The sequence below is a fragment of the Humulus lupulus genome, chromosome X (assembly GCF_963169125.1).
Source record: "Humulus lupulus chromosome X, drHumLupu1.1, whole genome shotgun sequence".
In the NCBI taxonomy this organism is placed as follows: Eukaryota; Viridiplantae; Streptophyta; class Magnoliopsida; order Rosales; family Cannabaceae; genus Humulus; species Humulus lupulus.
Genome location: NC_084802.1, coordinates 139912461 through 139984549, shown reverse-complemented (window position 1 = coordinate 139984549; position 72089 = coordinate 139912461). Strand labels below are relative to the sequence as shown.

The 72089-nt window shown below is 38.6% G+C and overlaps 2 protein-coding genes, 1 long non-coding RNA gene and 1 pseudogene across 3 annotated transcripts; all 4 read right to left on the bottom strand.

Moving 5' to 3' along the window:
- Positions 1 to 23567: 23567 nt before the first annotated feature.
- Positions 23568 to 24135, bottom strand: LOC133806319 (uncharacterized). The gene is made up of 2 exons (XM_062244436.1): positions 24088 to 24135; positions 23568 to 23939 (listed from the first exon to the last, which is right to left on the bottom strand). The coding sequence occupies exons 1-2, from the start codon at positions 24133 to 24135 to the stop codon at positions 23568 to 23570; spliced, it is 420 nt and encodes a 139-aa protein (XP_062100420.1).
- A 2519-nt stretch (positions 24136 to 26654) lies between these two features.
- On the bottom strand, positions 26655 to 30138 carry LOC133805094 (uncharacterized). Its single transcript, XR_009878831.1, has 3 exons — positions 30096 to 30138; positions 27226 to 27328; positions 26655 to 26885 (listed from the first exon to the last, which is right to left on the bottom strand). It is a non-coding gene; the product is annotated as an uncharacterized LOC133805094 (long non-coding RNA).
- On the bottom strand, positions 27693 to 29509 carry LOC133804344 (uncharacterized). The gene is made up of 6 exons (XM_062242510.1): positions 29395 to 29509; positions 29018 to 29167; positions 28335 to 28538; positions 28106 to 28180; positions 27925 to 28014; positions 27693 to 27704 (listed from the first exon to the last, which is right to left on the bottom strand). The coding sequence occupies exons 1-6, from the start codon at positions 29434 to 29436 to the stop codon at positions 27693 to 27695; spliced, it is 573 nt and encodes a 190-aa protein (XP_062098494.1). The 5' UTR covers positions 29437 to 29509.
- A 159-nt stretch (positions 30139 to 30297) lies between the features above and the next one.
- On the bottom strand, positions 30298 to 40600 carry LOC133806318 (myosin-6-like; annotated as a pseudogene).
- Positions 40601 to 72089: the final 31489 nt, after the last annotated feature.

Genomic DNA, 72089 nt, shown 5'->3' with positions numbered 1-72089 from the left:
GAAACTATGAGCAGAGTTGAGATGATCTATCAAGAGAGGTCGAGCTCTTGCCTTTGAGAGTGAGTGTTGTGAACACTCTCCGACCTATCTTCACGATGGCATGTCGTCCAATAACTATCTTCAGCAGAACTACAACTCATTGATGACGTGGATGAGTGTATTTGTTCACATGGAGTCGAATCCCGGTATTGTGTGATTGAGTGACATAACTGACTTCTTTGTGAATAGAATTCTTGGGCATTCCATCGAAGAGATGTATTTCCTCCAATTCGTGGGGGTGATGGATGACTTATTGGTGAGGCCACTTGTCGTCCATCTGGACGTACTACTTGAGGTCCCCATTATCTACCCCGATCACCCTTTCTAGTTGTGGTCCCTCTCCCTGACCCTGATTATTAGTAAGGACCTGAGCTGGTAGATTCGGGGAAAGCCATCTCTGTTTGTTTGTCTTGAATCGGTCCCAGCTCATCTAGGCCGATCAGACTGTTTCTTAGATACATGAGCTGCTTTCTCATTCCTAGGGACATATGCAGGTCGCTCATCTTGGGAGTGTGCGTAGATTGGTCATTTCGAGGAACTTGTTCCGAAGGCACAATGCTTGGAGTGGTAGTTCGAACTGAATGACTTACATTGGCACGACTAGCCTATGAAATTTGCTCCCTTCAGACCCACTTTCCCTCCTTCTGACATTCAGATATGTTGCTGGAGGCAGTATTTCGGACAGGATCCTTTCAATATGCCTGTTGGCTGAGTCTTGAGCTCGGCATTCTCGTACTCGATCAATCCTACATAATATGCAGAATGTGGATTTTCATGGTAGGGTCGTGATGATGAACTTCCCGTACCTTGATTGTTTCCAGTCTGAGCCTAGGGTTCTTATCTAGGACGCCCGGGCACTGAGGTGCTCTCTCCAGCAGGGTGGCAGCTAAAAAATCCCTCTGGTCTCCACGCCTTTCTGACTCATCTTCATGTGTTGACCTTCAGGTCACCACCATGGTTGCAGGAAAGTTTCATTATAAAATTTTGCAGGCCTAATTTGCCTCTTAATGAAAGCACCAATTGTCAGGGTTTATTGTAACACCCTAAACTCCAGGGACCGTTACGATGTGCCTTGTAAACAGTGCTAAACTCGCTAATCGAGTCATTTGGCCCAAATCGTGTAACTAAGTATGACTAGCGGTTTAGGGATTAAAATTTTTGGTTAAGATGTAACGTTTCATTAGAACGTTTATTGTTAAGCTCTCTTGATGTAATGAGGCTAGTAATTTTGTTTTTGGACATTCAATATCATGAATGTCTATGAACATAATTCTACAATAATGGAATCCATGCTTTCCTAACAGATCGAATATTGGTTCCCTTAAAGGTTAATTTTGGGACTGAATAGTTATTCTCTGGTGAATTAATGGTACTTAAGGAACAAGAGGTAATTATTTGTGTAAAACGGTAATTTTGACCAGCTCTAATTAGCGAACCAATAAATGGAGGACAAAACTACATTTATTGTTTACATCAATGGACTACAAAAGAAAACTCTGTAACTATAATTCTATAATTACTTAGAGTGCAATTCAATATTTATAATGGAGTAATAATGGAATTAATAAATAATATTTTTGAAGTAAGAGTTTAATTAATAATCATGTTTATTGGAGCCTCGTATTTTGAGTTATTTTGAGTTTTAAGTAATAAAGATAAGAGTGTCTTATAAGCTATTTGAAATTAAATTGACCGACCCTAAGTCAACACTTTAATTGACAAGTAGTTTTATTTTTGAATAGTAAATGCTAAGTTTATATGTTTTAATTGTTGCAATCATGAATCATGTTTATTTTCCAAATTTATTGATATTTATTTTCTTATGTAATTAATCTTGTACTTTGTTATCTATTCCCATATCAATCATTCTCTTAATATTTTTTAGTTTACTACAATGTCTCAAAACGATTGTAATGTTGTGATTGATCTTAATAATGAAAATATTGTATTTTAGAGACATGATGTTGAAATATTATTGCTGAGAGAAAATTTGATAGAACCTGTTAAAATACCACTCATGCAAGAACCATCATTAGAGGCTTTAGTGAATGATTAATTTGAGTATGGTAAATGGTTGAGTATAAACCACATGGCAAGGTATTATTTACTTCAAATAGTAAATAATGAAACCAGAAATACTCTTGAATGCCTTAAATTTGCATATGATATATGGAAGGCCATCCGTGCTCCTTATGGACACATCCATGAAATATCATTGAAATAATGAAGAATAAGAAAACTAATTGGAAAATGATTTTTCATCCTGGATTTTATATTCAAGGTCCACAAACAATGCATGTTCTTTTATGTAAATAGTTGAATCATATGATTCAAGGAAGGATGTTGATGACGTTCTTGAACACGGAGAGAGAAAGCGTTGGGGAAAATCCGTTTTGTTATAGCATTTATTTTATTTAAAGAAAACTTTATTTGGAAGAATTTTTTTTAGTTTGTTTCTTTTAGTATTTTTCATTTTTGCATGTAGTGACATTTAAATATTGTTTTTGAAATAATACGATTATTCTTAATTTTCTTTAAATAGACATGCAATTATAAACATTCGGACTGTAAACGCTTTTGCCTAATGAACGATCGCTAAATAACTATGAGATATTTATTGTAGCTAAAACAAAAGGTAACAAATGAGAAAAAGTTTCAAAAGAGGATGTCACATATCTATGGCATCTTAGACTAGGTCATATTAGTCTAGACAGAATAAACCAGTTAACAAAAGATTGACCATTGAGAGAACTAACTGTTGGAACTCTTCCGATTTGTGAATCTTATTTAGAAGGGAAAATGACCAAACAACCTTTCTCAGTGAAAGGCAATAGATCCATTAGAGTTTGTACACAGCGATGTCTGTAGTCCAATCAATGTAAAGGATAGAGGGAGTTATGAGTACTTCGTCACTTTTTGTAGTGTCCCAAATTACCTAATAAGGCTTGGGCCTTTATTAGGGGGCCAGGATGGAAAACTATGGAAATTTATGTGTTGATGTGATATATATGTGTATCTTATATAATATGTGAGTTATTTTATAATATTACTTAATATGAATGTTTAGGTGTATTAAATATGCATTTGGGCTTGTTTCATAATTTGTCCCGTAATTTGGCATATAAGTAATATATGTGTGGGACCACATTATTATGTGGATATATTTGGTTTACTCGGCATGAGGCGATCCTAGGGAGCAAGTTAGTGGGAAAGTCACAACGGGATCAATACTTGGCTCTGGGTGAATCAAGGGGTATTTTGGGTATTTATTACATTATCGGGATATTGGGTAACGGGAATGAATATTCGAGAACATAGTTGCAACTAGTGAGATTAGGAGGGAGTTTTGGGAATTTTGACCACTCTACCCTCGGGGACGCTTTAGGTACTCCAAGTCTTGGGATTTTCTTAAGGTTACTTAAGCTTTAAGTAACCTAACAAAAATCGAAATCATGTTCAAACACTCTCGTTCTCTCTCCCATTCTCTCACTTGACGCTCGTTAGACTTTTTGAAGGAAACTCGAGTTTTAGGGCCCGGATTCAAGCAAGGTTAGAGTCATAACGATTCTAAGGAAGTTCAGTAGCTTGATAGCTAGAGGATTTAGCTAGAAAACAACTTAATCATAGGTAATTTAAGCTTTGTATTTTTGAGTTTCTGTTTCCTTATGTTTCTAGAGTTTTGATTTGAATTTTATGGTTCAGTGAGTTTTTGATCCAATTTATAAGTGGGTTTTATTGCCTTGAACGTTCTAGGGTTGTCTTGGGATTAAATGGTGGGTTTCGTACAGATTTTGGGTGAGTCTTGAGAGGATTTGGATGTGAGAAACATGGGTTCACAGGATTGCGCCATGGCCCTGTTATTGGGGCGTCGCAGCCCTCATGAACCTAGCTGTCTGGGTGGTTTCGCTAAAGTAGGGTTGCGCCACTGTGCCTGCTGGGAACCGCCGCAGCCCCTATCCATGAAAAGGAAGAGCCTCTCTTATTTAGGGCGGGTCATGGCTCAAATGTTTGGGGTCGTGATGCCTAAGGGATTTTTGGACCTTGAGGAGGTTTTGAGTGCGGGAACTCAAACCTAAGGGCTCAGGATCGATTCTTCTACCCAATTTAGTAGAATTCATTGTCGTTTAGGTTGGCGGATTGTAACTTTTGAGTTGTAATTACCCTTTTGGAATTGTAAACAACTTTGTAAATGTTTATTATGGGATCCTATCTACAACTTAACGTTTGAACGAAATAACTATTCCTTTTCACCGAAATTTTAAACCCTAAACTGTTAATCATGTTTAGTTGCACGTTTATGGCCAAATGACTCGATTAACGAGCCCAGCACTATTTAAAATACACATTGTAATGGTGTTGGCCAACTAGGGCATTACAATTTTAATGACGATTACTCGAGATATGGTCATACTTACCTAATGCTTAGGAAGTCAGAACCTTTGGAGAGTTTAAAGACTCCAAAGTTGAGGTCGAGAAGTAGTTAGGTGAGACTCTTAATATAACGACCCAAAATTACTAATAAGGCTTAAGAGCCTTGATTAGTGTGCCGGGAGGGTATAATTGGAAGCTATGTGAATTATTGGTAAAAATGCATGATTATGTGATATGCATGATCCTATGATTAGATGGATATGTGGAATGCATGTTTATGAATATTGGGTAAGCATGCAGACCCTGTTTAGCTTGTAAGGGCATAATTGTAATTTTGGCCCATTAGGGCATAAATGTGATTATTTGTGATAAACTGTTGAGACCACATTATTATGTGGATAGATTTATATTTGCAGCATTCGGCACGTTGAGACTATAAGTAAGGTGATTGGACAGGGAAGGTTATAACTCAACTGAATGAGGTAATGTAATTTGGTTCATATGAACTAGTAATGGGGCATAGCATTGATAATGCTAAGTTGAGACCCTATAGTTCTCCAAGCTTTGGGAAGGAACTAAAGAATGAAGAGAATAGAGTGGGAACCTGGAGTTATTAGTTGATTGCAGATGGAATAGCAATCTGGGGACTTAACAATTATTTTAAGGGATTAAGCATTAAGTGTGCGAATATTTGAGATATTAAGGAAAGTATAATCCTTGAGGAAATAGTCACAGTGATGAATGCTGGGCTACAGCTAAGGTGACACAGTATAGGACAAGGTGAGATAAAAAACAACGGGTACTATTCTAAGCAAAGAAATGAAAGGTAGTGGATACTACGACTCAGTATTGGTTCGGGGGAAAACCAAAGAAGTTGTTGGAAATTCTTAAGGCATGAGTATCTGCCTATTTGAAAGGACATAAGAGCTTGCAAATTGTTAACTTTGGAATACGAAGTTCCAGGATGAGAGATTCGTATTTCTCCAAGTAGTGCAGACAAGGGAAAGTATGATATTATGGGAAATAAAGGGGAGTTCTGACTCCTGATTCGATAGGAATTCTGAGATTGTACCAAGGGTTAGGCTGGGGGCCTATAAGCTGATCTCACCCTGGCAGGGGTGATGACTCATAAGTATTTTTGGTATTGATGATAAGACAATAAATCGACCGTTGATGAAATAGCAGACCCTGGAGTTTTAGCAGTTTTGATGTGCAAGTGAAGGTTAACGAAAGAATAGTTATCAGACAAGATCCTATGGAACAAGATTGTTACTCTAGTAAGACTGTTATCGAAGAGTAAAAGTAAAGGTGTTGGACTTTGAGAATTATAGTCAGAGGTACAAGGTTTACTTTCCGATGTGTTCGAGTAAATTTCGAGGACGAAATTGTTATAAGGAGGGGATAGTTGTAACGACCCAAAATTACTAATAAGGCTTAAGGGCCTTGATTAGTGTGCCGGGAGGGCATAATTGGAAGTTATGTGAATTATTGGTAAAAATGCATGACTATGTGATATGCATGATCCTATGATTATATGGATATGTGGAATGCATGTTTATGAATATTGGGTGAGCATGCAGGCCCTGTTTAGCTTGTTAGGGCATAATTGTAATTTTGGCCCGTTAGGGCATGAATGTGATTATTTGTGATAAACTATTGAGACCACATTATTATGTGTATATATTTATATTTGCAGCATTCAGCACGAGGCAATCTTAGGGAGCAAGTGAGCGGGAAAGTCACAACATGACCCAATACCTGACTCGGGGTGAGTCAATGGGTATTTTGGGTAATAGATATTTATTTGGGTTATTGGGTTACGAAAATAAATAATTCGAAATATATTTGAGGTTAGGAAGCTTAGGAGGGAATACTGGGGAAATTTACCATTTTTCCCTCGGGGACGTTTTTGGTACCCCAAGCCTTGGGATTAACTTAAGAGGCTTAAGTTAGATAAGATAAAGGCAATACACATTTAGAAGTCTGCCTGGAACCAACTCTCTCTCTTTCCTCTCAAGGAGTCTCCCAAGCTAGCCATTGAACTAAGGGATTTTTGGGCTGAGTTCACAAGAATTGGAGCTCTAGAATTGGGGATTAGCTCAGTTATTGCTGGTGGATTCAATTAGAGTTTGAGGTAAGATTTGAATTAAGGTTTTAATGTTTAAGTTCTGCGTTTTAAGTGTTTCTGGATCTTTGATGTTGAGAGTTGAATTGAAGCTTTGGGTGAGGATTTGAGCTGAATTTTTGTTAGGTTTTATTGTTGGGAACTTGGGGATTATCTGTAATGCCCCAACTCCAGGGACCGTTACCGTGTGCCTTGTAAACAGTGCTAAACTCGATAATCGAGTCATTTGGCCAAAAACGTGTAACTAAGTATGATTAGCGGTTTAGGGATTAAAAACTTTGGATAAGATGTAACGTTTCATTAGAACGTTTAACATATATACTGGGATCCCAAAAGAATAATTTTAGAGTCAACTACAAGAAAATATTTACAGCAAGCCGTTCTATGCGGCAAAACAGGGTTTAACCCTAGTTCCACTGTAAACCTCCGCCGTGGCGGACGAGCAGCTGCATATGTACACGTCATCACCTAAGCTCTCCAACTCAAGGATGGTCCAGCTTTCTCTTGCCTTTACCTGCACCACAAAGCACCCGTGAGCTAAAGCCCAGCAAGAAAACACAATACAACATGATATAATATCAACAATAATTGTATTAATTGTTCAGGTCCAACAGTCCAAGCAAATAGGTGACTATCACAAAAGTCACAAATGTGGGGACAGCATCCTTTAGCCATGTGATGATAGGATCACTAGGGCTTAACTGATATCAAAAGTCATTAATATGGGAACAGCACCCTTTAGCCATGTGACGATAGGGTCACCAGGGCTTAACAAGTGAGTGAGCATCTCATTAGCTTCAACAGAATAGGTACATGGTGTTTGGTCACCAACATAACCTTCCTCCCGACTCTAGAGTCGTAACTATGGAACAGCGTTCCCTAGCCATGTGACAGACAGTCACCGGGGCCTTATGCCCTGGCTCTGAGTGCTAGTCTTAGACTAGCCAAGCGCTTATATGATCATCGACTTTAGGGTCGGTCTAGCATTAATGCCATGGAGCCATTCAATGCTGATATCGATTAGATCTAATCTTCATTCGGCCCTGCGTCCTCGACGCTTATGCCGTTTCTGACCCTCAGGTCAGTGAAACACAACTAGTGCTCAACCCGTTGTGAGCTTAACTAATAAGTCACAGCCTCACAGACGGATCCGACACCATTGCCGATTCTGACTAATAAGTCAGGGCCATACACAAGTAAGTCATGCCACCAAACACATATATCACATGTCCAATATCCATAAACAAGGTATCCAACATGCTTACTTAACAGGTACTAGTACAATTAGGACCATGCACAAACCCAGAGGCACAAGCTCTGAACAATATCATACTCAGTACTCAAAGCATGTCCTCATCACATGTTTCTTGTGCATCACATGCATTATATTTAACAATCCAACATGCACCAATAATAGACATGCATGTCACATTTAATAATCAACCAACATGCATCAATAATAGCCATGCATGTCACATTTACGCAGGGTGCAGTTTTCTTACCTCAGATTCGAGCTATAATCATTAAAAGAACGACCCTTGAGAACGATAAACTTTTAGTCCTTTAGTGGTCACCTAGTCATAACCAAATATAGGATATCATCAATAAAAATGATCAACATAGGTTCCCAAACCAAAATATAGCCTTCGGGACATTAATCCATACTTAACCGGGTAGTAGAATCAACCCTGTGGCCTATGGGTAGCATCCCCAGCTAAAAACACATTTCTGGCCAAAAATGCCCTGATGGGCCGCGGCTCACCCATCTGACAGGGCCATTTCCCTCACAAAAACAACCGTAGGCCGCGGCTCACCATAGCCATGCCGCGGCCCTTTACCAAAATCAGCAAGCACCAGCTTGCTTTCCCCTGCGTTTTCCCTCAGAAGCAAACCTTCAAACCAGTTCCAAACCTCTTCCAAACACTCAATCCAACCCCTAAACATCACCTATATCAAACCCTCATCAAAACCCAAGTTAAACATCAATTAAACTTCCATCAATTCAACTATCCATCAAGAGAGTTACAAACTAAAAACTCAAAGCTAAAACAGAGTAAAACCAGAAAACCAATGGTTAAAACTCACCTCAATCCGAGATTAAACCTCCTTCAATGGCTGAACCAAGTCTACAAACCCAACTCCTTAATTTCCTAGCTTAATTCCCCAATTCAAGCTCAAAAACCCCAAAGAGGAAATGGAAGAGAATGATGTACGGGAAGGAGAAGTAAAACTTTGTTTTTATTCTGTTTTTCTACAACCATCTAAAGGTCATATACATCCAAACCAAATGACCTAAATACCCCTAGGTCATTAAAAGTTTCTAAAGCCTTCCCTAGGGTAAAACCATCATTTCCCGCCTATCTCGTTAATTATAATTAACACCCTCAAATTCCCGCTATTCACAATATTCTCAAATGCCAATAAATCATATCCCATTACCCTTTAATTCCCGGTAATGTTCTAATCATCGAAATGACCCCGAGACTCACCCCGAGCCCCGAACTTAAGTCCGTTATGACTAGACCGAACACTTACATTTCATGAGCGTCTCATGCCGAATAGCTCGAACTAATCCACTTTATAATGTGGCTATATTAATTAAGCACAACCATGCACCCAAAATACACAATTACGCCCACAGCGGCCAAATTACCAAATTACCCTTATAATTATAAATACACCCATATGCATGCATTTACCATCATATAATAATATAATTCACATGAACATGCATATGATCATTAAATAGCATCATATTTCAATTATGGCCCTCCCGACCTCCTAACCAAGGTCCTAACCCTTATTAGGAAATTTGGGGCATTACATTATCTCTACAACTACTAGGTAGATTTTCTCTCCAGAAAAGGTAAGCTCTTAATTACGGTTAGCCCTTGAATTCTATGAATTGTTGGATGTTTTAGGAGGTTTATGAGCTTTTTAATTTCAAGGATTGAAGTGTGGTTTTGATGAGTCCTTAGGCTGGTTTTCCTATGGGCTTTGCTGGTGGAAGCATATTTGAACTGTTGTGATAATTAGAATATGTTATTGGGATGATTTTGGGTTAGTTTGGTTGAGATTTGGAGGATGAAAATGGAATTTTTCTGGGTTCGAAGGGGTCGGGCCGCGACTCAGTTCTTGGTGTGCCGCGACCCTCTAGAACAGAGGTGGGCCAGGAAGGAGGGCGGGCCGCAGCATGGGAAGCTTAGGGTCGTGGCCTGTGTGTGTTGTTTGGGGAGGTTAGGCCTCTGGCTGGGGTGGGCCACGGCATGGAGAACATTGGGCCGCGGCTCTTAAGGGCGTTTTGGCCTTAAGGAGGCTTCAGGTGCAGGGATTTGACCTAGGATGCTCGGGATCGATTCCACTACCGTGCTTGGTGGAATTTGATGTCCCGAAGGCTAGAACTTGGTCCAGAAACCCTTATTCATTGATGATTAATGGAATTCTTTATCATGGTTGTGACTAGGTGTATGCTAGGGCTCGGGGTAGGATCATGCTCGAAGGTCGTCTTTCTTAGTCAAAGCAATCGGAGTGAAAGGTAAGAAAACTACACCTGGTTGTGTAAATATGTTGGGACTAAGGGCTCCCTATACTTGTATGCATTATTGTATGATGGTATTACACCATGTGAACATGAAATAAACTGCCTAAGAGTGTCGGAATCAATATTGGCGCGCAGGGCGCGATTCGACCACTGGTAGCTGATGACAGCTTAATAATCACTGAGTTCGATTTAAGCGGAACGGGGTCAAGGGGTTGCACACTGGGCTTGGCCTAAGTGAGCCAAAGATAATGGATTAAACAGAGGGTGCGGCCTAAGGGCGTCAACCCTAGTTGTTGCTTGACATGTGTACTGTTGTTATTTTGATATATATGATATACTGAATATCTGGAAACTAGATCAATGGTTATTGACTGTTGTCCTTGATTAAGTGAATGCTATGGCTTGCTGAATAATTGATTAATGTCTTGTAAATCATTTGGTTATGCTCTATAAGCTATTTGGTTATCAATATTGATTGTGCTATGATGTTATAGTTTTCTTCCTGGGCCTCGGCTCACGGGTGCTACGTGGTGCAGGTAAAGGCAAGGGTAAGAAAAATTGACCATGGGTTGGAGAGTTCTGGGGGCGAGGTGTACATTGTCAGCTGCTTGGCCGCCACGGTCGACGGATTGTATAGGGACGGAAACCTAAAATGTGTATTTTTCCATTAGAGTCGCTTGATTATTTATAACATTTGGAAATTTTGTAATTATGTCATTTAAACCCTGATTTGGGATCCGTGTACCAAACATTAATTTTAATGAAAAAATTTCTTTTATAACCAAAATCTTTTAAACCTAACCTGTTTATGTCTTTAGATTCACATTTTTATTTAAATGACTTGATTAACAAGTCTTGCACTATTTCAAACATGCAGTGTAACGATCTTGGTTATCCAGGGCATTACACTTAAAACACTTCGACCAAATCGAGGTAGTGAATATTTGGATTTAGAATTGAAAGATTTCATGTTGGAGCATGGTATTTGTTGGGAATTGTTCCCTTAAAGCAATTGTAATTAACAATAGTAAAATTAAATAAATGAATGAATTGAATTATTTTATATATGTAGCTTATGTACTATATTTTTGTTAATAATAATATCAAAAAATTCCTAAGTGCATATATGTGATCTCAATCTCATATTGGTATGAGAGGATCGAGATTGAGATTATGCACTTAAATAGTTCGCAGTAAAATAAAGTTATGGAATCTTTAGATTAATTACTGCTAGTATGATCCACTAGTATTACGAATACATGTGACCTAGATCTTGGTTACCTTTGTAGTAGGATACTTTAGTGGAGGTACTTTGCATGCTGAGAGTATGTAGAACTCGACCATATGTGTTTTAATAATACTTATTTAAATACTGTTTCGTAGTATTATAAAACACATCAACTGATGATCATCTACAAATTGATCTTTATCTTGAAGTTACTATGAACACCTATATATGTCATTTGATCCTTTGATTCATACGTTACGGTTTGTCAGAATGATCAGGCTAAGAACTATTGTTTTGGGGACTCAATGATGTATATGGCTGGGGACAAAGCTTAATAGATATAGAATCTAAACCTTGTTATAGATTGAATGATGGTTCTCTATTGCGTTGGATTCTGGAAATGAAATGGATATTGACGTCACATTCATAATCAGATTATGAAATAACCTTTACTAGTAAAGTCAATGGTACACTAGGAATCAAGATATAATTAAAAGGGTAAAACAGTAATTTTATTCCCACTTAATTACGAATCATCAATAGAGGATTACTTTGTATGTAATGATTATATTAATGGACACTTTATTGTTACAATAAAGTACTAAGTAAATATTTGTCTGTAATTCTCAAGTTTGCAGTCTCATATTTATAGTGGGAGTAATTATGAGATTAATAAATATGATTATTAAATCAAAGAGTTTTGGTTAATGATCTTTTATTTATTGGAGCTTGGAATTATTGGTCTATAGGTCCCCGGGGTGGCTTTATCAACACTATTCAAGGTAAGACTTGATACAACGGTCAAACTGTGAATGGGTTATTTGAGAGAATATTTATTCTTCAGGATAAATGTGAAATTATGTGATAATTGAAGTTGCACAATTTATTATTGAATTTGTGCTATTTTTGAAATTGTGTAGAAATAAAACAAATTGATTTTAAACAATTATTTTATTTATGTGTGAATGGATAAATATGGATAGTCAAAATTAGTTTTGATTATTATATTTATTTATTTAATAATAAGATAATAATGGAAATTCAAATTTTGAATTTTGAAATTTAAGTTGTTATATTTTTCTTAAAAAGATGATTCCATATTTGAATTTCTAATTATTAATTAATTAAAATAAAAATATATGAAAAAATCAAATCCCATTTTTCAGGGAGAGTGTCACATGCATAGGGCTTCTTGTATACAATACTAACATTAACGAAATTTCCACTATGCACTAGGAATTGTTCCTAACAATTGGTACCAGAGCCATCTTTAATTTCTTCATATGTTAATTACTGTGTGGGTATCATATGTATTTTTATATTATGTGTAATATATGAATGGATCGATTTTATATATGAATCGTTTATGTGTTCTTAAGGGTTGGTTTTCATGGTGTTTTTGGGTTAGGAAAAATTCTTAAATTTTCTAGATACACAAAAATTGTATGTTATTTTGGGGCATAGGAGTTTTGTAATATATATATATATTTTTTAAATTCTTGATTAAATTTTGTAATGGCCCAAGCCCTGAGCACGAACCCCGAGGCTCACCCATTCACACCCTATGGCCCTGCGCCCCTTGTGGCCCTTCGCCAAGCGCACCTGCACTCTTCGTGGCCTCACACCAAGCGCGCCTGTGCACCCCGTGGCCCCTAGACGAGCGCGCCTGCGCTCTCCGTGGCCTCGCACCCCATGGCCCTGCGCCCCACGCCTTCACCACTGCGACCCAATGCTCCAACGCACCTGCACCCCGTACCCATGGCCTTTAGTCGCCGCCCACCATTGACACACCTATTAGGGTTTGTGTCATACAAACCCTAGTGGATGTAAAATTATCCATTTGGGCCATTTTAAGCCCAATATAATTAAAAGTATTTTAATTATAATTTTTAAGTTAATTGTGGTGAGTCCAAATTCCCAATTGGGCCTCAATATTTTGTTAGGTATCAAAACCAAGTGTTTGATTATTTTAAAGTTGTTTAAAATAATTAAAAGGTTATTTAATTCATAATGGATAATTAAAATGGTAATGGCCTAAAAACTAAAAGAGAAGGTCCATAATCAAAGGAGTTGCTCTTCATTAGGCCTTAGCTAGTTTAATTATATTTGTGTACTTATTTGCAATTGTTGTAATTTTCTAGAAATACCCAAAGCCCCCAACCCACATTTATTTATTTATTTGCTTGAACATGATTAAATTGTTTAATACTTTATCATGCATTATGTTTACCCAAAAACGGACTACCGGATAATGTGGTAGGATTGACCTACACGTGGCAGGATTGGTCTACACGTGGGAGGCACGCAACTGTTTTTCGGAAGTGTATCCTGCTCAACCATCGACCAGAAGACTGTTGGTTTATCACACATCATGCTTATGTGCGACCAATCTGGTCGCATACATTCATTTATTTCCTTTATTTATGCAATTCTGTAATTATGCATTAATTGTAATTTATTTATTTACCTGGATACGCAAGTCTTAATTGTAATCAAGACCCATTGGCCCATGTAACCTTCTTGAGCCTATAAATACGAATCAAATGGCTCAAAGCAAGGGACTTTACTTTTGGACTGGGAGAATTTAGAGAGAAAATTATAGTGTTATTATTCACTGAAATGTTACTCATCCTAAAGCTTGTGAAACTTGTGAACCCTTAGTTCATTGATCATAGTGTTGGGATCCTACATCAATAAGAACACTAAGTGGACGTAGGTCATTACCATTTGATTGGGGCTGAACCACTATAAATCGTTTATGTCGTTTACTTTTCCATTTGAATTTATTCTTGTTTTCATCTCATTCTATATCGTTTATTTGACTCCGTGTCGTTGACCAATTCGAGGGACAACATTTTGGTACTTTCATTGAGAGCCAAACTCAAGACTGTCAAGAAAATCAAATGGCAAAAACATCCAGGAAGATGGGAGAGACTTCTGGTGTTGTATCCACCCAGCCTCCTCCACCAAATGTGGCTGAAGATGAACCGTAATTGGATTTTGAAGAGGAAGAGATGGATGCTGAGACCTTGAGGACAACACTGAGTGTGTTACATGAGGAGTTGGCCAATTGAGGGCCAATAAGGAGAATATGGCTGAGATGATGGCGTTGAAACAAAGGGAGATTGACCATGAACGTGAAGAGTTGAATGAGCGGCCAGCTAACATGGACCGCCGACAAAGAGATGCCACTGTCGTCCTGGAGGCAGCCATCCTGTTGGCACAAGGACAACCAGCACTAACTCCTCAACCAAAACAACCACCAAGTGCACCACCACAACAAGGCCTAGACCCAAGTCCTCCACCTCAGCCGGCAAACCCTCAGAGGCCGGAGCAACATCCTGCTGCTCAATAGGATATTCCATTTCAAGATCCTAAGCAACAGCCACCTTCTCGTGCTGGTCGAAATAATCCACATCATCAAAGCTAGAATAGGGTCGGGCAGCCTCCCCGAAGCCCTAGACGCCAAACTGCTGAGGAACTGAATCCACTAAGGAGGGGACAACACCCTTCTGCTAACAGAAGGCATGCCGAGTCAGGCTTTGTGGTCAGGGGCCTCCCACGACATAATAATGCCTAGGGATCCATCGACCAATGTAGGCCTCCCCCTAACGCTTGAGAGATTCTAGCAAGAGGAGGAAATAGTGTGACCAGTAGGTCGCGCCATAGCCAATTATGTTTTAGGGACAGTCATGACTATAATGAAGCTGATTCGGATTGAGGGAATGCTGGTCGAGGGCAAGGAGAGAGAGGTGGAGAAAGGAACCCCCCACTAAGAGAAAATAGGCCTGCAAGCCAGAACGGTGGTGGGCAGCCTAGGCAACCTAATGTTTTTGATCAGTTGGGTGCTAGCGAGCAAAGGCGTAGAGATGACAACTTGAGAGACGTGCTTAATGACAGGTGTGAAAGGCATGATGAGTACGCTCCTCCGGCACCAGTCGCCCCAGTAATCCCAAACGTCATGCAGGCTCAAATCAATGCGCTAAATCAGGCCGTCAACCAACTGGTAGGGAGCCGAACATCCCATATCGAGCATGATCGGAGAAGGGGCACTCCATTCATACATAGAATAGCAATGGAAGAAACCCCTAGCAAATTCAAGATGCCAGTACTGCCCAACTTCGAAGGATATGGGGACCCAGTATCTCATGTGAATAAGTTCGAGATACAAATGGACATCCAAAAGGTGTCAGATGATGCCCGCTACAGAATCTTTCTGGCCACCTATCTAATACTGCTCAGGAATGGTTTTCTAAATTCCCTCCTACTAGCATAGTGTCATGGGAGATGTTCGTGAAGGAATTCTACGAGCAGTTCTATGTTGGTCATTTGCACCCAACTGAAGCCAACCAGCTGGTCGAGATATGCCAGAAGGACGAAGAATCCTTAAAGGAGTACATCCAGTGTTTTACGCGAGAAGCAACTAGAGCTAAAAGAATTAGAAATGAAGGGAAAATGATGGCCCTTACTGCTGGAGTGCGGCACCACTCACCCCTCTGGAACAGTTTGAGGAAAAATGGCGTGAGGAGTACCCAAGAATTCTTGGATCGAGCAGATAGGTACATCAAGCTCGAAGAGGCGATTGTTAACGAAGGGAAGTCGCCTGCGAAAGACAAGGGGCCACAGGAAGATCCCGCTAAAGCCCCCAACGGATCAGATAAACCCAATGGCAACGACAAAAGCAATGGGAATGGGAAAAATGGTGAAAAGAGGGCGAACAACGAGCCATTGACGTCCGAGAGTAAGCGCCCTAAGGGCAACACCAACTACATGACTCTTGTAGAAAGCAGAGCGGAGGTGTACCCGGTGACCAGCACCAATGTCCCTTACAAGCGACTAACACCAATTAGGAAGGATATCTCAAAGAGAGATACAACAAAGTTTTGTCATTTTCACAACGACTATGGTCATGACACCAATGAGTGTAACAAGCTGAAAGATGAAATTGAGTTCCTTATCAGACAAGGAAATCTGAGGAGATACGTACGAGCCCACTGGAGGTTCTCAGCGAAAGGCTCAAGGAGGCAACAAGCAGGCACCTATATGCCAATGCTCACCACCTTTACAGCCAGCTCCTGTGACAGATACATTGCTAAACATCTGTGGCAGACCACGCCTTGCAGGAGATAGTGGGAAGGAAAAGGAGCGATACGCCAAGAAAAGCTCGAACAAAGGAAGAGCTAATAACTTTTTCGGAGCTTGACGCTCAGCATGTCTGGTCCCCTCATTGGGTGTTAGTAGATACATGAAGCTCAGTGAACATCTTTTACAAGTCTTCACTAGAAAGAATGAAATTGTCAGTGAAAGAACAAGAGCCATGAAACCAAACCATTTATGGTTTTTCTAGCAAAGGGCTCGCACCAAAAGGGTCGATTAGGCTTCCACTTACAGCAGGAACTGCGCCTGCAAACATGACATTACTCACTACTTTTATAGTAGTTGATTGTCCTTCTTCGTACAATTTTGTGATTGGAAGGCCTATTCTGGTTAACCTGCGAGCCGTAACCTCAGTCTAACACCTTGCCATGAAGTTTCCAACTGACGCAGGAGTAGGATGCGTGTTGGGAAACCAGCGAAAAGTGAGGGAATGCTATAATTCCTTGATTACTAAGACGAAGAGAGGTGGATCGAGGGAAGGAGCCAGAAAAGAGTTGCAATTGGTCGATGAAATACAAACCCAATCAGGTGAGCGCATCGCCAAATAGGGTGTTGCCCAAAGTGAGGATAGGGATTTAGATCCTCACTTTGGGGATTTTGATAAAGAAGTAGGAAGAGTCGAGGACCTTGAAGAGGTCGAACTCAATAAGGCAAATCCAATCAGAGATGTGAAAGTCGGTAAAAACTTAGAGACAACAACAAAGCAAAGGCTGGTGGAATTTTTGAAGAATTACCAGGAAGTCTTTGCCTAGTCGCATAAAGATATGGTTGGAATCGACCGAGCAGTTATGAGCCATGTCCTGAACATAGATAAATGTTTTCCACCAGTACAACAAAAAAGAAGGCTACTCGACAAAGTCAGATCTAAGGCTAAAGGAGAACGAATTCATCAGGGTAGCGTTTTATCCATCGTGGGACTCTATTCCTATACTCATTCCCAAGACACATGGAAAATGGAGAACATGCGTGGATTTCATAGACCTTAATAAAGCCTGCCCAAAAGATTGTTTCCCACTCCCAAGGATCGACCAGCTGGTCGATGCTACTTCAGGGCACGAGATCGTATCATTCATGGATGCATACTCTGGATACAATAAGATCAATATGCACACACCTGATAAGGATCACACTAGCTTTTAGATCGATACAGGGCTCTACCATTACAAAGTGATGCCTTTCGGTTTGAAAAATACTGGTGTCACTTACCAGCGACTGGTCAATCACATGTTTAAAGAGCTGATCGGTGTAAGCATGGAAGTGTATGTTGACGACATGCTAGTTTAGTCAAAGAAGGTAGAAAAACATATTGGGGACCTACAAGAGTGCTTCAACGTCTTAAATAAATATCAGATGAAGCTCAATCCCCTTAAGTATTCCTTCGGAGTTGGATCAGGGAAATTTTTGGGATTGTAGGAAACACACGAGGTATCGAAGCTAATCCCGAAAAGATCAAGGCCCTGGTTGACATGAAAACGCCAACAAAGATAAAATATGTTCAAAGTTTAACCAGGAGGATTGCCACTCTAAGTAGATTTATTTCTAAATCCAGAGACAAGTGCATCCCATTTTTCAATCTACTTAGGGCAATAAAAAATTTGAGTGGACGGAGGAGTGCGAGCAGGCTTTCCAGTCTCTAAGGTGTCACATGTCACAACCATCGATCCTATCTAACCCGGTTGAAAAAGAAACTTTGTTCATCTATTTGGCAGTCACAGAATATGCTGCTAGCACTGTCTTGGTAAGCGAGGAGGAACATGTGCAAAAAGTTTTATATTATATAAGAAAAAGGCTAATAGGAGCAGAACTGCAGTATCCGCCCATTGAGAAATTAGCCTACTTCTTGATTTTAGCCTCCAGAAAGCTGCGACCATACTTCCAAGCTCACCCCATTGCAGTACTCACCGAGCAACCCCTACGGTAAGTCCTGCAGAAACCAGAAGCCGCTTGTTGATTATTCAAATGGGCGGTTGAACTTGGACAGTTTGATATTTCTTATTCTTCACGAGTAGCAGTAAAGGGACAAGCTCTACCAGACTTTGTCTTAAAGCTCACTAGGCTTCTAGACGTTGAACAAATAGAAGTGCCCAAGCCTCAAAGCCAAACTTCCCCTTGGAAGTTGTTCACAGACGGCTCTTCCAACGAGCACCACGCTGGAGCAGGTGTGATTTTGGTAACACCTGAAGGACATCGATTCCACTACGCAATCAGATTCGACTTCACAACATCCAATAACGAAGCTGAGTACGAAGCACTGCTCGCAGGGTTAAGATTAGCCAGGGACATGAACACAAAGTCACTTGAAATCTATAGTGACTCCCAGTTGGTGGTTAATCAAATTACTAGAGAATATCAAGCCCGGGGTCTGAAGATGGTTGCTTACTTGAACAAAGCAAAGAATTTGTTGGCCCAATTCAAAAAATATACTCTCCAGCATGTACCTCGAGACCAGAACTCAAATCCTGATGCTTTGGCCAAATTAGCAAGTGCAAAGGATGTTGACACCTTGAATATAGTGCCTGTTGAACGGCTGTCCGCACCAAGCATCAAAGCAGAAGAAACCGCTTTGGTAATTCAGGTAGCAGACACGTGGATGGCACCCTTCATTGAGTACTTGACGCATGGAGTACTGCCAATGGATAGAAACAAAGTAAGAGCCCTCCAGAGGCAATCTGCTCGGTTTATCCTGGTCGATGGAATATTATATAGAAGAGGGAACTCAATGCCACTCCTAAGGTGTGTTTCTAAAGAAAATGCCAAAGAATTAATGCGAGAAGTCCATGAAGGTTTCTACGAGGATCATGCTGGGGGGCATAGTTTATCAAAAAAGATCGTAAGGCAAGGATACTTGTAGACAACAATGAATGAAGACTCTGTGGATTTTTTTCGAAAGTCTGACAAGTGCCAAAGATTTTCCAAAATACCACGAGCAACCGCTAATGAGCAATGTGGGGGATAGATTTGATTGGGTCTTTGCCCACAGGAAAAGGCAACGTCAAGTATGCGGTGGTCGCTGTTGACTACTTCACGAAGTGGACCGAAGCTGAGCCACTTGCAACCATAACAACCAAGAGATTACTGCATTTTGTGGTCAAGAACATAGTGGATTGCCAAGAAAAATTGTCTCAGACAATGACACAAAATTTGATAGTGATCTATTCACAGATTTTTGCGAACGACATGGGATTATAAAAAGCTTTTCTTCAGTAGCTCATCCATAGGCAAACAGACAAGTTGAGGCTGTCAACAAGACACTAAAGGATACACTGAAGAAAAGACTTGAAGAGGCGATGGGGGCATGGCCAGAGCACTTGCTTGAAGTCCTCTGGTCGTATAGAACATCCCATCGAACAACAACAGGTCATACTCCATTTTCCTTGGCTTATGGATATGAAGCTATGTTGCCTGTCGAATTGGATCCGCCATCGCATCGAAGGATGGCATACGATCAAGACGGAAATAGTCAGTTATTGATGGAATCTTTTGATTTGGTCGATGAAAGGCGTGAGCAAGCCCAACTCCGAGTAGCAGTGTAACGACCCAAATTCGCTAATAAGGCTTAAGGGCCTTGATTAGCGTGCCAGGAGGGCATGGTGGGATTTATGTGTGATTTTAATGATTTAGATGCATGGTTATGATTTAAAGCATGTTATATGACTATTTGTTTATCTGAGATGCATGACTATGTAAGTTAGTGTGCATGTAGGCCCGGATCGTGTTAGAAGGGCATAATTGTAATTTTGGCCATGATTGGGCGTAACTGTATTGATATGTGTTGATTGTTGAGGCCACAGTGGTATGTGGATGTATCTGTGCTTTGTGACTCGAGGCGATCCCAGTGAGCAGGCTAGCGGAAAGTGTCGACAGGAATTTATACCCAGCTCGGGGCGAGCCTGGGGGTATGAACAGGAATTCAGAGAAATAGATTGAGATTTATTTTGATGATGGGGGATAATTATTTGGTGATTTATCAGGTATTGGGAAGCAACGGGAAAATATTAGAGACACTTGAGGATTAGCGGGAATTGGGTGAATGACTAAAATGGCCCTACTTGAACAAAAGGATTTAGAATTTATAGGGAGGGCGTTTTGGTCATTTGGCTTTTGGAGATAGGTTTTTTGTTATAAGGCTTTATAGAGAGAGGGAATGCTGAAAGAAAAAGAAAAGAAAGAAGAAGGAAAGAAAGAAAAGAGAGAAAACAGGGGGGGTTTTTCTCAAGGAACGGTTTGTGCGTTCTTGCACCATTCCTCTCCGTTTTTCGTGGGGAAAAGCTCGGTGGAGAGCTAGGATAGGCTGGGCATCAAGAATCTTAAGGTTATACTTGAAGATTTGGCAAGGATTAGCAAGAACACATCAACTTTTGAGGTAAGTTTTAGAGATTTCAGTTTTAAGGGTTTTTGATGGTTTGAGCTGTGTTTTGAGCTGAGTTGATGAAAATTTAAGGGAATTTCTGGGCAAGCCTTGATGAGGAACAAGCTAAGGAGGTCTAGGGTTGAATCAAGGTCGAAATTTGCATCAATGGTAAGAATTCTAAGCCTTTAACTTTGTTGTTGACTGAATTTCTGAGTTTAGGGTTGATCATGGTAGATTTTGAGTTTTGGGTTGCTTGGGCTTGGGATTGAGTTCTTGGGATGCTTGGGATGAGTGTGAGGTGTTTATAAGCTTGATTTTGGGTTTGGAAAAGGTTTGGGGAAGTTTGGTTTGAGATTGGTTGGAAGAAATCGCAGAAATGCGATTTTGGGATTTCTGGGCTGCAACTAGCGCTAAAGCGCTAGTCAGTGGGCGCTGTAGCGCTAGTCCCTGTTTCTGTGGGGTGCATTGTGCTTGTAGCGCTACAGCGCCCTCTTTAGAGCGCTTTAGCGCTGCACTGTTCACAGAGGGGAATTTTTGAGTTTTGATGATGGATTTTGACCTAGGGTTCGGGGCTTGTTTCCGCCACTTTGTTTTGGGGATTTGGGACTTCCCGGGGGGGCTCAGGATTGGTCCCGAGGCTAGGTATTCAGACTCGGGGTTCGGTGTTGACTTTGACCTATGTTTGTGCCTAGGTGTGCGCTAAGGCTCGGGTGGGATCGTGCTCAAGGAGTCAGGTGATCTAAGCTATTGATTGGAAAGGTAAGAAAACCGTAACACCCGATAATAGGGCATGGCCCCGGATTGTATTATGTGTAAATGTTAACCTTAAATGAACCATGATGTGTGTGAATATTCATTTCGAATGTACTATATGTGTGATTATGATGAAATGAACGGCAAGGGCCGAGTACGGCGTAGGCCGGGGCGGCCGTGGGGCCGAAAGTAACACTTAGCACATGGGATGCTATAGTCAGGGCGGGGCCCGGTGGATACATGTGTTATGCTATATTCAGTGTGGGACCCAAGGGATACATGAGTTATCCTCGCGGTGAGAACCGATACCCCAGGCTTCGGTAAGGCTCTGGGGCGGCTTGGCCGTGTTTGCTTAGTCTAATGGTTGACTTGTTTATCTGTGGATTATTTGTTATGATAAACTGTATAAACTGCATATGTTATGTTCTGCATGAGTTTTCTTGCTGGGCTTCGCCTCACGGGTGCTCTATGTTGCAGGTAAGGGCAATGACTGAGTCAACCAACCATGAGTACGGAGAGCGTGAAGCGACGCGTACATGTTTGGCCTGCCCGACTGCTTTTGTTGGGGGTTTATTCGAAAATGGCTGTAATAATCTATGATTTTATGATTTCTTAACTGTAACCTTATTTCAAGATGTAATTAGTTTTCAAACCTTATTTTGGGATCCTAAATGTTTAATGATAGAAGTTTTAATGAAACGACGCATTTTCAAAGATTACAGCCTTAACTTTTAATTAGTCACACTTTTGCTCAAAACCTCGGTTAGCGAGTTCATTGCACACTATTTCGTCTTAAAAACTCACTTAGTAATAGCTCTAAGGAAGTAGGGCGTTACAAGCAGCTTACCAGCAAAAAAGTCGCCTGGTATTTCAACTCTAAAGTACGTGAAAGAAAGTTTAATGTGGGAGATCTGGTACTTAGAAGAGTTTTTTCTTAACACCCGCGATCAAGCTGCTGGAGTGCTTGGACCTAACTAGGAAGGACCATACAAAATTGAAGACGTCCTTCAGCCAGGCACTTATAAACTTGCTCGCTTAAATCGAGATCTCATTCCTCGCTATTGGAATGGAGAACACCTCTGCAAGTACTACCAATAAACAATTCTTATAAAATAATTGGCTTGTATTAATTTTACTTTTTACAAGTTTATCAACAAGGGTTAGTCAATCATGTGACTGATCGCTTATAAGTGTAAGATCAAATTTTTATCACTCGTACAGACTCAATTGTCCATTTATTACGAGAAATAAAAGGGACTGTGCGCAGCTAGTCAATCTTGCCAATTATTGTATTTATTACAAGTATTTGCTCATTACGTGTGTTGTTTTGCTATATTATCATTTTTTTTTATAAATCTCTATTACGAGCAGTAATGTTCGAACAGGTCTTGGTCAAGGCAAGTGACTGAGGACCTAAAGCCCCTCAATCACTTGGGGGGCATATAAGGTACCTGATTAGCAAAGCATGTCGACAAGTATATGTAAACACACAAGCAAAAAAAGTGAAAGCATGCTATAGTACTTAGAGTATTTTTCAATTTTTTTTTAAATTTTGTTAAATCCAACCAAAGTGTTATGCTAAGTTTGTTCATGCGAATAAGATGTTGTAATATATTGTAAATATTATAATATCTAAATATTAAAAATAAATTGTTTTACACCGCGAGCAGTTACTGCTCGGATGTAATTCTCTATTTAAAAGAAAAAGCTGCCCGAGCAGCAAAAATTATATTGTCTCGACACTACGAACCGAGGTCTGTGTGTCCCAAATTACAAATTTAAAATAAAAGAAATTATGAAGCAGGATGATCTTGAGGAATTTGCTGGTCGACGGAGGCCCCAATTTTTCGTCTGCGCCATTGATGCCCGTAGCCAAAGAGATTTCGGGGGAGGCTGAAACTTTTGCTCTCTCCTCCTCTTCAAGGCGAGCCAGACACCTATTTAGCTCAGACTGCCTCATACGCTCTAATAGATATCTGAAGTCCACCCCGCGTTTATGCTTCTAGAACGAATAGAAGCATTTAAAAGTGGCTCCCTTGTATCTTTCTAGGTTACTGGCATTTGTCTCCTCGAGCTCTTTGATGCATTCCTCCAACCCCTCAGTCTCCTTTCTGTTGATGACTAAATCATCTTGAAGCTTAGAAGCTTCCTTGAAATTAAGCAAAGAAGCCTCCTTGTACTTCTCTTTAATTTTGATGGCTTTGATCAAGGTATCCTGGTGCTGTTTCAGCTCTTCGCCCAGCTTGGCCTTTTGTTCAAGCAGTTCAACGATTTTCTTCTCGGCTGCCTTGAGTCGCTTAATGTATTTGGCCTCAGCCGTCTTAAGCTCCTCAGCATGTTTGTCCTCGCACGCTTTACGCTGCTCACCAAGTCTCTTCGCATATTGAGCAGTCAGGGCTCTTAAGCAGCGTCAGCTAGCGCTCATGGTTAGAATTCCCTGCAATTAGAGAAAAGATAAAACTGTTAGTGGAAATAAAATGACAAGAGAAACAAATAATGCTCATTAAAAAATGGCAACTTACGCTGAGCACTTTATTCAACGCATGGTTAATGATCTGGTTGACCTCCATGGAGTTGGTTCTGATGATGGCCTCTCAGCCAAACTAAGAACCATGTTCGTCAAAGCCTCTCCTGTCTGATCAGGAGGTGTCTAGTTAGCAGGAGTTGGAGGATTTTGGATAGCAGGCGCTGGAGGACGTGTTTGATCGACAGCGGCTGGTGGAGACGTCTGGTCGATGGGACCTGGAGGAGGTGTTGTTTCCCTGGAAGGGACTGGTGCTGGAGGATCCCCAGTTCGAGCCTTTTTTGTTGGAGGGTTTCTGGTGCTTTCTCCACAATGTTTCCTTCTCCCATTTTTCTTGCTCGCAGGAGCAACGGGTTCAGGTTCACTGTACAGATCGAATAAATCTTCAGCTGACATGACTACAAAATGGAAGTGAACAGTCAGGCAATATAGATGGAAATACCACTAAATCAAGGAAATAAGATCCAAGAAATTACAAGTACAATACCCGAGCTACAACTACTGGTCGCTACATTATTTATTGTACTACATCTACACTCACTCAATGCCTTGAATAAGTCTGAATTTAAATTAGGTGTGCATTTAAAGTTGTCCTCCCCATCAAATAAATGACAGGGAATGGGCAAACTATCTAAGAGTGAGAGTCAGTACCATTGTCATCTGAAGATTCAAGAATAGGCTTGGGGTGTTCAGAAACCTTCTACTTGCCCTTTCCTGGTGGAACAGGGGCAGCAGCTGCTCGTGGGGTGCTGGAGGGTTCCCTAATGGTCACTCTCATTATCCTCCTCCTCGGAGGTTATGATACATCTTGGTGCTGCTTAGGAATTTCTCCACCGGTAGTACTCCCCGCAGTTAATCCCTCACGTCCTGGTGAGGTGCCAGAAGGCCAACCAACCTTAGATTGTTCTCCATGATTAGCTCTTTAACGCTTTTTTTCTATATTGGTCATGCTGGCCAGGGACACTGCTCTTATCTCCATTTTTGGAGTAGGAGTTGGTCGACACCATGGACGTGAATGACACCAAAGTTCTAAGGAATGTGTAGAAAAGCTAAAGGGAATTGAACGATCAGTAAATAAATAATTTACCTCCTTCAGTAAAGACCAGAATATTGGGGACCAGGTCTGGTGTTAAAAAGTACTCCTGGAAGTACTTTCCCACGTTATACTTGTGGGTAATGTCACTCAAGAAGGTGCAACCAGATTCCTAGTGTTAGAAATGGAAGAACCCCATGTTGTTGTGATTGGGGTTAGACTTGAGATCGAACAAATAATTGATCTCGTGTGGCGTAGGAACAGGCCACTTCTTATGGTTGTAAAGGATATAGAGAGCAGAGAGCACTCTATATCCATTTGGAAGGGAGCGACCTCGAAATAGTTGGCCACCCCCTGGAAAATAGATGAAGAGGCAAGGTTACCCCTACCTCAATGTGATATCTTGACTAGGCGCTGAAGGCTCTCCGAAGCAGGTTTTCTTGCTGGTCGATTAAAGGCTTAAGTAGGGTTATCCCAGGAAGTCTGTACTTCTTGAGATAATTTCGTACCATCCTAGCCGTAATATTACTAAGAGGTGCTACATACCATTCGACCTCTGGTCGAAGAACGTCTCGAGGTTGGGCTTTTGTTTGGATTTTTGGCTGGGAAGTGTTTTCAGGTTGAGGGTTGGTCGAAGGATTTTCAGCCCGAGGAGCAAGCTGATTGGCAGGAGGAGTGGTTGCTTTTTTTTTTCTTCTTTTGAGTGTTGGATTTTACGCGACCCATGTTGGCTGGGGTGGTCGAAGATCTGTTTGAAGGGTTATGAGAAAACAGAATTTCCAAGATTGATAGCGACGGCTGTTCTTGATCTTCGAGCAACTGGACAAGCAAGTCATCGTCAATCGGCCTCTCACCTCCCCACGAGTCGTGCATGAAAATCTACGAACAGAGAAGGGGGGATGAGAATCTACGAACAAGAGACCAAGAAAGTGGAAAAAGTTGGAATAACGTTGCTCGTGTATAAAAGTTAAGCTTTTATACGACCAGCAACATTCCAACAAAAACACTAAATTCTATGCGAACAGTTTGGAAAATGGATTAAAAAGCAGGAAAAACTTTTCGACTCTGTGAAAGGACGGGAAAAACCTAGTTTTTTCTAAAGGCTTAAACACTACAAGAAAAAATGCTCTTAATAACACCGAAAATGTGTTATCAAAACATACGATAACACTTTCTGATGTGTTAAGACCGACTATGTTATCGTAGGTCAGGGTACTTTACATAACACTTCATCAGTGTTATACAAATGTGTTATTGTACTGTCAACGATAACACAATTTCTGTGTTATTTTAATATATAGATAAGTGTTTAATTATGTTATTTATAGTCGATTATATAACACTTTTTTTGTGTCATACTACACTTTAGAATAACACTTTTTTTATATTATGCTACACTTTAGTATAACACTTTTTTTGTGTTATACTACACTTTAGTATAACACATGTGTTATATTAGCTTAGAGAAACATAATCTTTTTTTACTTACACAAAACTAAGAAAACAAATATGAAAGTTGAAGCCAAATAAGGTAACATAAATAGATTTTTATTAATTACTCAAATGTAATTACAATATTTAGTCTACTAGTCTAGGCTTAAGAAATCATATTACAACATAATTTATGCCCAATTCAGATTCCTTTATCACTAAATACAAACCAAGAAATGTATACAAAAATTAGTGAAATACATTCTTCCATTCTAAAGGCCTCAACTACAAATGTTGTCAAGAATTGCTCCAAAGAAATCATCTCAATATACCTGCACATTGTAAAAAAAAAGTCCTTTTATTATTAAGAACATAAGACTTAAGCTAGTTTCCACCTGTAAGCATATAAAGTTTAAATTAAATTTGTAATAACTCCAAAACTTGACGAAACAGCAAGGTATAACTAAATTATATATATATAAGGTCTAGTGCTAAGATTAAAGTATGTGCTATACTTACTAATGGTGACTTTGTACTGTACAGGCATTACAGTCTCAGACCCCAAATGAAACTCTAAAAGCTCCAAGCCAGAGTATAAACAGTCAACTAGAAAAAATTGAAGAAAGACATTTTCCCAAGTTAACAGTTAGAAAAAGAATATTAATTACATACCAGCTAGTTATCCATGAAGCAAATGGTGACCATTTTGGGCCAGCAAGCTTGGTACTCCAATAGTAGAGACCCCCAGAAGTAGAAGCAGAACAGAAGCTAGATACTAAAAATCAAACAAAAAATTTTGAGTTTACTAAACATTGTTTATAATTAGTCATCCAACATAAAAGTTGAAAATTGCAGCAGTGAAAGAAGCTATAAAAACAGAAGAAACCAAAGCACATGCATATCTAGAATTATCAAAGGAAGTACAACATCAGAAGCAAACCTAAATGTACCATCAGAAGCAAGACAAATGGTAGACATAACAACATCAATAAAACTAGAAGTAGAATAGAACAAGTATGGCTTTCCTTTTCTAGCTAATTACTGCAACAAGCTATGAATTCAATTGTTCACATGATTAATAGCCACTCTATCAGTACTCTTGCAGTACCCTCAAAACCAAAGTGTAGGAAGTCATAAGACTAATAAAAAATCTAAAAAAAAAAATCCACAAATTGAAAAACTGTACAAAAACCAAAAATAAAAAATCTTACTCAAGAAGCGATAATGAGAGGTTGGACTGTCCAAAAGAAGGCTGTATTATCTAAGTTCTATGATATTACTATGAAATGATTCTTAAAATATACATGGTTAAATTAACTAAAACTTATCATGGTTCTTATCATGCATTACTTTTATACAAAACCCCAGTACCTTAACAGAGGAAACCTGATCAATATTCGCAAGTACATCAATGGAGCATTCAAAAAGTCCGTGCATCGAGTCCTGCTCAAGTTCTTCCGTCTACAACAACAATTATCTAGTTTTAGTTTTGTAGTGATAACTGGATGTATAAATTTATAGCCTGCTAGTACTAGGATAGATCACCAAATACCTTATAACCAGCAGAAAGAGCATAAACAGCTCCAGGTAACAGCACAACCATGTGCTCATTTAAAATGGAAGACTCCTGGATGTAAACAAACCAGTTAATATAAAGTAGCCAATCTTAAGGTTTGTAACAACAAAATCTATCAGGATAAAAATCCAAATGTGTACTTCATTTAAAGAATAGGTCCACCCAAACGTTCTTGGGTTGAATCTGATAATAGGGGTTCATAAACTGGATTTTTGTTCTTGGGTTGAGTTATGGACAAAGGAGTAACATCTTTCTCTATTGATCTTTCTTGGGGCTCAATGTTGCCTAGTGACAGAATAGGTCCACCCAAACGTTCAGCCTGCTGAAGCGTATTGATTTTACTTGGTCTGTACGTGTACCGGAAGAACTTTATAGCAAGAATCAGACCCATCCCTGCTGCAACTATGAGCTGTAATAAAAAAAAAGTAAAAATAGTTTCTATTAGTTTATAAAACTGCAATGCCAACAATGGCCTTGACTTTGACTTCTCTATAATAGAATTTTCAGGTTACCAACAATCAGATGTTGCATCAAGGAAGAGATTAAATGAAATTTTATTAATTATATTTTGCAAGTCAAATAGCTAAATATTATGAAACTAGGCCTGGGTCTCTATCATCGACTCCATATTATTGGTTGTAACCTCAAAATTTGAAGCATATATGAAATGGAGTACCGAAGCCATTCTCCATAGTAGGATGGATCGCCTCTGAGAATACTATCTGGGGTTTCCAATTTTCATGCAAATATAAGACCAAAATGTCCTGATATGTAAGCTATAAGCTATCCTGTTTTCATCTACCTTTGAAACCCCAGATGCTACTCAGAGACGGGCCATCCTATTGTTAAAATTACTTTAAGTCCAAAAGATGGTCAAGAAAAACTTACAAACAAAGTTATCCAATAAGACGGTTGTCTACACAAGCGAAACATAATTGTATACATCTCGATGATGGGATGGCGCTGAAGATCCAGTAGATGATATAAAAGCCAATCAAATTTCCCCATATAGCAAGATGTTGTAGTATTGTAAAAGAGCTCCGAGGATCAAAGGAAAACTTAGGCAATCAGGATAAATAAAATAACACCAAATTATACGAATTTTCCTCTGTAGTTCTAAGCAGCTTTCAAGTTAGGGCATTCTAAAAAGAATATTTGAATGTTGTAAGAATACCATTTCAGTGTTTGTTAGATTAAGCAGCAAGAAGGCTTTACGAAGAGTCAAATTTGAATCAACAAAGCATGCTTAATAGAAAGAAACTTACTTTGTTTCTAATATCATAACAAAAGCCTGCAACCAAATACATCCAGAGAGAGCAACTAATGAGATCTCCTCCATTTCACTTTTTTCATAAGCATAGGCATGTATGCTGATTACAAATACAACAATTGCCTGGACATCAATCAAGCCAGGAATCAGTATCAGTGGATCAAAAGCAACAACCATCTCTATATTTTGAGCAACCAAAGTTTTGGTCAATGTAATGGTTCTCTAAGTAACATCTAAATTTAAGTTCAAGTTTTGTCAAAGTGCTTAAAACTAAATAATTCAGCAGGCCTGAATATAAAAGAACAAAAGAAGAAAAAATAATTGTTTAGGAGTTCGACTATTTTAAAAAACACAACTCACATGAAAAAGAGATCTTCCAAACCATTCAGCTTATGTGCTAGGATTCAAAAGTCTGTTCCTAAGAATAAAAAAACAAAGTGAAAATTAGCATTTTAGGTTAGACAATAAATTCCCATTGGCAAGGTTAATGGGAAAAATATCTCAAATAAACATTAAAAATCAAATATGAGGTGAATTATCCTATAAAGAACCTTCCCGCTTGACAATAAAACAAAATTTGTGGATGCTGCATCATTGTTTCTTCACTAAGATCATTGTCCAGGACACTGATGGCAAAACTCAAAGCAGCTAAGAAAGAAGGTAATATCATATTAAGAATGAATTGGAAAAAAGTACCTTCCAAAGCTCTGAAGAAGCTCTTTCAGTTCTGACTTTGCTCCTGAGAGATCATTATATATAAACACTTTGACCTTATGATGAAAAATACAAATAAAAAAATCCATTAAAAATAGACTCTAATGATCGTGATTTTATTTTTTTCTCTAGGATTTCTTTGGAAGGAATTAAAACCATCAGTTTCTGAGAAAAAATGGGTAACTCAAACTTTCTGAATCAATTGAAACAATCTGAGTCAATATTTACGCCTCAATGTAATAGAGAGAATCAAGGAAGCATCAGTGTTGGATTTGAAATTACATGTGAGGTCCTGTTAATTTGGGGCAAATCTAAAATAATCTAAAATAAAAATTAGAAAAGAAGAAGCAAAGCTTACCCTCATTCTCTTCTCTAGATGCAGACGCCAGGTCAATTCTTCAACTTGCTTTTCCAGCTTATTTTTGGCAGCCTGAAGGGCACCAGTTTCCTTAGCAGCCTGCAAAAGATTGGATGATATCAAAATATATTAAAAAGCATAAAATTATTGTCAATACATGAACGCGCATGAGTTCTAGGTCTAAAATCAGGAAGAAGAAGAAAATAATTTTGGCAAGAGAATTTTGCAAATTGTAACCTCAAACAATTTCATAAAGCAATAGAACAAGCATGACATCAACAAATAACACTAGAATAGATCTAAATGATGATGAGAAAACCTTAGAAAGGAAAAAGAAATAATAAAAAAGAATAACCATTTTGAGCTTTCGTAATTCTCTGCGTGCAACTTTTCCTCTCCAAGCACATTGTGTGGTCACTGCTGCTTTCTTTATCCTCAAATAACGACAGCGATTTAAGTATTTCCGGTATTGACTCTGACATAGTCCATAGACAAGAATAAGTTAGCATTGACAATATAGAAAATGGAAATACAAACCACTATCTTTCAATTTAATACTTCTAAAAGTAAAAAATAGTCATATCCTATAACAGGCCTTGCACCCATAAATTCAGTTTGCATATTGCTCAAATTTCAGTTGAAATAGCTCTTTATAGCAACTATATATCAATTACACATGATATCTTTACCTGGATAATAATAGCAGCCCTTGTATGCTTCCGGAACTTAAGGTCACTACGAGCAGCCATCCCACGTATACATGTTTGAATTAAAACAGCTGAAGAGTACAACTTTTGGTATGCATTCTTAGAAAGACACATACGATAATGTGCTGGATTTTAATAGAAGCAGCCTCCCTTCTCTTGCATCCATACTAATAGCGTGCAACTTGTCCTGCCATAGATCCAAAGAAACAAAACATTAGTCATATAAAATATTGTATCAATGGATAATAGTCTATGTTCAATAGTCTCATGGCCTGGAAAGTGACTTTCACGAACAAGAACAAGTGGAAACTATTTTTTGCCTCTAAAAAAGGCTTGAATTTGAATGGAAGAAACTTGTAACAAGATAAAGCTTTTTTGAGCAAGATAAGATCGAACTTTCCTCTGTATGACACCTGCTGATCTTCCTAAGACCTCACTTTGACAAGCATCCAATTCTGCCATCTGGCTAGCTCTGAGAAACACTTTGGTTTTACCAATCTATCATTGAAAAGTTAAAACACAAATAGATCAGGAAAAGGCAGTAAGTAATCTACAAATGATTACCTGATAACCCTTGAGATTCACCTTCTCTAGAAGGCGCTTACAAGCAGTTACTTCATCGCAGCTAAAAGTAGACAATTTAAAAATATACATATCACTTCCATAAATCCAAAAAATAATACTAATAATAATTATGTCCTGAATTTTGATTAACCTACCTCCCAGCAAAGACATTATGTGCCAAGATGCCAAAACGACCTACAAATTCACGGAATGGCTTTCTTGTAGGATATCTAGCACAACTAATCCTGATGGCCTCCATAACTCCCTGGAATAAGATATTTATTAATTACATCAGGTGGATAATGCAACCAAACATAATCAAATGATAGTGAAACAAAAACATCTAAAAGACCATAGTAATATACTTACCCCACAACGAAGCTGCTGTAAAATATTGTTATTCTCAAATATAGACGGCTTTAGAAGATTATTGGTGTTGACCCTCGATTTAGCCAACTGACACGGAGTCAAAATATGAATGATATAGACGAATATGTATAGATAATAACGTAATGACAAAAGTAAAGAAAACACAGTAATTTATAGTGGTTCGGCCCCAGAATCTGGTAATGACCTACGTCCACTTAGAATGATATTGATATGGGAACAAAAGTGTGATCAGAGAGCTTGGGCTCAATGAGTTTCAACACTCCTCATAAACAATACTAGTTTTCACAGATAATTTCTATATTTCTATGATTTCCAGGCTCCAAAAAAAAGGTCCCTTCCCATGAGCCATCTCCTGCTTTTTATAGGCTCATGGAGGGTTGCCCAATATTGTTACATATATTATCCCCTGAATCATGGGATATTCAGAAGATTGCATGAAATAAATTCGGGATACATAAGATCTTTCCATAAATGTTGCTTTGCCAGCGGAACCACCGACCAGTCTGGTCGTGGTAAAACAGGTCTGTCCTGCTTCTGGCGTGTCTCCTGGTCGATACTCTAGCAGACGCTCCAGGTGTCAGCCACGTGTCAAGAGATTATTTGCCATGTCACAAATGCTAATTTATTGGATAACAATTGGGATTTACACATCTTATGTAGTGTGGCTCAGTGACACTCAACGTTTCAAGCAAAGATTGTAGTTGTTGCTGTAGAAACTACAAGAATGATGATAGTCACCAACAAGGAATTGACCTTTTTTCCCAAGGATATACATATTAGGATAGAAAACAGACCTTAAAGCAAGAACCTATTAAAGAGAATTTTGATGATTTGGAAGATTCTTCTGGTAAAGGAGGGAACAAGCCTGAAACAAAAGAACAATGGGAAGCATCCAAAATTTCTTGATGTTCAGCAACAACATAATCTTTGTTCTTATCCAAGACGAGCTCCGTTTGATATGTAACCTGACAATAAGATTTTACCATGGATATATATATTGAGCAATTTTTTGCATCCTCTTCTACATGATTAAATGATTATGATATTTCATAATATAAATATATATAATTAAATTTTACACTTACTGCTCCAGCATAATGACAAATTGTGAAGTCACTGCGTGCTAATTTTGGCTTGCTAAATCGTTTGTGGTCTTTATAGGTTTGATACAGCTTCTGTGCAAAAGTCTCATTTGTTGATCTTGGAAACATACTACAAATAACACAAGCTGTCACAACCTCACTAACATAGAACAATACATCTAAAGTAAAATGTAAATATTCCTATCTTAAAAAAATGAATGAAAGAGGTTATTCCATAAAATCTTGTATATATACCACGCCTCATCCAGAAGAACAATGATTCCTCCAGGTTTCTGAAATAATAGAAGTACATGTACATTAAAATAGAAACAAAGAAATGAACTTCCAACTACTTGTAACGTCCTACGTTTTTGGGTACCTTTAAACGACTCGGGTCGGGATTTTTCCCCCGAGTTAAGAATATTATTTTAAATAATATTATATTTTTGTTTGGAAGTATTCCATGAGTTATTGCTAGCCAAAATATGAATTTTGTGACTTTAAAAGTCAAGATAAGACTTTCGGTCCTGGACCGACACAAAAACCCTGATCGGGTAAAAATCTCAGAAAATAAAATGAAAAATCATGGCAATTATATTTTGGGCATAAAATACATTCATAAAAGTTAAAGTTTGGTCAAAAATAATAAACCTAAAAGAAAATGGAAATTTTAGGGCATTTTGTGTTAAATGCCTAATTTTACCGAAATGGGGAATTTTATTCCATGAATGGACCTTAGGTTAAATTTTATTATGTGATTAATTAAATTAAATGTGAGAGACATTTAATTTAATTAATTAATGTTAAGTTTGGTGATTAAAACTTAATAAAAGTGAAAAAGGTGTCAAAGGCCAATTTGGACTTTTCTTCTTATGAAACCTTTATAAAAAAAAAATATTATATATAACATAGATAAAATAAAGAGGGTGGCCGGCCATGTGGTATTTTAGAGTGGTGTGAACCCAATATTATAAAGATTAAATCCCATTTAATGAAGAAGTCAAGTGGGCAAGTGGGTAGAAAAGCACTTAAGTACTTTGTGATATTTTGAAGAGTTTTGTGTGCAATTCCCACACTAAGAACCGACCACTCTCCCTCTCTCATTCACTCATCTGATTTTTGAAGACCTTTCAAAGTGTTCTCTCAATATTCAACCTCAAGAACACCAAGGAAAACTTGGAGGCTAAGTCTTGGTCTAGGAAGTATTTTTCCCTAAGGTAAAGTTTCACTAATCTAAGCTTTTGTAAAGTATTAAGCATAGAATTTCAAATAGCTAATTAACTATGTTGTTGGGGGAACTTGGTTAGGGTTTTTGAAAGGTTTTGAAGGAGTCAAAGCTTATAGGAAGGTCCAAACCTTAAGCAAGAACACCAAAGAGGTAAAAAGTTTACTTTTGATGATTTTGTTGTAGGGTTTTTAGTTTTAAGCATTATTTTGTATATCTAATGCTTAAAGTTTCTTGTTGGTGATGTAATAAGGTTATGGTAGTTGTTTAATAAGTTTTATGATGCATGTGTATTGATTTTTGAAAATGGGAACCAAAACCCCCAAGGGTTTTGTAGGATACCCTAAAGCAAAACATGTTTTAAGCTGTGACTTCCAAGGGGTCAAGCAGCCACTGTATATTGTTTTTGTAAAATTAAATTGTACTGTTATGTTTTTGAGATTGAGTACATAAAATTGAGATTTTGAAACACTAAAAAATGTTTAGAAATGAGTAAGTTATGCTATTTCAAAGTTTAGGTAAAAAACTGTTTTTTCGTATTCTTATTTTCGGAACCAAGTTTGGACAGCCACTGTATAGGGCAAATGAACCCAGTTTTTTCTAAACTTTTGTGGACATATTTCTGGCATAACCTATTAGTCCACTGTAAAATTTGGTAAGAAAATATTAAACGGTTTGAAAGTTATTAACTGTCAAAGTTTGGAAAAAATAAGGACTTGAAAATAAGGTCATTTTTACCTCATTGTTGGAAAATGATTTCACCAATAAAAAATGCTCATTTTGACCTAAGATTTTACAAAGACCTAAATGGCATAACAAAAATGGAATTGGGAAATTTTGGTAACAATTGGGTAAGTAAATTTCAAGTTATGAACTAACGAAGTATGTAGTTAAAAATGTGAAAAATAGGTTTTTCACACTTAGTGTAAAAATGAGATTTTGGAACATAAGGTAAAAAGTAAAATTTTGCTTATTTCAAGATATAAATTGGTAAGTCTTGAAATCATATTTTCACTAAAATTACCCCTTTGAGTTTAAATGAATTATTTTTATTAAAGAGATTTTATTCTTTCTAAAAATAAGAGATTTAATTTATTAATAGTTAATAAATTAAAAGAGGGTTTAAAACCCTATATTTTGAAAAAATAATTAAATGAATTATTTTTCTATTAAGTAAAAATTGATTAATTGCTTTTGGAAAATTAATTAGTCAAGATGAGAAATTTATAACGGTTTTCCTAATTAAGACAAATTAGGCAATTTTCTTAAATCGGTTTTTAGATATTAAAACCTTAAGAAAACTAAAAGGAAAATTTAAAGAGTTTATTTCTTTAAAAATAATTAAGGAATTTATTTGTATTTTCTGGATATAATACCGGCTAAAATCTTACATATTTTAACCGACTAGTCGAAAGTGCGGGTTAATAGCGATACCTTGAAAGAATAAGATTTTTAGCGGGTTGTGGGGAAATACCATTGTGATACCCGAGCCTAGGTATCGAGACCTTAGGATAGGTCTCCCCGAGACTTAGGGTTTAGTCTCGAATATTTTGTATGACTTTCCTTAATAGGTTTAAAACCAAATAAGGATTATAAATCCTTACAAATGACTTTTATTAAAATGACCAAACTGCCCAAAATAATAATAATGAATTATGAGTGCCATAATTAATCCGAGTATACTGTATGGATAACTACAGTATTGGCTAAGCGTAACTGGACTGAACGTTGGAGGGTGAAAACTTGCTGAGCGCTAAGGACTCCAAGTAAGTTAACTTATATTGTATGGCTACAACATGAAATGATTATTGTCTTGTATGTTAGTATAGGGATACATGCACATATATAGACTGTCATAGAAAGTTGCTTAGAGACGTTAGTCTAGTGAGTGCTGATTTAGAAAATATGAACGGTATAAGTCCGTCATATCCTAGACGATTGATCCCCGTCACACTGCTTGATTTTATTTATGTCTGGTTAATTACCGCGACGAGTGGCCATGAGATGAGGATAAGCTGGTTAAACCTAGGGGCGCCAAGATAAATGGGACCTAGGGGCCTTCATGCTTACTTAATCATTGGACGGTTAGAATCTGATCAAGTGCTCTGATAAGTTATTCCCGGATAGCAGCCGTGAATATTGGCCATTCAGTGAGAGTGCCTAGAGATACTAGGGGTTTCCAAGATTGAGTGAGGCTGAACACCCTAGGGGCAACTGCTCACCAGCACTACTGATTAACATAGAAGTCTCCGTAAAACCGTGTAAATTGGATTACACTCTTGAATAAGTAGCGATGCTCTAGGTAACACGATAGTTACCCTTGATGAGAATATTTATTGGCTAGATCTTAGTGTGGGGACTCGGTTCTCTTTTACAGATTAGCAATTATGTTGGAGGGCGCGTTACGCATGAATTGTTGGAAATTGTCGAGCGTTGGTCTTGAATTATGTTGTGATATAATATATCTGCTTGCTCTGTGATTTTCTGAGTGCAGGGATATATTTGTTGATAAGATATAGTTGTGATATAATATATCTGCTTGTTCTGGGATTTTTTCTGAGTGCAGGATTTTTATCTAGTTATGAATTAATTTATCCTTGGTTATCAGGCATGACCATAAGTTTGCCAGGACGCTTTAGCATTCTTGAAATTGATTGTGTAGGGTCCGGAACCCTAATTCTCCTCATGCTTTGTTTGAAAGTTGATCTTAATAAGCGTTTTCGCTTACCTAGTTGTTTCATGTTGTAGGTAAGTGCAAGGGCAAGGCAGAGCAGTGAGCGCTGGAGTCTTCCTTGCAAATGTACATGTGGACCGACCTTTTGGGAAGCCTTTTTATTTTTGGAAATTTTGTGTAATTTTCCTAAACTAGGCTCACTCTAATCTTTATAAAACATGTTTGTAACTAAATGTTAAGTATGGCCATACGACTTTTTAAAAAAGTTTTTTTTTCTATGGATTTTTGAGACATTTTGTTAAATGAAAACATTTATATTTCAGCATTATTGAGTCTTGAAAATCCGGGTCGTTACACTACTCTCTCATTCATCAAATGATAGATTCTAGCAAAGAGAAGAAAAACATGTCTATCAAATGACAATGTCCAATCAAGTAGCTATTGTATAGCAAAAGTCAACATTGAATTATCAAAAGCTCAAGTATGTGACAATTAATTATTTGAAAGAATGTGTATGTATGAATTGTTATTCTGAATACTTGTGGGTGCAAGAAAGCAAACATGCTCTAATACCCTTCTTAATTTTTGTGAATTGAAGGGGCCCAAGGTAGAACAATTTATATGCCTCACCAACTGATTGAAGTTGAATAAATCCCCTCAAAAAAAAAAAAGACCACTCTATACTCAGCAAGGAGGGTAGGGAGTTAAGCAAATCAATAACTAAGTCAAACTTCAAAAATAAACTCTCAAATTATTTCAATATCCATACTAATAAAGTTCCCAGATTTTTTTTTACAAAAAAAATGAACTTGTATAAATATATGAAAAAATACAGGTCTGATAAAAGATCAGATTGAAGAAAATTACAACAAGAAACTCCAGTCTCTAGCAAACTCAGTCAGCAAATAAAAACACTTTTGACTCTTTCACATTGAATAACCAAATAACTACCCAATATCAAACTATATCCAATATTTTCCCGGACGATCCCATATAACTTTATATCATTGAATATCCAAATAACTACCCAATATCAAATAAAGTTCTCCGATTAAGATGCATCATATTCAGTAATGTAATAGTCTAAATCATATGGCCTGAAACAACAAAGAAATTACATGTCTTAGAATCCTCATAACAGCAAAAGCACTTGTATATTAAAGATATAAAGCCTCAAGGACCAAAGTTGGAAAGATCATAATTGATTTTAACACAAGTATGCCAAGAAACATGTTTCATAATATGTGTATATATATATAAAGACAGCAACCAACCTTTTCAATGAGATCAAGAACATCTTGATTGTCAATAAACTCTATATAACTCCAGTCAATTTCTTCTTTTGTATATTCTTCTTGCTCCATCTTGAAAACATGCTGTCAAATAGTAATTTAAGTAAGCCAAAAAAAGTTTAGCAGATTCACTAAAACCAAAAGAAGATAAATCTTCTCAAACCTGATTAAAATGTTGCTGTAGTTTTTCATTTGCCAAATTGATACAAAATTGCTCAAAACTGCCGAACCAGATAACATAAGAATCAGCAAAACACTCGAGATGAAATCAAATGCTAGCAGTAAAATCTAAGTGAAAGTGAGAACTGAGCCATAACCCAAAGGGTTCCCTAAAGAGAAAAGAATGTGTTTTCACGAGAGTAAACCATACAAAGAAAAGAGGTACAACATCACCTCTATTACCAAAAGATAGCCCTGGGAATAACATTTTCCCGATGGCTTATTTGCACAAGTAAAACCACTCAGCATATAATCAAGAATATTAACAAAGGAATCAATTTTGTTATACCACAAAACAGAAATTCTGCCTAATTAAACAACTCTACCACCTAGAACACAGTGATTTAGTGCAGTCCTCTCTAAATAACAAAAACAAAAGGCGTACCAGTTAAGCACCTGTTTGTCTTGAAACTCTCAAATCCATAAATATCTAGAACCCATATCAAGTTCTTCGAATCAGGATCTTGACCAATAGAGTTATTGATCTTGTTGACAAGCCTGGGGAATTCAAAGTTCACAGTATGAACAAACATTCTAATGTGTGAATATATATAATAAGATTGAGAAAGAGACAAGAAAATCCCTACCCCTAATCGATAAGAACCGAAAGTGAAAATCTTTGCATTGGCTTCTTGCACCAGTTGCTCATTGAAACCCTTAGCCCGACTAATCGTTTTGACCCATACCTTCGCAATCTGTTTCATTTCACAAAACACAAACACAATAATAACATCAACCATTACAAGAAGAAGCAAAAACTAAGATACTCTTAACTGCTCATATACCAACTTATTATAATAGAAACAAAAACCTAATCAAAACTCAAAATAATGATTATACATTCTTTGTAGAAGATTATTTTCGTAGCAGCCAAACAGAGAAAAATTCCACCTGGTCTAGTCTGCCAATTACCTCCTCCCTGCCAACAGCCTCTTCCTGTCCAGAGAAATTCATGTACACACTTAGTTTAACATAGGATCACTTCCCGAAAGTTTTACTGTATTACATTAATAATTTACATACATGACTAAAGAACTCGGTTAAAATAAAAGAAATCAAGGAGAGCAATCAATTACCTCTTCCTGTTTCCACTGAGGAAGAAGTTCGTTTAATGCCCGAGGTTCAAAAACATTCCCAGAAATTATGTGTGCACCTAATGAGAGTCATAAAGACAGTGAGTCACAAGCGTAAGAGATAACCCACCTGTATCTACAAGTTTAATACTTCGTAAAACCACAAGAGATAGAATCAACAAAAAAACAAAAAAAAATAATTGTATAAGGAACAAAACGAAAGAAACTATTTATGCGAATGCCTGAACCAGTCAATCTCATTTCACAAAAATGGAGAAACGAGAATGAAGAAGAGAGAGAAGAAAGGGAGCTAGAGAGAGAGCAAGGGAAAATCATATGGTGATGGTGACGAGAACATTACCTGATTTCAAACCAAAGCCTCCAAGGAAGATCGTGCCTCCTATATCGCCTTCAAATGTGGTGTAGCCCTTCTCAGGATTTGTCTTTCCTGAAGAGGAGTGAGAGACCGAGAGAGATAGGTCTACGAGAAATGGGAAATGAGGGAAATGAGAAAGGGGAAATGGGTATACCAAGAAGAGAAATAGAGAAGAAAATGAGACACGGAAGAGTATACCAGGAAGAGAAAGATTGAAGAAAATGAGACTGGAAATGGGTATAGGGGAAATGGGTACACATGAAAGGGGAGTTACTGTAGCAAAAACTTAGTGATTTGGCGCTATTTTATTTTACCTTGTTGCCTGAAACTTTCCTAATATACAATAACTCTTTTTAAATAGTATTATAATGATGTGTTATGGTAATGGGTGTTTGGTGTAGTGAAAAGTCGAATTTTTACTTCGATTTTACGCCCTAAATCAATAATCCTAACTCCTAAACCAATTCCTATGCCTCAAGTAGTGTTTTTTTTTCCTTATCCTATCATGCTCACACCTACGTACCCATTTACGCCAAATAAGTTTTTCAAGAACATTCAAGAACTCAAAGTCCGAAACAAACCAGAAACTAAATATTGCATGGAATCTCAATGACAGAGCAGTTCGAGAAACTTACTTGGACAAAAATTGGTGTAAATTTTCGAGATGTTGAATCGAGTGACTAGACAGAGACTCTGTGGATTGTTTGAATCGTTTGGGTCTTTTGGATTCTAAGTGCTTTATTCTTCAGTGTTCTTGAGGAAAGATAGAAAGTAAAAGGTAAAAAGTAAATGTGGTTATATATATTGGTCGAAGTACGTTTAATGAGGTAATGATGGGGTTAATTTTTTGAAGCATGGAGAAGCGTGATAGCCGTCAAACCACTTTTTGGGAAACTACAATGACATGATTGGTTGCCTTTTTTCGAGAAGGCATGGACGACTCTGACAGATTTGACAATACATACGAAAGGTCTGTTGTCTAAGTTTACTTTATGCTGGTCGCAGTAAAATAAACTTGGGGAGCAAATGTTTACCCAAAAATGGACTACCTGATGATGTGGCAGGATTGACCTACACATTGCAAGATTGGTCTACACGTGGGAGGCACGCAGCTGATTTTATTAAATGTATCTTACTTGGCCATCGACCAGAAGACTGTTGCTTTATCATACATCATGCTTATGTGCGACCAGCCTGGTCGCATACATTCATTTATTTCCTTTATTTATGTAATTGTGTGATTATGCATTAATTATAATTTCTTTATTTACCTGGATACGCAAGTCTTAATTGTAATCAAGGCCCATTGGCCCATGTAACCTTCTTGAGCCTATAAATACGAATCAAAGGGCTCAAAGGAGAATGAGTTAAAACTGGTTATATACTATTGTTGTTATATGTGCTTGCTGTTTATGGTTTTCTTGTTGTGCCTGAGCTCATGGGTGCTACGTGGTGCAGGTAAAGGCTGAGGAAAGCTGGACCAACCATGAGTTGGAAAGCTCTGGGGCAGAGTGTACATAGTCAACTGCTCGACCACCACAGCTGATGGAAAGTACAGGGACAGAGGCCTAAAACTTGTGTTTTTCCATTAGAGTGGCTTTTGTTTGTATAAATGTTTTGAGGATTGTAAATTGTCACTTAAACCTTTTTTTTGGGATCCCATGCACTGAACATCTATTTTAATGGGAATTAACTATTTACAATCAAAATCTTTTAACCCTAACCTGATAGTTAACTTTAGGAACACATTATCGTTCAAATGACTTGATTAGCAAGCCTTGCACTATTTTAAAATACAAAGTGCAATGGTCTTGTTTATCCAGGGTGTTACAACTTGGTATCAGAGTGGTCTAGGTTTTAGGGTTCCTGAGGACTGGCTGGGCATGTACACTGGCCGCTGAAGACAAGCCCGACTCAGGGTTTGGTATCTGTATTTATGTGATTACGTGCTTAAATATCTAAATGGAATGTAAATGTTTTAATCTGTATGACTGATATGGAGCATGAGATATTGATTGAGCCTGGCCCTTGACTGCTGTGTGATTATAATGAGGCGTGCTTAATAGCATTTTTGCTGCATGTGAATGAATGTTTAAATGCTTGATTGCATATGGTTAGTTGAGTTTCAATGGTGGACTATGGAAAGATTATTAACCTGTTTTCATTGTCTGATTGCCAAGTCATTGGTTGTAGATAAACTTGGATAGCTATGCGTCCCAGGCGATCAATATGACTTGCCGACATAGGGTCTGAGGCTGGAGATGATGAACAAGGCCAGAATCCTCCGCCAGTCATTGAGAACTCGTATCAGATACTTACAATTCAGCCAGAAATATTATAATGTTGCCATCAGGGCAGCAAAGGTGAATGAGTTTGTAGGGTTGGTGCAGGACAGCATGACAGTTACTAAGTATGCCCTGAAGTTTGATAGGCTTGCGAAGTTTGCACCAGATTTAGTGCCTACTGATGCAACTAGACAGGATAGATTTATTCGAGAGCTTAATGCTATGATAGCCCGAGATGTGAGAATCACAGCAATACCTGGGGGAATGACTTATGCCCAGCTTGTTCAGAAGGCTCCTACCGCTGAAGAAGTAGAGAATAAGATTTTGAGGGACAACGCTGTGAGGCGAGGCGTTCTCAAGATGGTTCCTCCATACACAGAGTCTGGTAGGGGTAGAGGCCCAGTGATCTGAAGAGGAAGACCTCTAACACTTCGACCACTCGGTTTAGTGGAATTTGAGTTCCCAAAGGCTAGTATTTTAATTCGAAATTCGTACTTGGTTAAGGATTGATGGATATCTATTTATTATGGCATTGTGACTAGGTTTTACGTTAAGGCTCAAGATTAGGGCATCGTGCTTGGGATCGCATTAATCTATCAGGTTGGGACACAGGTAGGAAAATTGTTGGTGCCCATAGAGCAAGGCATGGCCCGATTATCTGTGTTTAATGTTTATATGAATGTTTATGATTTTTTATGCTATGTTGTGCATGATTGTAAATGAACGACAAGGGTTGGGAATGGTGAAGGCCAGGAACAGCGAAGGCCAGGAACGGTGTTAAACATGATGAGTGCGGCTAAGGTTGTTGTATCCACCCGCTCGATGAAGACCATGAAACCAGGGCCTCGTAAAGCACCTAGGTCGGCATAGGCCTCTATATGTTTAATCTGTTGACTGTTTATGTTGTATATTATTGGATTCAATTGTTATTTATTATGCGTTGAGTTTTCTTGCTGGGCCACGACTCACGGGTGCTCTATGGTGCAGGAAAGGGCAAGGGAAAGGTCGATCAACCATGAGTTGGAGAGCGTGGATCGGTGTGTACATGTTCGGCCTACCTGGCTGCCACGGCTAGGGTTATTTTGAGGAATATGTTGTAATGATTGGTATTGTCATTTAGGTCGACTGTATTCACATTTTGAGTTGTAAAACATTTTCGAACAGTATTTTGGGATACCAAATGTATAACTTTTATGATTTTCATGAAATTCCAAATATTTTATAACTAATGTTGTCAAATGAGTCTTTTTTCCAATTCAATCACACTTTTTAACCTAACACCTTAGTTAGCGAGCTAATGGAAGAATTACAAATCACATGGTAACGACTCTAAGGCAGTAAGGCGTTACATTAAGTTTGCATGTTTGTAGGATATTCCAAAGAAACAAAGGGTGGTATATTTTATAGTCCTGAAGATAACAAAACGTTTGTATCTACAAATGCTACTTTTCTAGAGCATGACTATATAAAAAACCATAAACATCAAATTAAATTCATACTTGAGGAAATGGTCTCAAGTAAACAAGACCAATCACCAGCAACGACAAATGAATAATGGTCAGAGGATATCGCTAGTTCTAGTCAGAAAAATAGAGAGCTTCGTCATAATGGGAGGGTTGGTAAACAACCAATACGCTATGAACATGAAGTATAGATTCTTGTGTCTGACACAAAGAAAGATGATCCATTGACATATAGAGATGCAATGGAAGATTCTAACAAAGAAAAATAACTAAACACCGTGGACCTTGAAATGGAATCGATGTATTCCAATTCAGTCTGGACTCTTGAAGATCCACTTAAAAATGTTAAAACTATTTGTTACAAATGGATATTCAAGAAAAGAGAGGAGGAGATGGGAAAGTAGAGACTTTCAAAACAAGGCTAGTGGCAAAAGGCTACACACAGAAAGAAGGAGTTGATTATGAAGAAACATTTTCACCTGTGGCCATGCTCAAATCTATCAGCATACACTTATCCATAGCAGCTTGCATGGATAATGAGATTTGGAAAAGGAATGATAAACAACTTTTTTTAATGGCTATCTTGACAAGACAATTTACATGTCTCAACCAGAAGTGTTTGAAGATAAAGGTCAGGAGAAAAAATCTTGCAAGCTTCTTAAGTCTATTTATGGACTTAAACAAGCTTCGAGATCTCGGAATCTTAGATTTGATGAAACAATCAAAACATTTGGTTTTGAACAAAACATTGATGAACCTTGTGTTTACAAACAAATCAAAGATAAGATTGTGGTATTCCTCATTCTTTATGTTGATGATATTCTACTCATTGGGAATGACATAGAAACATTCTTAAAAGTAAAGAAATGGTTAGCTAAGCAATTCCAAATGTAAGATTTGGGAGAAGTTAAATATGTTTTGGGAATTCAAATCTGTAGAGATCGAAAGAACAAAATTTTGGCACAGTCTCAAGCAACTTTTATTTATGACGTGGTAGAACACTTTAGCATGCAAAACTCCAAGAAAGGCACTATGCGTACCCTGTCAGGAGTTAAATTATCTAAAGAACAATGTCAACAAATACCTCAGGAAGAGGAGGACATAAGACAGTATCCCTATGCCTCTGTAGTAGGCAGTCTAATGTATGCAATGTAATGCACTAGACTTGACATCTGTTATGTAGTAGGGATAGTAAGCTGTTATCAATCCAAATCTGGATTGAGTCATTGGACAGTAGTAAAGAATATTCTAAAGTATCTTAGACATACTAGAGATTACATTCTTGTGTATTCAGGTGGAGACCTGAACACCATTGGATATACTGATTCTGATTTTCAATCAGACAAAGATAGTCAAAAGTCGACATCTATTTCCGTTTTCACACTTGAGGAGGTGATGTAGTTTGGAGAAGTATTAAACAATTCAACATTGCAGACTCCATCTTGGAATTCGAATACATAGCAGCTTGTGAAGTAGCAAAAGAGGCTGTGTGGCTCAAGAAGTTCTATATTGATATGGAATTTGTTCCAAACATGGATCAGCCACTTGTTCTGTACTGTGATAACAGTGGGGTAGTAGCTAATTCAAAGGAACCCAGATGTCATAATAGGGGAAAGCACATTGAGAGGAAATATTACTTGATCTGAGAGATAGTCAACCAAGGAGATGTTACTATCTTGAAAATTTCCTCTAAAGATAATCTTGTAGATCTATTCACAAAGATTTTATCTATTAAATCTCTTAAGGGTCATGTAATAAGCATGGGGTTAAGGGAAATGCCTCACTTGCTTTAGGGCAAGGGGTAGATTGTTGGGAATCGTGCCCTTAAAGTAATTGTAGTTGACAATAGTTTTAATAAAATAAATGAATGAATTGAATTATTTTATGTATGAGCTTATGTACTATATTATTGTCAATAATATTAAGTAAACATCAGAAAATTCATAAGTTCATCTATGTGGTCTCAATCTCATATTGGTATGAGAGGATCGAGATTGAGATTGAGATTATGAACTTAAATAGGTCGCAGTAAAATAAAGTTATGGAATCCTTAGATTAATTACTGCTAGTACAGTCCACTAGTATTATGAATACATGTTACTTTGATCTGGGTTACTAATGTAGTAGGACACTTTAGTGGATGTACTTTACATGCTGAGAGTATGTAGAACTAGACCAGATATGTTTTAATAATACTTGTTTAAATACCGTTTCGTAGTATTATAAAACACATCAACTGATGATCATGTACAAACTGATCTTAATCCTGAAGTTACTATGAACTCCTATATATTTCATTTGATCATTTGATTCATGCGTTACAGTTTGTCAGAATGATCAGGCTAAGAACTATTGTTTTGGGGATTAAATGATGTACATGGCCGGGGACATAGCTTAACAGATAAGGAATCTATACCTTATTATAGATTGAATGATGGTTCCCTATTAGGTTGAATTTTGGAACTGAAAAGGTTATTGACGCCAAATTCATAATCAGATTATGAATTAACCTTCACTCGTAAAGTCAATGGTACACTAGGAATCAAGATATAATTAAAAGCGTAAACCAGTAATTTTATTCCCACTTAATTATGAATCATCAATAGAGGATTAATTTGTATGTAATGATTATATCAATGGACACTTTATGGTTACAATAAAGTGCTCAGTAAATATATGTCTTTAATTCACAAGAGTGTAGTCTCATATTTATAGTGGAATAATCATGAAATTAATAAATATGATTACAGAATCAAACAGTTTTGGTTAATAATCTTTTATTTATTGGAGCATGGAATTATTGGTTCATAGATCCCCGGGGCGGCTCTATCAACACTATTCAAGGTAAGAGTTGATACAAGGGTCAAACTGTGAATGAGATATTTGAGAGAATATCTATTCTTCGTGATAAATGTGAAATTATGTGATAATTCAAGTTGCACAATTTACTTTTGCATTTGTGCAGTTTTCGAAAATTGTGTAGAAATAAAAAAAATTAATTTTAATAAATTATTTTATTTAAGTGTGAAATAATAAATATGGATAGTCAAAATTATTTTTTATTATTATATTTATTTAATTAATATTTAAGATGATAATGGAAATTCAAATTTTGAATTTAAAATTTTAAAATTTTAAATTTAAGTTGTTATATTTTCCTTAAAAAGATGATACCTACTTGGACTGTCCTATGCGTGTAGCACTGCTGATGTTGATCAATTATTGGTTTTTTATTTAATTTAATTAATTAATTAAACAATTAAAAATAGTTTTAAAATAGAATGTAAGACTTTGCCTTTAATTATAATTATTAAAGATGATAAATTTTATTATTATTATTATTATTATAATAATGTTTATATATTCTATATGATAGAAAATAGAAGAACCACAAGTTTTACACATAAAAGAAAAACTATCATCTTTTTCATACAAAAAGGAAAACATTTCTCTCGAGCCTATAATCAAGAGTCTCATGTGTTGAGAATACTTTTGATGCACAAATGTCCATTCTTGTTCTCTATGTGCCCACCCACATCTTGAGGTGCAAAAAACGTCTTTGAAGATCTAGGTGTGAGTACTCTAGCGAGGATAGGAAGATCGAAATATATATGAAAAGATTCAAGGATTCTTAATAGGCTACAAGAGGTAAATCATTTCGTATCATTTTTACGTATACATATTATATTGATTAACATATTGCATATTTAACATATTTCATATTAAAGGGTCCTCATATAAAGTTTCGTATATGAAAAAATGTGTTCCTTACAATACTACCATTACTATAACTTTCGCTGCGCACTAGGAATGGTTCCTAATAGTAGTCTATCCCAACTCACAACACTTGGAACACCACAACAAAATGGTATTTCAGGGAGATGAAACAGGACCTTGTTAGACATGGTTAAGTCAATGTTAAGCTATTCATCTCTTCCTTTCTCATTCTGGGGATATGCACTTCAAACGACGACTTACATTCTGAATGTAGTCTCATCTAAGACCTTAAGCAAGATGCCACTAAAGTTGTGGAATAGTAACAAACCTAGTTTGCGCTACACTACTATAAAAATAGGCTTTAATTTTGGTTTTTATACATATAATTGTAGGGAAATACATAAAAAGCGAAATTAAAGCTTTTAACAGACTTTTAACTTTACTTTTTGGTTTGGCCCTCATAGGAATTAACCTATTACTTCGATTTTATTGAAGATATGTAGAATGGAGCTTTTAACATCCATTTTTTTATAAAAAAAAACCAAAGTTAACCTTTTAACTTCAGTCTTTTTAAAAAAAAACAAAAGTTAAAAGGTACCCTTTAACTTCGGTCTTTTCGTAATAACCGAAGGTGAAAGGAACCCTTTAACTTCGGTCTTTTTAAAAAAACTGAAGTTATAAGGTACCCTTTAACTTCGGTGTTTTCATAATAACCGATGTTAAAGATCTTTAAAACCCTTTTCCACCTGCACGTCTCCTCATAGTGAAACGCAAAACAGACCTGAAAACCCCCATTACCATCGTGAGAGAGAAAATGGTTTCACCTATTTTCCATCATTTTTCTTGTTTTCTTCCAATTTCTTGCACCATTATTGCTAAAAAAAAACTCATCTAGATCTTAGAAAACTGGTTATATTTAGTTTTGAGAGGAAAAAGTTGTTCATTTTAAAATGGGTGTGGGTGGTGGTCAAAAATGCCTATTTTTTGTGTTTTTGAATGGATTTTCAACATCCAAACACGTTTTTGAGCTTTGAAATAGGTATGGATCATTAAATATTTGTTCGTATGATTTTTTTATATTTTTTTGCTTATTATTTCAGATTTATAATATTTTTGACAATATATTGATAATGTATAGAATTTTAAAGTTGATAATTAAAAATGTATGAATCTTCTAAATATGTGTTTATGATAATTTTCTATATTAATTTGACTTTAATATTATTATATTAATAAATTTATAATTTTTTGTTATTTTAAAAAATATTATTATTTATAATAATTATTCGGTGTATTAATCAAGTTAATATTTTGTTGTTGAAAAAAATATAAATTAATATGTTGTTGTTGTTAAAAAAAATCAAGTTAGTATTTTGTTCAAAGAGTCATTTGTATAAATATGTTTTAATGTTTAGTTTGTATTAAATATTAAATATGTTTTGTACTAGTTATATATACACTTAATAATTTTAATATTTTATTTTTGTTTAAACTTTTTAGGACGATTATTGTTTTGGCGATATTTTGGTTTTGAATTGGCAGTTACTAACATGAAGATTAATTTGAAGGTGAGTAAGTATTTTAGTTTTATTTATTACTATTGCACATATTTATATAATTATAGTTAAATCATATTGAATTTAGAGGAAATTAAGTTTAAAAATTAGTGAAGTAGGTTCTGAAAAATTTGTTTGTTGTAGTGGTATAAGGATAGAATTATCCATGTTGATTGTTGTGTTTCTTTGTATTGAATTATTAGGTACTTATGAAATTGAGATATGTTATAGAAACATAGGAAACTCTGCCCAATTTTTTATAATTTATTAATTTATCATGTTTTTAAATATTTACTATTTATCCATAGAATTATAATTTAAAATTTTTAGGTTTGGAGGTAGGCTTTGAATAGGATATCGAGAATTTGTGTGTTGCGGTGATAACCATAAGTCCTTAGTTTGAAGTAACCTTATCATTTCTCTTGACTAGATAAGGTTACTATTATCCCCAAAAATTGGAGAACGATGACGTGGCAATAGAAGTGACAAGTAGCAGTGCATGGTCCATAAACGAAACATTAATAGTCAATAAATATATTGGCTCCTCAGAGTTGTGATAAAGTGATCTGGCTTAGGAGTGACCCGGTAGACCAATGAAGAATTTTGACTGGCCAGTCAAGTGTCATGACCGACCAGGCATGACCTTATCCAACCAGTCATATGATTGTCTGCCCAGAGCATGACCTTGTCTGCCCAGGCATGACCTCGTCTGCCCAGGCATGACCTTGTCTGCCCAGTCATGAACATGTCCGACCAGTCATGACCATGTCCGACCAGTCATGACCTGTCTACCCAGCCAACTGCATTTCTTCCTAGTCAAGTGCATGTCTGCCCAGCCAAGTGCATGTCTGCCCAGTCAAGTGCATGTCTGCCCAGCCAAGTGCGTGTCTACCCAGTGAAGGTTTGGTCGACCAGCCTAAGTGAGATATGGGTCGACTAGATAGAGCATGGCTACGCAAGAGATCCTAGAAACGGCTTCAACAAGAATTGGTCTTGGCTTGCGCGGGAATCTCTCAATTTAACCCATGAATATAGTATACTATTATATATTGAATTTTATTGTAAATTAAATATAATAGAATAGCAAAATATCCCGATTGTGGGGGGATATCATTTGTACAACCATAAGCCTATAAATACAAGGGTTATGGCATCATAAGGGGGATTTTGGAACTTTTGATTCGAATTCTTATTTTCTAGAGAGAGAGAGTACTTGTATTTGAGAGAATTCTTGTATTCTTGTAATCTGCACTGAAGAAACTCAGTTGACTCAGGTTCATCTGATCTTGAGTGCAGATCTATAATCACAACTCTAAGTGGATTAGGCTATTACCAACACATTGGGGCTGAACCACTATACAAATTGTAACGCCCTACTTCCTTAGAGCCGTTACTAAGTGAGTTTTAAGACAAAACAGTGTGCAATGAACTCGCTAACCGAGGTTTTGAAACAAAAGTTTGACTAATTAAAAGTTAGGGCTGTAATCTTTGAAAATGCGACGTTTCATAAAAAAAGCTTCTAGTATTAAACACTTGGGATCCCAAAATAAGGTTTGAAAACTATTTACATATTGAAATAAGTTTACAGTTGTTTAATCATAAAATCATAGATTATTACAGCCATTTTCGAATAAACCCCCAACCAAAGCAGTCGGGCAGGCCAAACATGTAGGCCAAATCCACAATGTCACACTCATGGTTGGTTGACTCAGTCATTGCCCTTACCTGCAACACAGAGCACCCGTGAGCCGAAGCCCAGCAAGAAAACTCATGCAGAACATAACATATGCAATGTATACAGTTTATCATAATAGATAATCCACAAATAAACAAGTCAACCATTAGACTAAGCAAACACGGCCATGCCGCCTCAGAGACCTTACCAAAGCCCTGGGGTATCGGTTCTCACCGCGAGGATAACTCATGTATCCCTTGGGTCCCACCCTGAATATAGCATAACACATGTATCCACCGGGCCCCGCCCTGACTATAGCATCCCATGTGCTAGGTGTTACTTTCGGCCCCACGGCCGCCCCGGCCTACGCTGTACTCGGCCCTTGCCGTTCATTTCATCATAATCACACATATAGTACATTCGAAATAAACATTCACACACATCACGGTTCATTTTAAGGTTAAACATTTACACATAATACAATCCGGGGCCATGCCCTACAATCACACAGTGGGGCCATGCCCTATTCTCGGGTGTTACGGTTTTCTTACCTTAATTCCAAATGCTTTAAATAGAAAAATGACGGCCCCCGAGCACGATCCACTTCCCGAGCACTAGCTTAACACCTAGTCACAACCAAGATAATGGATACCAATAAGATTAATCTCAAATGAGTTTCTAAACCAAGTTCTAGTCCCCGGAACATTGAACTTCACCAAAAATATAAAAAGATTCAATCCCGAGCACCCGTGGTTAAATTCCCAAGCTTAAATTCTCAAAATCCCAAAATTCCATAAGCGCCGCGGCATGGCCCAACCATGCTGCGGCATGGCCCCCAAACAGGGACACAAAATGCCCAGAAACAGGTAAGGGCCGCGGCCCTACAAGGACCATGCCGCGGCCCGCCCTCCATCCTCAGCACATCTTAGCCTTCAAGGGCCGCGGCCCTCCAAGAACCATGCCGCGGCCCGACCCTTCGAACCCAGAAAAACCCACCATTTTCAAGCTTAAAACCTCACCTTAAGCCATCCCAAAGCTCCCAATTCGAAACCAATTAATAGCCACAACATTAGGATTGTTTAAACAACACAATTCCACCAAAAATCCACCTTAACACTCACCACATCCCAAATTCCAAATTTCTGAAATTTCAAACCTAAAACTCAAAACCAACCATGGAAATTCTCAATTTCAACCATCAAACTTTAATTTAAACCTTACTCAGTTGTAGAATCATTTCCCAAAGGATCCCATGACCTATCTTCAAAGTTTCTAGCCTCAAACTCCACCTTGAATATCAAAAATCCATAAACATTCACAACCCAACAAAATATCAGAAATTTAACTTGAGAAAAAGGATTAATTGCTTACCTTTACCCTGATTTGTTCTTGATTAACTCTTGAGCTAAACCTCCAAATCCCACCATCAATATTCAGAAATTCAAGCTTGTTTTCCCCTAAGATTTCTATGGATTTCATGAAAGAAGGAGGAGAGAAAGAAGAAGAGGAGAGGGTGAAGGCTGGGTCGGTTTCTCTAAGTCTCCAAATGGTTTATTTGTTTTGTTTTTATAACTTAAGCTGGTCACCTCAAGGTTCGGGTACCAAAATGTCCCCGAGGCAAAAATGGTAAAATCCCCCAGTATTCCCGCCTAGACATCCTAACCTCAAATATATCTCCAATTATTTATTTTCATAACCCAATACCAACAATACTCCTTGACTTGCCCAAAGTCAATCATAATGCCCCGTTGTGACTTTTCCCCGCTATCCAGCTCTAGGATCGCCTCGTGCCGAAAGTTACAAATCACGGATATACCCACATACCACTGTGGTCTCAACAATCATCACATATTAATACAGTTATGCCCAACATGGCCAAAATTACAATTATGCCCTTCTAACACAATCCGGGCCTACATGCATACTAATAAACACAGCCATGCATCTCAGTTTAAACAAATAGCCAAATAACATGCTTTAAATCATAACCATGCATTTAACTCATAAAATCACACATAAATCCCAACCTACCCTCCTGGCACGCTAATCAAGGCCCTTAAGCCTTATTAGCGAAATTGGGACGTTACAACTATCCCCTCCTCATAAAAATTTCGTCCTCGAAATTTATCCAACACATCAGTCAGTAAACCGCAACTCGGACCATAATTTCCAAGGCCCACTGCCTTTACTTTACTTTCCAATGACACTCTCACAAGAGTAACAATCTTGCCCCTCAAGATTTTGCCTAATAGCCATGTTCTCGATAGCTTCTTGCTAACACCGCAACCCTGCCGAAGCCCAGGGTCTGCCTAGATTACAATGACCAATTCATTGTCTTATCCCTGATTCCAGAGATACTCAAAGTCATCACCTCTACTGGGTGGGATCAGTTTGTAGGCCCCACCGGCCTAACCCTTAGTACAACTTCAGAATTTTAGGCTGAATTAAGAGTCAGAACTCTCCCTTCGTCCTCTGAACACCTTACAGATCCTCGTCTGTTATTACGCAGAGACGCAGCTCTTTCCTTCCGGAACTTTATTTCCTCATAACTTAACAATTTACCAGCTCTTTATTCTCTTAAATAGACAGACACCCCTGCCTTAAGAAGTTTCAACGACCTCTTTGGCTTTCACTCTGAACTAAAGCCAAACTATAGTATTCGCTATCCTTCACCTCTTACCAAGCCCTATGTCGCGTTACATTAACAAGACACCAGCAACTGCCCCCACGGCTAATTCCTCAGGGAATACACTTCCCTTAATACCTCAAGTATTCGCCTACTCAGCACTTAATTCTTTAAGATATCTGATAAACTTTCAGACTGCCATTCCACTTGCAATCAGCTGATAATTCCAGATTCCCACTCTGTTCTTTTTTGTTCTTTAGATCCATTCCAAAATTTAAAATACTGTAGGGTCTTAATTCGATATCATCAACGTTTTACCGTGCTACCAGTTCACCTGAACCAACTACATTAACTCAAACCACCGAGTTAAAACTTTTCATGTCCAATCACTTTACTCAAGGTCCAAAGTGGCCTATTCCCGTGATACACTACCACATCACCTAACCCCTCAGGGTCCAAAGGAAAACACTAGATTCCGCCACCTGCTCGACCCTCCCGGTACAACGTACACTAGGAGGTGGAATGATATCCATTCAGAATTCTCGTTCATAAACCAAATCTAATTGGATCCTTCATCTATTCCTGGTATCCCAACTTGTACTACCTTAGCAGGGTCCTTCCCTGCTTCAACTCGAGCCAACACTTTAAATTCCATAGATCATTGACACTCACCAGCTAATCATACCTACTAGCGTTATGCCAAACTCAGTCGTCGCCTTGTCCCCTCTATCACAGTCTATGGCGCTATCCCCTGACTGACACACGCCTCACAGCTAGGAGTTCCGTCTCCAATTATAACTACCCTCGCTCAATCGAGGATTTCAAACACTGATCATCCGTCTGTTACTTTTCACCACATCTGTGTCTCAATGTTAACCTTTCTCACTAATACCCAAGACTTAAGCATCTTATGATATCCATAACTGTCAACTTAATGCTCCAAGTGTATCAACTGTGTTCATTCTTTCTTCTCCTGCAAGGTTCGATCCAACCTCGTGCCAGATGCGCCTGGGCGTGCATAATCCGTGATGCACCCCTACAAGTCCATGTCCTCATCATAGATCAAGTCCTTTATGCCATCACTCTTTACTTAATCATAACACACACAAATTCCATCATCGTCCGTAACCAATCAAATCTTACCTTGTCTTCTGAATTTCTTTCTGATTTGACACCACTCAATCCGTCTAACCTCAAGTTTTACTGTTCTCCTCATCTCTGATGTAGTCGTCTCCGGAGGTGCTTGTGCAATAGATGACGCGCTTACCAGTCTTGTTATGCCTTCAATTCTTCAGACGTTTTTCATTAGCTCCTTTGCGACTTCAGTTCAATTCTTCTCATACCTGTCCTTTCTTCTTGCAGCTGTAATCTGCGAACTCCCGACGACACCCAACTAACACTCCGTAGAACCTTACCTGAGACTCTGCCTTCTGGGTACAAACGCCTTCCGCATAGTCATTTGCTCACCATTTCCGTCTGGGAGCAATCCACATGCACTGCTCATGAGCTTGAAGGGGACTTGCCCACACCGTTCATGCATTCTCTGTCTAAAGAACTTACCTGTGCTTCTGTAGCTTGATCCATTCCAGAATCTTTGTTACCAACTCCTCACACTCTAGCCGGCGCAAACTAGACAATCCACGAAATGTCTCTATCCTTGGTTTCCAACTGGCAATAACGAGGTCGTAGATCAACTCTTGGGGACATCGTCCCATCTTGTATCCAACATTGTACTTTTCGTCCTAACCCGACGATACTAGCAATCCTCGCAGTATAACACACTAGCTACACCAGGCTCAGATTCCTTCGATTGCTCCAATAGACTTTCTGTCGGCCAAAACCGTCTTCTACAACATCCCTTATACCAATCCTATCTGTAGTCTGACCTTGAAGTATTCCCTAAATCTTTCTTTGCATACCCACATAACTTTCCCACTGGTCAGCTCTACCTCCTTTACGTACTCCAGATGATTTTCTCAACAATCCATCTGCCAGAGTTTCTAATTCCTTCTCAATTAGTATAACTGTCCTCGGCCTCTGAAATGGCACCTTTGAGGCAACTTCTCTATGTCCATCTCCCTCTCGGAACATTCTCAACACCGAGCCCTTCCAGTTCGTTACATGCCCAAAGCATAAGCTCGTCAGTTAAATACTCATCCTTGAGGACTCAGCCTCGAACCTCGAATGTATCGATGCATTCCAGTTCTCCGTTTCCCGCACCATGGGAAATCCATCCTAACATCTCGAGTCATTCTACGTAGAAGTCATGTCCTCACCTGACCTCCTCTCAGGTGGCATCCTCTTCCTCATGTGCATACCAATTAACCTCCTGGTTCCTGTCGCCATCTCGATAACTACCTTTTCGATCAGGCTTCTTTCCAATCTCAATCTAGGTGCCCAAGCACTGCTTGGAGTCCTTTTACCTCAAAATTGAGAATCCGACCTCGCTGCGTTCTATCAACAAAAGTACCGTCTTATCAGTCAGACTTTTCCCCTTTTTCTTGGCAATCCAGAAGCCACAACACTATCCGGGGTTCTTTCAACTTGATTATCACGAATCTATTTTTACTAATTCCATCAAAGGAAGCACCGCCCTTGCAGCTCTAGCACTCATGCTCTAATCATCAACCATCAGTTCCTCGAACAACATGGCCTTCTCCGCCATCCACATGCAGACGATAACCTCATACCTCAGCGCAGCCCAAATACCTTAGACTATTCCCGATCTCAAATCCTTAAATGGGTCGCCATCAATTCTGGATACATCCATCAGTATAACTTTCCGAAATGAATTACCCAAATCACCAAACCCATCGATCTACGCTGTTGTTACCCCCAACAGTCCAAACCAAACTTATAAGTCCACCAGTCTCCACAGTTCAAATCATGTCGTTAAAATCTCTTCTAACCATTCATCATCTAGGTTCTTTCCAACCCATTAAGCCAGTACCTCAGCCCGAGTACCAATTCCAGGCATCCCTCTACCTCAACATTTAACATAACCCTCTAATCATGATCTCTCATCCTCTTAACCATGGGTGGAATTAACTCTGCCCGTCTATTGATAATTTCCTTGTCAGCCTGTACTCTCCTCAACACCCGAGGATAATACCCTTTAAGCCTTTCATACAGTACCCTTATCTGTCCATACCTCACAGTAAACCAACACTGGTAACCTCACTGTCGAAACATCTAAATCAGCTATTCCCCAGAGAAAATCCGCTGTTCTTCTATCCCATCTCAACTAACAAACTCCGCAGCTTACTCACACCCTAGTGACTCTCTGCTGCTACCTTCAGGGATAACTGGAGATCTCAACTCCAACTTACATCTAGAATCCCCCTCTCAACACAATATCAGGTCCACACCCTTCTAGGAACCAACAACTCGAGTTCACCTGCCAAAACTGACCCAACTTCTGAATTCTGTGGTTCCTACTCTGAACCAAACCGCATCCAGATCCAAATATCCACAGATGTCATGCACACACAAGCATAATTAGGCAAAATCCACAATGTCACACATTTAGCTACCAGATTTAACATCACTAAGTATATCCAGGTCTCAACATGCTTCATATAAGCAAATAAACGGATATAACTTATGAATTTAATTCAGAAAATTAACCACATACACTCAATATGTAAACCATTATGCCAATATTCATCCATATGCATAATAGTATTATTCAGCATGCATCAATCTCATCATGCAATAATCAAGGGCTCAGCCCAACAGCATCTCCTGCATATGTCAACTCATTTCTCATGCTCCATATAGATAAGCAGGCAAACAGGGCAATCAAACATATATTCAAGCATATTAATCATTCATACCAACCAACCCTGAGTCGAGCTTGTCACTGACAGCGAGCGTACATGTTCGGTCGATCTCCAGAACCAATAAACCTTGGCTCGCTCTGATACCAAGTTGTAACGCCCTACTTCCTTAGAGCCGTTACTAAGTGAGTTTTAAGACAAAACAGTGTGCAATGAACTCGCTAACCGAGGTTTTGAAACAAAAGTGTGACTAATTAAAAGTTAGGGCTGTAATCTTTGAAAATGCAACGTTTCATAAAAAAAGCTTCTAGTATTAAACACTTGGGATCCCAAAATAAGGTTTGAAAACTATTTACATATTGAAATAAGTTTACAGTTGTTTAATCATAAAATCATAGATTATTACAGCCATTTTCGAATAAACCCCCAACCAAAGCAGTCGGGCAGGCCAAACATGTAGGCCAAATCCACAATGTCACACTCATGGTTGGTTGACTCAGTCATTGCCCTTACCTGCAACACAGAGCACCCGTGAGCCGAAGCCCAGCAAGAAAACTCATGCAGAACATAACATATGCAATGTATACAGTTTATCATAATAGATAATCCACAAATAAACAAGTCAACCATTAGACTAAGAAAACACGGCCATGCCGCCCCAGAGACCTTACCAAAGCCCTGGGGTATCGGTTCTCACCGCGAGGATAACTCATGTATCCCTTGGGTCCCACCCTGAATATAGCATAACACATGTATCCACCGGGCCCCGCCCTGACTATAGCATCCCATGTGCTAGGTGTTACTTTCGGCCCCACGGCCGCCCCGGCCTACGCCGTACTCGGCCCTTGCCGTTCATTTCATCATAATCACACATATAGTACATTCGAAATAAACATTCACACACATCACGGTTCATTTTAAGGTTAAACATTTACACATAATACAATCCGGGGCCATGCCCTACAATCACACAGTGGGGCCATGCCCTATTCTCGGGTGTTACGGTTTTCTTACCTTAATTCCAAATGCTTTAAATAGAAAAATGACGGCCCCCGAGCACGATCCACTTCCCGAGCACTAGCTTAACACCTAGTCACAACCAAGATAATGGATACCAATAAGATTAATCTCAAATGAGTTTCTAAACCAAGTTCTAGTCCCCAGAACATTGAACTTCACCAAAAATATAAAAAGATTCAATCCCGAGCACCCGTGGTTAAATTCCCAAGCTTAAATTCTCAAAATCCCAAAATTCCATAAGCGCCGCGGCATGGCCCAACCATGCCGCGGCATGGCCCCCAAACAGGGCCACAAAATGCCCGGAAACAGGTAAGGGTCGCGGCCCTACAAGGACCATGCCGCGGCCCGCCCTCCATCCTCAGCACATCTTAGCCTTCAAGGGCCGTGGCCCTCCAAGAACCATGCCGCGGCCCGACCCTTCGAGCCCAGAAAAGCCCACCATTTTCAAGCTTAAAACCTCACCTTAAGCCATCCCAAAGCTCCCAATTCGAAACCAATTAATAGCCACAACATTAGGATGGTTTAAACAACACAATTCCACCAAAAATCCACCTTAACACTCACCACATCCCAAATTCCAAATTTCTGAAATTTCAAACCTAAAACTCAAAACCAACCATGGAAATTCTCAATTTCAACCATCAAACTTTAATTTAAACCTTACCTCAGTTGTAGAATCATTTCCCAAAGGATCCCATGACCTATCTTCAAAGTTTCAAGCCTCAAACTCCACCTTGAATATCAAAAATCCATAAACATTCACAACCCAACAAAATCTCAGAAATTTAACTTGATAAAAAGGATTAATTGTTTACCTTTACCCTGATTTGTTCTTGGTTAACTCTTGAGCTAAACCTCCAAATCCCACCATCAATATTCAGAAATTCAAGCTTGTTTTCCCCTAAAATTTCTATGGATTTCATGAAAGAAGGAGGAGAGAAAGAAGAAGAGGAGAGGGTGGAGGCTGGGTCGGTTTCTCTAAGTCTCCAAATGGTTTGTTTGTTTTGTTTTTATAACTTAAGCTGGTCACCTCAAGGTTCGGGTACCAAAATGTCCCCGAGCCAAAAATGGTAAAATCCCCCAGCATTCCCGCCTAGACATCCTAACCTCAAATATATCTCCAATTATTTATTTTCATAACCCAATACCAACAATACTCCTTGACTTGCCCAAAGTCAATCATAATGCCCCGTTGTGACTTTTCCCCGCTATCCAGCTCTAGGATCGCCTCGTGCCGAAAGTTACAAATCACGGATATACCCACATACCACTGTGGTCTCAACAATCATCACATATTAATACAGTTATGCCCAACATGGCCAAAATTACAATTATGCCCTTCTAACACAATCCGGGCCTACATGCATACTAATAAACACAGCCATGCATCTCAGTTTAAACAAATAGCCAAATAACATGCTTTAAATCATAACCATGCATTTAACTCATAAAATCACACATAAATCCCAACCTGCCCTCCTGGCACGCTAATCAAGGCCCTTAAGCCTTATTAGCGAAATTGGGTCGTTACACAAATCGTCTGTGTCGTTTATTTCTCTTGAAGGTTTTTATCATTTTTGACGTCTACACGTCGTTGGCCAAAAACGCTGTCAACATTTTGGTGCTTTAATTGAGAGCCTGAAGAGAAATACAGACAGTCCCTGAAGTATCATGGCGCCTAAGAACACCAATTCGACCTCCAAGAAGACAAGTTCCTCTAAAGAGCCTGCCAGATCAGAAGGTCCTAGCCTTCAAGACCGTGAAACTTAGCCTAGAGTCGTGCTCGAGGACGTAACTCCAGAAGTTGAAGAGCTCCAGGAAGCCATGAGCTTCTTCCAGGAGGAGATGGCACAATTCCACGCCAGACAGGAGGCGTTTGCTGAAGAGATGGCCAGGCAGAGAGCCGCGTTAGAGCAGCATAGGCGCGATATGGAGGCCAGAAGCGAAGAGCTCAGACAACAACAGGAGGAGGTCAACCGGAGACATCGTGAAGCAGCACTTGCTCTAGAAGCATCTACCCAATTGGCCCAAGCCAATGCTCAAGCCGCATCACAAGCAGCCACCCAGGGAGCAAGAAATAATAATGCTGGTCAGAGGACCACTGACAGAGGCGATTCCCGAGGACCGGGCAGAAGTAGGAGTAACCCCCCTGGTAGGGAAGATGATGGGGACCGATCCAGAACTACCTCAACGCAAAGGGAGCACTCTAGAATCCCCTCCAGGAGCCACCGATCAGAGACTTCTAGATCAGGGAGTCACCGGTCGGGCAGTAAAAAGACTCCACCCAGGCAGGATTAGACCAAGACTCCTCGAGAGAAGAGGACCTCACAATTCAAAGATGGGCATGGTCGTGATGAGGCTGATAGTCATCACACCGATCAGTCAAAGGAAAAGGAGGGCAACGACCAACAAGGAAGGAAAGACTGCCCAGGACATACTGAAAGGCGTCCGCTGCACCCCGACCAGCAGCGTAGTAGGAGAGAGCAAGTCCCGCATAGTAAGTCCTCTGGGAAATCAAAGAGTACGGTGTTCGATCGGGCAGGAGAGCATGCTTCCCAGAAGGATCTAAGGGATGTTATCACCAACAAGAGGAGGACCGTCCCGGTCGAAGGGCAAAATCTAGACCGCCCTGCCAGTCAAGTAGAAATACTTGACGACAGCATGCCAGATGGTAATGCCCGACCAGGCGGTCAAGATCTTAGAACGTCATCAGTTGCACCAGCCATCAAAGCCCAGCTGGATGTACTAGCTGCTGCAGTGCAAGGTTTTTCAAAACGACCTTCCGGGATAGATGCGATAGACCACCGAAGTGGCAGCCCATTCTGTGCTCGGATTAGAGCAGCCCAGCCACCGGCAAAATATAAAGCACCAGTTCTGCCAGTATATACAGTAAAGGCAGATCCCATCAGACATGTTGGGAAATTCGAGGACCAGATGGAATTGCTCGGAGTAAGTGACGATTATCGGTGTAGAGTTTTCTCGACTACATTGTCAGATACTGCCCAAGAATGGTATTGGAAGTTTAAGCCAAACTCCATTACCTCTTGGGAAGCATTCAGGAAGGAGTTTTGTAGATAATTCAACACTGCCCGGACTCCACCAGTTTACGCCAACCACTTGGCAGATATCAAACAAGGAAAAGATGAGTCTCCAAAGAATTATATACAGACATTCATGAGAGAAGCCAATAGAGCAACTGCTGTAGGAGACGAGGGGAAGATGGTTGCAATATCTGCTGGGATAACTTATCGGAGCCCTTTGTGGGATAGCATACATAGAAATCCAATTTCAACACTTCAACAATTTCTTGACCGAGCAGACAAATATATGAAATTGGATGACGCAATCAAGAAAGAGGAAAATGGCATAAACAATCCGGGCAGATCAACTGACTCTCCTAAGGATGGTGGAAAGAAACGTGGAAATAACGGGTCTGACTACCATGAGGAAAAGAAAGCAAAGTTGAATTCAAGCGAAAAGCCAACCAAGTATGAGCCTCAGTTCACTAACTACACCACTCTCTCAGCTAGCCGAGCGGAGATATATCTTGCTAGTCATGAAGAGGTTCCCTACAAGAAACCTCCACCCATCAGGAAAGAGATGAGGAAGAGAGACATGAATAAGTTTTGTCGTTTCCATGGAGATTATGGTCATGACATGAATGAATGCAATCACCTCAAGGACGAGATAGAATTTCTTCTCCGGTCGGGCAAGTTGAGAAAGTACTGGGCAGAGACACCCCAAGGAGAAGGAGGCAGCAGCAATCCTGGTTTTAAGCGACAAAGATCTCCACCCTTGCAGCCCGGACCTATGGTCTTTACCTTAGACACTATATGTGGAGGTCCACACTTGGCTGAGGAAAACAACAAAGCAGAGGAGAAGTATGCTGAGTGGGAGTGCTAGGATCAGAAACCACTAGAGTGGCAAGCATCGGAGAATATATTATTTCTAAATACCACTTTCAGAGTGGTAACTTGATTTTGAGTTGTTTGACTTGTTATTTAAGTTTGGTTTGTGAGCTGGTTATTTGCTAACCAATCATTTTATTTTTGAACAATTTTGGTTGTTTAAGAATCGTTATTAGACATGTTTTGTCCTTTTTAATTTACGAGTAATAAAAGAGACTACGCGCAGCGTGGTCGTTTCTTGCTACAAATATGCATGTGTGTTAGTTATCCGAGCAGTGTTCAACTGGTCGGTAAAATCGGACAGTGTTCAACTGGTCGATACGTTCAAGCAGTGTTCAACTGCTTGAATATTTTCCATATATTCTATGTGTTTCACGTGTAATTAACTGCTCGAACAGATTCGGTCAAGTAGCAAGTGACTAAGGATCTTTCAACCCTCGATCACCTGGGGGGCACATGGGGTATACTGGTATATAATTTAACACAGGCAATAAGAGCACGAGTTAATATATCTGTTTTTAGGCTGACATGTAAAATTTTCGAAGTCCAAAAAGGCCATTAACCTAACTTGTTTGACAAAGCTTAAGTAACTTGGAATTTTTTAAAATTTCAAGTTAGAAGCAGATATTCGTGTGACAATAAACATTATGCTCATAAAATGTTAAAGCAATAAGAGTGTGAGAAAGTATACTTAGTATGGACTTATGAAATGCCTAAAATTTCTAAGTTAGAAAACTAAGTACTCATGCGAAAATATAAGGCATGCATCAGAGTGACTTTACTATTCACAAAAAACTTATAACTTTTTAAGTCTAAAAAGACTTAGAATGTTTTAAGTTAACAAAGAAAAGTAAAGTGTAAATGCCAACAACTCGGTTGTACGAGAAAAATATCAAAGTTCCTAAGCAACAATTGTCTTCACAACAAAAAAAGAGTAAACTACTGGCAAGGTACAAAGTCTAGCTGATCAGGTGCAACGTTTTCCTTGTCGGGAGGGATACAACTTCCCTAGTCAGCTGAGCATGTATCACTGGTCGAGTAGGAAACTCTATTGTTGAGCATGACTAACAGCGAAGAGTCGCTACTTGGAGGAGTATCGCTCGATTATGGGATGAAAGTATCAGAATGCGTGTGGTTATCACCTCCCCTATAGTCGAAGCGATTCCTCTACAAAAAATAAAAATGGGGAGGTGAATAACCATACAAATATAATTCAATAGAGCAGTGTTTAATTTTCTACTTAGAAAAAATTTATCTAAGAAGAAAATTTTTAGCATGCATGGGAAAAAATAAATTTAGTGCCTAAGAGTGCCTAAAAGGTGACCCGTGTGCATGGTGTCCGAGCGGACACCTTAGGATGGCCCAGCGTGTCTGAGCGGCTTGCATGGTGTCCGAGGGGCATGCCGAAGGTGTCCGACCAGCAGCACTTGTGTCCGAGGGGCTGCATCTGGGTGCCGAGCTGCTGCCGCTCCTGTCCGAGCGGATGTTGCGTGCCATCCGAGCTGCTGCCGCACTTAGGTTCGAGGAGATGCGCGCCTGCTGTCCAAGGAGCAGTGTGTGGTGTCCGCTCGGAGCTGTGCGCCTGGTCCAAGGAGATGCGCTCCTGGTCCGAGAGATGCGCGCCTGGTCCGAGGAGATGCACGCCTGGTCTGAGGAGATGCACACCTGGGGTCCGAGGAGCTGCGCCTCATCCGAGTTGTGTGCCCGGTCCGAGGAGTTGCACACCTTGTGTCCGAGGAGCCGAGGGCCCTAGTCCGAGCCCATGCTTAGGTATCCAATCGGACTAGAATTTCTGAACAATTCCAAGAACAATGGCCAATCGGTCATACCCCAACATACCATAAACCCATTCCGAAAAGCAAAGCCCTAAATTCCATCTAGCACAAACACCATTTCTCATCCAAAACACATATTGCAACAAGATCAAAAAATAGAATTTGAAGAAATCAAAAGGCAAGTTCAGTCGTGGGTTTACGTGAAAGTTATCGACCGGATAGGAGCTTTTGAATGACCTCAAGAACATTTTGCTAGAAGAAAAGTTTATCATACGAGAAAATCATATAATAAACTTGGGGGGCAAATGTTGTAACACCCCAACTTCAGGGACCATTACGGTGTGCCTTGTAAGCAGTGCTAAACTCGCTAATCGAGTCATTTGGCCAAAAACGTGAACTAAGTATGATTATCGATTTAGGGATTAAACATTTTGGTTAAGATGTAACGTTTCACTAGAACGTTTAATACATACATTGGGATCCCAAAAATATAATTTCAGAGTTTATTACAAGAAAGTGTTTACAACAGGCCGTTCTAAGCAGCAAAACAGGGTGTAACCCTAGTTCCACTTTAAACCTCGGTTGTGGCGGACGAGCAGCTGCATATGTACACGTCATCACCTAAGCTCTCCAACTCAAGGATGGTCCAGCTTCTTTTTTCCTTTACCTGCACCACAAAGCACCCGTGAGCCGAAGCCCAACAAGAAAACTCATATGCTCGTAGACAGTCATATCATGATATCAAATCATATCTGGCATGCCTAGCAATCATAGCTCAATTCAGCATGCAAATGGATTCCAACAAATGCTGGGGTGTCCAGGATAAGAGATCCTGGCCTTCTTATTGGAGGACTATCAAGTCAATCCTAATCAGATGAGTGTCGAAACACTTGAGGTCCTGGTAAACCATACTGAGCGACCGACAAGCGAGTCACTAATTCAAGTGGAAGGGTGGCTGTTGGGTAAGCCTCTAACCTTCAATAGGTTCTGGTAAACCATACTGAGTGACTGACAAGCAAGTCACTAATTCAAATGGAAGGGTGGCTGTTGGGTAAGCCTCTAACCTTCAAGTGCTTATAATGTTCATCAACCCTTGAGGTCGGTCTGGCATTAATGCTCTTTGAGTCATTCAATGCTGATAATCGATTAGATCTAATCTTTGATGGCTTGTGTGATACACGCTAAGCGCAATGTGACCAGTGCCCAGTACCACTGCCGAACCTGACTAGTGAGTCACAGCTTCACAGTTGATACTAACACCTTTGCCAAATCTGACTAATTAGTCAGTGCCATGCACAAGTAAGCAATGCTATCAATGTGTATCATATGTCAATTATCCAAGAATAGGGCATTCAGCATGCTTACTAAACAGTTGCTAGCATAATTATGATCATGCACAAACTCAGAGACACAAGCTTTGACCAATCTCGTATTCATCATTCATGGCATGCCCTAATCACATGTTTCTCGTGCATCTCATGCATCACATTTAATCATCCAGCATGCCTCAATAATAATCATATGCAAATGGGCAAAGCTGCCAAGCATACACTATGCTATCAATGTTCACATTCAACATCCAACATGCATCAATCATAGCCATGCATGTCACATATGGGGTGCAGTTTCCTTACCTCAAAGTCGAGCTAGAATGATTAAAAGAACGACCCTTGAGAACGATCAACTTTTAGTCCTTTAGCGGTCACCTAGTCATAACCAAATATAGGATACCATCAATAAAAATGATCAACATAAGTTCCCAAACCAATATCTAGCCTCCGGGACATCAATCCCCACTTAACCGGGTACTAGGTTCAACCCCGTGGCCTAAGGCTTGAATCCCCAAGTTAAAAACACCATTTTGGTCAAAAAGGTCACTAAGGGCCGCAGCCCGCCCTAGCTGCGCCACGGCGCACCTCTCAGACAGAGACTACCCTCCCTGCCAGACGCCTTGAGCCGCGGCACCCCACAGCCATGCCGCGACTCAATACCCAGTTTTGCCCAAAAACTCAGCACGCAACACCAGATTTTCCCCTGCGTTTTCCCTTGAAACCAGCCCCTCAAACCTGTCCCAAACCTCAACCTAACACCCAATTCAACCACCAAACATCATCTACAACTCACCCTCATCATAACCCAAGTTAAACCTCAACTAAACTTCCATTAATTCTCAACTAACACATCAAAATCCTTAACTGAAAACTTAATAGAAAAACAGGGTATAGCTCAAAACTCAGGTTCAATTCCTTACCTTAAGCTGGTTTAAATCCTTCCCAATAGCTGAGCTAAGTCTAGAATCCCCAAACTTTGATTTCCCTAGCTTGTTCTTCAATTGGCTCTCAAAAATTGAAAGGAGGATGAAGGAGAAATGGTACACGGAAAGGAGAGAAGCTTAACGATAAGGATGCTCTGTTTTTGTTCTGTATTTTCTACAGCCTTCAAGTCATATAAATCCTTAAGGTCAAAAGACCATAATGCCCTTAAGCCAAATAAATCCCTCTAAAGGCTTCCGAGGGTAAAATCGTCCTTTCCCGCCTATCTCGCTAATTATAATTAACGCTCTCCAATTCCCGCTATTCTCAATATTCTCACATACCAATAAATCATATCCCACTACCCCTTTATTCCCGGCAATGTTCTAGTCATCAAAATGACCCCGAGACTCACCCCGAGCCCCGAACTTAAACCCATTATGACTAGACCGAATACTTACATCTCATGATCGTCTCATGCCGATCAGCTCGCACCAATCCACCTTATAACGTGGCTATATTAATTAATCACAATCATGCACCCAAAATACACAATTACGCCCACAGTGGCCAAATTACCAAAATGCCCTCATAATAATAAATACTCCCATATGCATGCATTCACCGTCATATAATAATATAATTCACGTAAACATGCATATAATCATTAAATACCATAATAAATCAATTATGGCCCTCCCAACCTCCTAATCAAGGTCCTAAACCTTATTAGGAAATTTGGGGCATTACAAATGTTATCCCCAAAAATTGGAGATCGATGACATGTCAATAGAAGTGACAAGTGGCAGTGCATGGTTCGTAAATGACACATTAATAGTCAATAAATATATTGGCTCCTCAGAGTTGTGATAAAGTGATCTGGCTTAGGAGTGACCCGGTAGACCAATGAAGAATTTTGACTGGCCAGTCAAGTGTCATGACCGACCAGGCATGACCTTGTCCAACCAGTCATATGATTGACTGCCCAGAGCATGACCTTGTCTGCCCAGACATGGCCTTGTCTTCCCAGTCATGACCATGTCCAACCAGTCATGACCATGTCTGACCAGTCATGACCTGTCTGCCCAGCCAAGTGCATGTCTGCCCAGTCAAGTGCATGTCTGCTCAGCCAAGTGCATGTCTGCCCAGCCAAGTGCATGTCTGCCCAGCCAAGTGCGTGTCTGCCCAGTGAAGGTTTGGTCGACCAACCTGAGTGAGATATGGGTCGACTAGATAGAGCATGGCTACGTAAGAGATCCCAGAAATGGCTTCAACAAGAATTGGTCTTGGCTTGCGCGGGAATCTCTCAGTTTATCCCATGAATACAGTATACTATTATATTTTGAATTTTATTGTAAATTAAATATAATAGAACAGCAAAATATCTCGATTGTGGGGGGATATCATCTGTACGATCCTAAGCATATAAATACAAGGCTTATGGCATCGTAAGGGGGACTTTGGAACTTTTGATTCGAATTCTTATTTTCTAGAGAGAGAGAGTACTTGTATTTGAGAGAATTCTTGTATTCTTGTAATCTACACTGAAGAAACTCAGTTGACTCAAGTTCATCTGATCTTGATTGCAGATCTATAATCACAACTCTAAGTGGATTAGGCTATTACCAACACATTGGGGCTGAACCACTATAAAAATCGTCTGTGTCGTTTATTTCTCTTGAAGGTTTTTATCGTTTTTGACGTCTACACGTCGTTGCCCAAAAACGCAGCCAACTGTTACAATAAACTACCAGACTTATGGATACCGTCAAAATTCAAGGCAAGTATTCAAGATGAAAATGGATTAACATGAATTCTATTGTAATTAGAGACTAAGCTTTGCTTTTTTGTATGAGGTATTCCTCCAATTTCTGATAAACTTGACATGATTATGCTTATCTTCTATGTGAACTATTGCAAATTTTAGTTGTAAATTGAATGTCAATAGGTTTGGGCAATCCTATTTAGTGGGGAAATTTTGCTAAATTTATTGAAAAATATTTAACACTTAAGAAATTTCAATATTTTAAATAATTACTTAGGTAAACTTCACACGTTTAGTTGTATGAACAATTTAGATGTTTATGTAGTACTTAGCTTTTATTTCTATATGAATGTGTATATATATGTACATTAAGTCTATACAGATGTGAATTTTATTTTATTTTAAGTTTATTGGAATGTTCAAATATATTTATTAATATTAAAATAATTGCAAATTAGAATTAAAAAATAATTATTAAAATATTTTATAAAAAACTGAAATAATAATACAAAATAAAGAAAAAATATTTTTTTAGGAAAAAATACCTTTAACTTCGGTTATTATGTAAAAACTGAAGTTAAATGGCTTAAGATGGGAAATTAGAGACTTTCAAAGCGAGGCTAGTAGCCAAATGCTACACATAGAGAGAGGGTTTTGATTATGAAGAGACATTTTCTCCTGTAGCCATGCTAAAGTCCATAGGCATCCTCTTATTCGTAGTTGTCGCCTATGATTATGAGATATGGTAGATAGATGTCAAGACAACTTTCCTTAATGGTTATCTTGATGACAATATCTATATGGTTCAACCAGAAGAGTTCGTGAAGAAAGGGGAAGATCATAAAATGTGTAAGTTGCTAAAATCCATTTATTGAATGAAGCAAGCATCTAGATCTTGGAACATCACCTTTGATGAGACAATTAAAATATATGCCTTCGAATAAAATGTTGAGGAAGCATGTGTATATAAATATGTCAAAGATAAAGTGGTATTTCTCTTAGTTCTTTATATGGATGACATTCTTCTCATTAGAAACGATGTAGAGACATTGTCAAACGTGAAGAAGTGGTTAGGAAGAACAAGCTCTTGGCACTTTCTCAAGCAAATTATATGGATAAGGTGCTAGAAAGGTTCTCAATGGTGAATTATAAGAAAGGTCAGTTACCGACCAGACATGGAATTAGCCTTTCCAAAGAGCAATGTCCAAAGACACCTCAACAAGAAGAAGATATGAGAAAGTATCCCTATTCTTCAGCAGTTGGGAGTCTTACGTATGCTATGTTGTGTACTAGGCCCAACATATGCTATGCAGTGGGAATTGTGAGTTGTTATCAATCAAATCCTGGTTTGGAACACTGGATTGCAGTAAAGAACATTCTCAAGTATCTTAGGAGAACGAGAGATTATATTCTTGTATATTCAGGGGGTGAGTTAAATCCTACAGGATATACTGATTCAGATATCCAATTAGACAAAGATAGCCGTAAGTCGACCGCTGGGTCAGTGTTTACTCTTGGTGGAGGAGTTGTAGTCTGGAGAAGTATTAAACAATCTAGCATTGCAGATTCAACCATAGTCGAGTATATCAAGGCTTGTGATGCAGCTAAGGAAGCGGTTTGGCTTAGAAAGTTATACACTAATCTAGAAGTAGTTGTAGATAAGGAGAAGCCACTAATCATGTACTGTGACAATAATGGAGCAATAGCTAATTCTAAGAAACCTAGAAGCCACAAGAGAGGAAAGCATATAGAAATAAAACACCATGTGGTTAGAGAGACTGTACACCGAGGTAATGTGATAGTTATGAAGAAAGCATCGAAAAAAAAACCTGGCAGAACCATTCACCAAGACACTTCGTGCAAAGTCGTTTATGGGTCATTTTTGTAATATGGGATTGAGAGAGATGCCTCACTTGCTTTGAGGGAAAGTGGAAGATTGTTATTGTTTATGCCTTCAAAGCATGTGAAAATACATTTTATTGATTTAAATATGTGTAACGCCCTATTCCACTATCTTTTGCAAATGATAAGTAATTGATATTTGTTTAGAAATAAATACCACAACTATTTAAAAGTTTAGCAAGGACTTATCAAATCATGAAATATGGGCCCATTTGTTAAAAATTTAAACATAATGTCCTTCTTGCAATTTAAAATAAAATGTTAAAGTCCCACTAAGAATATAATTAAACATGATAAACTCAGAAAAATGTTCATAGGATTTGCTAGATCATTTTCCATTCATCAGAGTCCCACGACATAAATATATAGACCATGGAACGCCCCACATCACTAAGTGTGCCAATAAAAAAAACCTATCGCCTACCTGAAAGGGGTAAAGTAAGGGGGTGAGATAATAACACAGTAAGGAAGTACAAACAAGAACAACAATTCACATAAGTACAATACAAAGTATTCTCATCGTACATAAGATTGAAGTAGCATATCATAGACATATCATAATCTCATATACTTTATCTTAATATTTCGTTATGACCAATAAAGTAAACAATTCAATGAGGTAACTAGTAAAGCATAAACCAATAAATCATCCTCCGTGAGGTATTCAGGAGCTCTGGTCCTAGAATAACCTCGGCGCATCTGCCCTATGAGTTACATCATACCTTAGTAACTCCTTTGTTGTGTCATATTCAACATGCTAACAATACTCCGCTTTTCATACAGTCATACGACACATACTTACATAACAATTTATCTCACAACTGATATCTCATACAATTCAACATAATAGCATAAGAACTCTAGCTAACTTCCTTACCTCATGTCCAAGCTATACGGTGTGAGTTAGCTTCTCAACAACCCTAGAACAGTCAATCAAACACCCGTCTTAATATCAAATAAGGCTAAGCACACCACACAGATACTCCCCACGTGTGCATGGGCCATGGACACATGGCACAAGTTGCATTCTAAAAAAATACCTACAATAATCTTACATAGCTCATTAAAGAATAATCTCAATTCTACTAGTGAATCCTTAATGTTTGCAAAATAAGAATCATGTATTTAATTAACGGAGTATATTTGAATGTAAAACTAATCTTGCATGCAACATGCATACATGGAAGGATTCTAAAAACGCGCTTTGGAGTTAGTAAATTTTATCCTTTTATTTCGTGTCAATCTCATAAAATTTAGCAAACATACTTATTTTACCAACTTCATCAATATTATACTACTTCATTAAATCATAAAATTTCACTCCATTTTTTATTACAAAAAGTTATTTTATTTTAGGTAAATTATGCGAAATAATAAATTTATTTATTATTCACTGCGCCAAAAACCCTTTTCCACAACACATTATTATAACCCTATTAAAAAAATATTATAATAAATAATTTTAATGAACAGGAAATTAGAATTTTTTTTAAGGAAATTAGTAATGTATTATAATAAGTATTGAATACCAATATATATAAATTATTTTACCAATATAATAAAGGCGCTAACTTTTTCGAGAAAGGCCGCTTAATCTAAAAAGCTTTTTTTGTTCTGCTGTAGATAGTTACTTTTCCCTTTAGCGCACAGACTCTTCATTTTGCAGAAGAAGAAAAAAAAACTGTAACGACCCAAACTCGCTAATAAGGCTTAAGGGCCTTGATTAGTGTGCCAGGAGGGCAGGATGGGATTTATGTGTGATTTTGTGAGTTAAATGCATGGTTATGATTTAAAGCATGTTATTTGGCTATTTGTTTAACTGAGATGCATGGCTATGTTTTCTAGTATGCATGTAGGCCCGGATCGTGTTAGAAGGGCGTAATTGTAATATCTGGCCATGTTGGGCATAACTGTATTGATATGTGATAATTGTATTCTGTGAATTGTACACCGTGGGTGTGGTTCAATTATGGTGATGCACGTGCCGAGACGGTCCTAGAGAGCTAGTTAACTCAAGAGTCACAACGGGATTTCTAAACCCGGCTCGGGAGGAGCCTAGGGGTACTTTGGGAATTTTATGGTTAAGTTGAGATTTAGCGGATAATGGTTATTGGAGATTTAGTAACCTGGGTAACCATTAGTTACTGCTGTGGGTAACAAGTTTTAAGGTAAAAAGTGGTAGAAATGAAATAGAAATGAAAGGACTTAAGTGCCCTTGAGGGTTAAGTAGGAAAGGATAGGCAAGGAGGGGCAAATTGGTCATTCGGTCAGGAAATAGATAAATGGAAGCTGG

Bases quoted from the DNA above. Each gene is read 5' to 3' on its own strand.
- LOC133806319 (XM_062244436.1), bottom strand. From the start codon at position 24,135: ATGGAGGTCAACCAGATCATTAACCATGCGTTGAATAAAGTGCTCAGC. The intron at 23,940-24,087 runs GTAAGTTGCCAT...CAATATGCGAAG, and splicing joins CGTTGAATAAAGTGCTCAGC to AGACTTGGTGAGCAGCGTAA.
- LOC133804344 (XM_062242510.1), bottom strand. From the start codon at position 29,436: ATGTATTTGGTTGCAGGCTTTTGTTATGATATTAGAAACAAA. The intron at 29,168-29,394 runs GTAAGTTTCTTT...TGATCCTCGGAG, and splicing joins GTTATGATATTAGAAACAAA to CTCTTTTACAATACTACAAC. The intron at 28,181-28,334 runs GTTTATGAACCC...GTTTACATCCAG, and splicing joins AACCCAAGAACAAAAATCCA to GAGTCTTCCATTTTAAATGA.